The following is a 72,089-nucleotide window of genomic DNA, read 5'->3' on the forward strand; positions in this document are numbered from 1 at the left end:
CAGCGTCATGAGTCTATCCGCCTGTAGTTCAGCTGTTAGATTACCAAGGGCATTTGCAGTAATATTAGCAGTCGACTCTACCACACGGGTCAACTGTCTTAGGTTCCTACTATTAACCATAGGTCCCCAAAACGGCAAGAAACCCTTAAAGAAGTCTCCTGCTTCTTGACCAGCAGTATCCTCTTTGCTAATAACGCCTCTCATGACTCTAGTTTTGTGGTAGTCCGAAGCAACTGTGAAGGTTGGAGGCAAAAGATTCGCAATATAACAGGTACCCGAAAAGTCGCGGGGTAACCATGTATATGCGCGTTCATAACACACAAAATAGGTGCCCTTAGCAGTCAGAAAAACAGGGGAGGAGAGCATCGGTAGGACGTACGTTTCAGTGCAAGCACTGTTCCCAAGTTGTGCTCTCGGATTTCGACCCAAACCCTGCAAACAGAAATTTCCAAGGTGCGGTACAATCCATATTGGGGACGAGCTCTTAAGTTGTCTATCACCCACTGACGTACTATACTCAGTCTCGCTCAGATCCTTATAGGCCTGCACTTCTTCATCTGGAATGAGTGATGTATCAAAAACATCTCTATCCAGATCGGCTATGGCTATCGCCAAAGGCTTGTGGTACGGCCCAGGACCAAAGTTGACAGACCGTGGCTCTCGACTGGGGTAGGAATCTAGTGCACTGCGAAACATAGTTTGGAATGCTCGAGCTGAACCCTGGGAGCTGTATGGAAGGACCAAATACGGAATACCCCTATCCATAGTGTGTGGCATTAACCCACACACCCAACAATTGGTAGTATTCACCACCAACTGATGCTGATGTAGGAGTTGAATAAAGGAATTATTCATGAATTCCGCACGTCTAACCTGCTCATGTTGAGGCAAAGGATGAAAGGAGTGTGGGGAAACAGTGGTGAGGGAACTTAGGTTAAGAGCAGAGGTAGGTGAAGCAGAAGGCAAGAACAACGATACTCCGAAATATACTCCACCCACCAATAACATAGATACAGTTAGAAACAATAGAAACACCTGAAACAGAAAACATTTTGCTTGTACAACCCTCCATAACTCTGATCTCTGCGCTGACACCCTTTCTTCGTCCACTAGCTTAGAGAATGCCATCCTCTACAAACCGTCCGTGACGTACTTCACGCACTTCGTTCTGAGTAGCGATTATCAATCCCCAGGAGTTCCCAGGAATCGACAAAAGTAACCGACCTAGCGTCAGAAACCTGCTAAACAGAAAGGAGTACCCGCACGGCCCTACGGTAACCCGGATGGCGAGGTTTCCTCGATTTATTACAAGTCTCTTAGCAGTGGAAAGCACAAAAAACTCAGAAAGAAAGGATGTAATTGTTCATAATATTCGTAACGTTAAAGACCACTATACTGTCAATTTTTATTAGTCCTTGAACGAAGAAAGTATCGACTTCTTCCAGGTCGAGTTTGCTCTACGAACAATTGTTCAGATGGCGCAACAGTGTTCGATGAAACAGATGACGAGTCGGACCTTGGGTTCTCTGCTACTAATGACTCCACCTGTGGATTTGACAATGACAAATCCTCCTCCACAGGGTGAGCGTCGCTAAATGGCACAAAGCGCAAAGGAGTCTCAGTTTCTGCGGCCGAAATCCCAGTTCTCACCCAACAGTCGGTTGGTAAGGGGATCGGTACCTTCTTTGTGTGGCTGGCATGAACCCAATTTTTCCGGCCCGCCAGTCGAACCGCTGTCCTCGTCGTCAACAAGACTTGGTGGGGTCCGACGAATCTTGGCTCCAAATTACGCTTTCGACCGAAGTTTCGGGTAACCACCCAATCTCCTGGCCGAAGCTGGTGTCCAGGACCCTCTGTCTGCGCTGGTAGAGCTTCAAAGACCTGTTGGTGAATTAACCGTAGTTTAGTGGTCAAATCATGCAAGTAATCGATCAACATTGGATATTCAAGACTATCAAAAGCTCTAGGTCTCGGGACTCCCCAAATGTTCGCAGGGCGACCGAACACAATCTCATATGGGCTAAGCCCTACTCGAGAGTGTACAGTCGCTCTGGTCGATAGGAGAGCCAGAGGCAGGGCATCAGGCCATGACAGACAAGTCGTAGCTTGAATCTTGGCAAGTTTCGGCTTCAGGGTACCATTGTACCCTTCAACCAAACCCGCTGCCTGAGGATGATTAGCACTGTGGAATTTCTGACGAATTCCAAGGCCCTTACACACACTCTGCATTACACTTCCCACAAACTCACTCCCATTATCCGACCATACAATCCGGGGCATTCCGTGCCGAGGAAAGTATTCCTTCAGCAGGATTTTTGCTGTGGACAGGGCAGTATTATCCTTAAGAGGATAGGCCTCAATCCATCTGGAGAACGCGCAAACCACAACCAAAACATACTTCAGATTATTGCATCTCTCCATATGGATGAAGTCCAGCTGGATAACCTCAAAGGGACAAACAGGAGGAGCGAAATGACCAGGTGGAGTGGGGGTGCCTTTTCCGGGATTATGCATCAAACACACCATACAATTCTTAACCACTCTTTCGGCACACTTAGCAATACCATCATTCCTCCATACAGGAGACAAGAACTTACATATTCCTTTCGCACTAATATGTGACAACCCATGAGCCATCGTCACAACAGCTAATACATATGCGTCTGGTAACATCCACCTCTGGCATTCCGTCAGGTCAACCCAACATCCATGCATATCCAATTTCCCTGTACTTTCTTTCCACTTGGTCTTTTCAGCTTCCGTAGCTTCGTTCTGAATTGCTTTCACACTTTCAACAGTATTTTCACACATACCAGTCTCCGCCGGCCACCTCACTAAACTCGTGACATACATTCGAGTCACAAGATTCTTAGCCGTTTCTTTAGCAATCTCATCCGCAAATGCATTACCACGACCGACATCATCCGTCACTTTCCGATGTGCACTACATTTGACGATCGCCACTTGTTTAGGCAATGTGAGTGCATCCAAAAGATCATTCACGAGATGCCCGTGCTGGATCTTTGTACCATGCGATGTCATAAATCCTCTTTCTCTCCACAATCTTCCAAAATTGTGCGCAACACCAAACGCATACTGACTGTCGGTAAACACATTCACTCGCTTTCCCTTTGACAAAACACACGCTCTTGTCAATGCAATTAACTCTGCCGCTTGCGCGGAATTCTGGTTCAACCTTGCAGTTTCCACAACCGTACTCAACGTCACTACAGCATAAGCAGTCGTCACATCACCATTCGGCAACTTGAAGCAAGAGCCATCCACATACAAAGTACCATCGGGATCTGACAAAGGAGTGTTTTTCAGGTCCACACGACCTTTTGTTTCTTCCTCAGTCCGTAAATAACAATCATGCGGTAGCACATCATCTGATTCCATATTAATCGGCAATAATGTCGCCGGATTCAGTACATTACAACGCTTGATCTGTACGTGACTTGCCAAAAGGGTCAGCTCGTACCCAGACAACCTTGCACTCGTCAGATGTTGAGTCTTTGTCCGATTCAAGAGAGTATCAACTGCATGCGGAACCATTACTATGAGCATATTGTCCATGACCAGACCTGCGGACTGCCGAATAGACGCCGCAGCTGCCGCTGTTGCCCTCAAGCAACTTGGCAACGCTCTAGCCACCGGGTCTAAGGTCGAGGAAAAATATGCACACGGACGCTGCTTATCACCAAATTGTTGCGTTAGAACACTCAACGCACAACCGTCCCTCTCATGGACGTATAATGTGAAAGGCTTGCTGTAATCAGGAGTACCTAACACAGGAGCCGAACACAGCGCATCACGTAGTTCAGAAAAACTTTTCTGACATTCTTCCGTCCAAGGCAAAGGAGTTGAAACGTCCTTGCACGTGAGAGCTACCAATGGCTTCGCTAACAGTGAAAAATTCGGGATCCACTGTCTGCAGTATGACGTGATACCTAAAAAGGCACGCACATCTCTCTGAGTTGCTGGCACAGGCATTCGAGCAATTGCTGCAATTCGTTCAGGGGTCAACCTTCTTCCCGCCTTTGACAATAAGTGACCGAGATAGGTTACTTCTTGACAACAATATTGTAGTTTGGAAGGTGACACTTTATGATGTAAAGCACAGAGATGCTGTAACAAAGACACTGTAGCGGCTCTACAGAGCTGTTCAGTGTCAGCAGCAACTAACAGATCATCAACGTACTGAATCAAGGCTGCACCAGCCGGTAACACAAACGCATCAAGCTGACTCTTAAGAGCTTGACTGTAGATTGATGGACTCTCACAGTAGCCCTGTGGAGCGCGTTTGAATCTGAAGCTACGACCACCTAATGAGAAACCAAACAAATCTCTGCTTTCCTCAGCAATTGGAATGCTAAAGAACGCATTCTTCAGATCGATGACCGAGAACCATGATGCAGTGGCTGGAATCAGAGTCAGTAAAGCTGTAATATCTGGCACCACAGGAAATTGCGGAACAACTACTTTATTCACCTCCCGTAAGTCGATAACTAGACGATACACGGGAGGCTTGGAGGGATCCGTTCGTTTCAGAATAGGCAACACGGGACTATTGCACACATTACCTCGTGTCTCCTCAATAACATCCTTGCCGATCAAATCATAAATGATCGCTAATAGTGCCCTTTCACCATCAAGGGAAATACGATACTGAGGTATACGTGGCAAACGCGCACCAACTTTTAGGTGGACAACATAAGGTGGTATATCCAACAGGCCCACGTCATTGGGACCTGTCGCCCACAAGGAGTCTGGAAGAGATCTCAATTCTGATGGGAGCTTGTCGATCGATAAATACATAGGGGAAATCACGCTCTTACCCAACGTGAGCTCCACACCCGTAGGAGAACAGTACAAAGTCGCATGTAACCTTTTCAACAAATCTAAACCCAAAAGATTCTCACCACAACCAGTGGTCAAAATCAAAGGAGCTTCCAGCTCATGAGACCCGATTGCAAGGGGCAAAGGGCTAGAAACTGGACTACTAACGGGGGCGCCAGAAAATCCAACGGAAACATTCGTTAAGCCAGACAAAGGCGCGCCAGGGAGTTTTGAATGCATGATGGAACTTTTTGCCGCACCAGTGTCCAACAGAAAAGGCTCAACAACGCCCATAGTGGCTACTGCAACATATGGCCCTCTCTGATCAACCGGAACTGATACTTCTCCCTTCCTTTGTCTATGGCCGTCCTAGTAGATACCGTCCGCATCAACATCACACTCAACATAACAGTCATCCACATGATACTGTGTAGACCGGCCGGACGATGGTTCGCGCCTATCGAAACAATTTTGCGAATCCGAAGACGTCGCAAAGCGTTCGGCCTGAGTCTGGGTAACTCCGCGACCTCTACCACGAGAAACCTGTTGAGGGCCACCACGTCCTCCTCGAGCTGACACACCATTGTTCCTATCACGGAGAACCGGACAGTCAAACTTCAAATGGCCCTCCCCACGGCAATATGCACATTGATTATAGCCCAGCACAAGGCGAGGCGCAGGCGAAACATTTCGCGGCTGTGATCTAGAGAACTGTGATTGCGATCTGTTTGGCTGCTGTGTATCACTGAAATTCGAACGCGGTGGGTAGGCTTGCTGCAACAAGACCTTAGTTTTGAGATCCTTCGTTTTCTTTTCTGCACGCTCACTTTCCTCCTTTTCTCTATTCTCGTAATATTGGGCCGTAGCCAATATTTGGGCAGTGGTAGAAACAGCCCACGCTCTCAGAATTCTTCAACTTGTTGCTAAGGTCGGGCAACAAATTCGATACAAACTTATCAATGAACAGCCGCTGACCACCCTCGGAACCCATGTCCTGACCGCTATGGTCAATGAACGCTTCCTCAAATCTCGTAAAGAAATCGGAAACACTTTCATCTCTCTTTTGCCTGCACGCCGATAATTTGTCCCAATTTACGCGCATCGCAGGCATAAGCGTTTTCATGAGGGTAATTATCCTCTGGGGCAAAGCCACAATAATCTGTTCGGGTTTAGCCCCACCGACCTGCCGGGCATCTGCCGCTGTAAGGGCAGCCCAGTCACCGCCTAACTCGGCTACGTGATTCTCGTGACGAATTTTCGCCCAAATCGGCTGAGGCACCACATTGCCAAACAACATATCAACATCGGCTAGGTTCATAACAGTAGCATCCACCAATTGGGACAGTTCTTTATAGTACCCTGCAGGATTCTTACGGGGATCAGGTAGGGATTGCTTCACTTGCAAAACTTCCGATCGCTTCCAAGGGAGGTGTATCCACACTCTCTGGAAATGGCCTGGGACAGGAGGGTTAGCAGCAGCGTCACCTGGCATCCATACCGGGGGAACTTCCCGCATAGGATATTGGCCAGGTTGTGCCATCCATTCCGCGGTCGCGTCCTTAAACAGCGCGCGCGGTTGCACTGTACATCGAAAGGATAACAAGCGTTCCAGAGCCTCTCGAACTTTGTCACCTATAATGACACCCGTGGCAAACCGAAGCTGTAGCTCGGAAACCTCAGGTGGTATATCATCAGCTATATCATCGTCCCACTCCTCTTTCAATGACTTACACAATTCTTCGAACACAAACCGTTGCGTGGGCACATTAAACTGAGAAAACGTTTCGAACACTACACGTGGGGTGTATTTAACAGGGTTGCGAATCCATCTACGTGCAGTTTCCACCAACGATTCACGTTCCCTACCATCAGGAAGCTGACTGCGCCTTTGAGCAATATCTGAAAGAGTCGAGCCAAGTATCGGCCCAAAAAGCGGAGAATAAAGAGAAGTAACAGCAGTCAAAAGACGACTACGAACAGAAGGAGAAGAAGACGAAGATGCAGGCGTAGCAGCCATAGGGGTGGAAACGGTAGAAGTAGACGCAGCAGCAGGAGTAGCGGGAACGACAGGCTGAGGAGGAACTTGGAAAGGCGCAGTAGGGAGAGAAGCCGGGACAAGAGGATGTACGATCTGTGGCCCAAGGGGATTCGGGAGTACGGGAGGAACGGCGGGCTGACCAGCAGCCGCCAAACCAGCGGGTTGAGGAAGAGGTGGACGAACGGGACCCATAACATCGGGAGCATAGGGAGGTGGCGATTTCATCAGATAAGACAAAAGCGAATCTTCCACCGATTCTTCTCCTGCCTTATCGGTCGTAGAAGGTAGCGCCGGATAACATTTGTCCACTGCCATGTGGTGAAGCCGAGCACTAACTTCCTGCTCTTTCTCATCTTTATCTAACTGATATTGTTCTGCATTGCGCATCACCGTAATAACACCTTCTCGTTTATTTTTCTTATTCTGTTTGATTTCTTTCTGTTTGGCCTCTTTCCGCCATAACCGGAAGGAATCAAACATGGCCGGCCTAGCTTTCTTTCTAAATAATTTAGCTTCCAAGTTATCTAAAATGGCAGTCTCGAAACTACCATGAGGTGGCCAACTAAGGACACCATCCTTTTTAGTGTAACGAACCCAATATGCATTATATACGATAGGACCCACGCCATGGCGACTATAGAGCTCGTAAAGCGGAGTTCCAGCCGGAGGTATCGGACATGAATCCTCCAGCCGGGAATCCATGCTGCAACATTTAAGGAACCCAAACAAAGTACTACGGCCAGGCATCGTGCACACTAACCGAGTATACAAACTTCAAGGGCTATCGGATTACGATGTCCTCGCAAAAATGCAAGACCCTCGGTTTTTGGCAATTGCAATCGTCAAATAAAACCCAACAACTAAGAACCACGAATGCTATGGAACCATGCAAACAACAAAGCAACACTGGGAGCGACCCACAAATACTTAACTGAATGAACAATGGCGTCACCAGGAAGGCCCGTCAATCGTCTCGCCGTACAAAGGACTACGCCAGGCGCCAAAACAGGTCGACAGTCAGGGCATCGGTCCGTCGCAGCCGTCAGGAGGCGGGGATCTTCGCGGGAAAAGACGTCGGGCCACTTATTTCGACAACTGGATCGATGAAGCGGGGTGCACCTTCCCTCGGAGATTTCACACGAAGTTCCTCACGATCGTCGGGCTTTGGACCGGTACCGTTGATGTCTCCCCACGTTGGGCGCCAACTGAAGGACTGGGTTATTCTTAAGACCCAGCGGTGCCAGGGAACAACACCTGAAACCTTCGTGGGTTACCTGTTCTGGCGTACCAAACACAGAGACACGGGACACTTCCAGCGACGTCAGAGATCAGCGTTTATTTACTGCAGGGATACAGAGGTCACAAGAAGTACACAACGTGTAGGTTCTCGGAGACTGCTTCAAATTCGTAGAAGTGGATCGCTCCTTTTATACAGGTTTCGGCCATAGCACAGTATGGTGAACAAAGGTTACAACTCAGTTCCCACAATAAACTGCAAAAGGGTCGCATTCATGTTTCAAGAGGCCGGAACATAATTACAACAGTCTTGCCGGTTCCCAACTGTAAAAACATATCCCCTCCGTGATAAACACATTCCATCCTAACCATAAACGCATTAAGAGGAAGGACGGAAAACAGATGTAAGGAAAGGACAAGGATGCACAACAGGTTAGAAAAGAGGGTTGGGGCAATAAAGGAAACTCGATAGAGGGGTCGAAGACCTCGTGTCTAATGTATGCGTGGCTAAAACAATAGACCGGAGCGGCAAGATGAGCCTCGAGCGGGGCCATCTGCTTTAGTCGCGCTATTCCCCTCATCATAAAAGTCACCTCAAAGGAACACGTGTCCTTCGTGTAAGCTTGAGAGTTCCAGGGTCACGAAGCGGACAAGAAGCCCGTTCGCTGGCTACCTGAGGGCAAGAAACAAAATGGACGCTGTATCTAAAATGGAACCCGAGGGCTCGGATGAACGAACCCAAAAATGAGGCGAACCATACGTGGCTGCATAGCGAAACTTCGTACACCCACTATACTCGTCATTTGCGGTTCATAGATACCAAACTCATCCATATTCGTCACCACTCAAAACTGCGGTCCCGTGTCATACGGAACCTCACCTGGCAAGGTAATACCCCATCACAGATGTTACAGATGTTACAATATCACCACAATAGAATTAGAGAAGAACAAGAACATGAACAAAGACGTATGAAAGATACAAAAATGAAAATGCTTGTTGCTCAGTCAGTTCCAGCTGATGGTCATCTAAAGGGTGATTCCGCAGGTCCTACGAAAGGGACATGCAACTATTGTAAACAACAAGGTCATTATATACACGATTGTCCAGTCCTGAAACATAATATTGCCACAGGTAGAACCCAGGAGAGACCATGTCCACCTAGACAGGATCAGAATCAACAACAAATCCCTCAGCATACACAACCTAGGTTAGCTCCGCAACAACTAGCTCCGCAACAGGGAGCTCCACAACAGACCATAGCACCACCACAAACGCAGCCTATTGCTGCAACACAAGCAACGACACAACAGATGTATCAGTACGCACAAGCAGATTATCTCGATTATCAGCGATACACATGAAATAGCCTAGAGAGGGAAGTTGGCTTACCCCTTATTGAGGTTCCTGTAGACCAAGAGGGACCTTATGTACATAGTGAACTATTAGGGGAAGACAGAAAGTTTTTACTTGATACAGGGGCAAGCAGAACAACTATAAGACGCAGTGAAGTTCCAGGGGCACCCCTCTCAGGCTCACAGAATATTTCCCTTGGATTCTCAGGAAAACCTATCATTAATGAAGTAACACAACCTCTTCCACTGACGGTTGGTCCATTGACACGTACTACAGATTTATTGCTTACTAAATCATGTCCAGAAAACTTGTTAGGTATAAAAACATTGAAAGCTCTAGGAGCCATAATATGTTGTTCTCCGGAAGGAGTACGATTATTTTTACGTGACTTTAAAGGTCACTACGTGTCTAGAGACATGGATCACCGGTTACAGAATTTACCTACACATTTATGGGCACAAGGCCCCACTGATGTTGGTTGCATGAATATTACACCATATCGTGTCACACTAAAAACAGGAGTAGTACTACCACGAATGCGACAATACAAGTTACCACCAGATGCTGTTGTGGCTTTACTGCAAATCATTGACGAGCTCATTGCACAAGGAGTGGTTGTCGAAACCGACTCCAATGTATGTAATTCCCCGATAATTCCGATTCTTAAAAGAACGGATCCAAAAGCACCACCAGTATATCGATTAGTTATTGATCTGCGTGAATTAAATAAATGTATTGTACCACAATACCCTGTGGTCCCAGATATCTCTTCATTACTCACCGCTATTGACTCAGAAGCAACGTTTTTCACTGTAATTGATCTCAAGAATGCTTACTTTAGCGTCCCAATCGATCCGGAAAGTCAATATCTGTTCGGATTCAGTTTAAATGGACGAAGTTTTAAATTCACACGCGCACCTCAAGGATTTACAGAAAGCCCCAGCATCTATAGCCAAGCACTGAAACGAGAACTTGACAGTATCCACATGCCAGTTAACACTGCCTTGCTTCAATATGTCGATGATCTGCTGATCACCGCCCGAAGCGAACCTGAATGTGAAAAAGCGTCACTGACGGTTTTGAAATTTCTGGCCGACAAGGGGCACAAGGTGTCCCCTTCTAAGCTGCAATTCTGTGTCCAGCGAGTTGTTTACCTTGGGCACTCGCTGTCCAAGGAGGGAAGGCAGCTTACACCCGACCGCATCCAGTTAATTGCTAACATGTCACCACCCAAGACACAAAAGGAGGTACGGGCTTTTATAGGCCTCACTTCATACTGTAGGCAGTGGATCCCTCAATATGCATTTCTAGCAAAACCACTCATCCAGTTGACAACACAGGAGGCAGCCACATCGACTGTCCTCCCTTGGACTCCAGAACATACATATGCCTTTGAAAGCTTAAAGAAAGCTTTATGCCAAGCACCTGTTTTAGCAACACCATGTTACAGTAAACAGTTTACACTCTTTGTTACAGAACGCGAAGGTACTGCCTTGTCAGTACTCACTCAGGAACAAGCAGGATCACACAAACCATGTGCTTATTTCTCTAGTACATTAGATCCAGTAGCTCAGGCTCTTCCTGCGTGCCTGAAATCGGTGGCAGCAACAGCTTTAGCAATCAGACAAAGCGATGCCATAGTGTTAGGACATCAATTGACAGTACAAGTACCACACGCAGTAGAGGTTCTCTTGAACCGCACACAAACACAACACTTGACTATAGCGAGACTCACCGGTTACGAATTGACATTGTTTCAGCCACACATAGAAATCAGACGTTGTAATACGTTAAATCCTGCCACACTGTTACCAGTGGGCGGAACAGATCCATTGGCACATGATTGTGTCGAAGTCATTACTATCACGACGAAACCCAGACAAGACTTGACAGACATCCCTTTGTCAGATCCAGACTTAACATTGTATGTAGATGGGTCATGTATGAGAACAAGTACAGGAGAGTTAGTGGCCGCTTACGCAGTCACAACCGACACTGAAGTCATTGAAACAAATTGTATCAACACTTTGTCAGCTCAAGCAGCAGAGCTCATCGCTCTGACACAAGCCTGTATTCAAGCCAAGAATAAGAAAGTCGGAGGAGGAGCCTAGCGCGCAACCAAGATGGCCGCGTAGGTGCGAGGCTCCCGAGGACCTCCGCGACCTCCTGAATTAATCCTGGCGATATCCTGTCCTTGTTGAGGGGACTGTGTCGGTGAACCCGAGCTGAGGCGCCACCCGTTTTTTGGGCTCGAATCGGACCCCGAACACCGGTGGGAGCATCGATTGAAGGTTGCGGCCTTCTCCTCGCCGGCCCCCCGGATTGGAGTAGTGGGGCGATCCGGGGACGAAGTGAATAACAGCGGCGAGCGGGGCTGGGCGACTCGCGTACCCCGCACTTTCATTCTCGCTTTTGCGCCCTCCTTGCCTCAGGCGGGGTCGGGCTGCGGAGCGGGGTGCGGTGGTGTTGCCTTGTCCAGGTGCCCGGCTGACCCGCCGGCGGTGGGTTGACCCGCGGCCCGGTGGTCGCCCCCGCCCCCCCCCCTGACACCCGTGATTTGGTGTGGCGGCCCGTTTGGAGATCTTGGCACGACGGTGGAAGGGCCAGCATGTCCACCAAACAAGATGGCTACCGGGCGAAGATGAAGACAACCCGCCGTGGCACGGCGCACCAGGCCAATAGTATGGATCGCTACACGCTCCAGAAGGGTTCTCCGGAGACATCGCGGTCATCCCTGGTGGGCCCGACGGAGGCGCCTGCCCAACCGGTGGATCTGACCCTCCGGGACGTCATGGGCGCCATCGCAGAGATGAAGGCCTCAGTGGACCAGCGTTTCGATACCTTGGCGCAAAAAATTGACTCGGTCCTGGTGGATGTGGGCCTTGTGAGGGCAGACTTGTCAAAAACGAACGACCGAGTTGACTCCCTGGCCCACACCACAACGAGCCTCACTACGGACGTGGTGGCCCTCCAGAAGGAGGTGCGCCGGCTTGGCCAGGCGAGCGCCCTGATGGACCGGCGACTGGAGGATTCCGAGGGTCGGGCCCGGAGGAACAATGTTCGCATTATTGGTGTGCCGGAGGGCCGAGAGGCGGAGGCGGCAGATCTCTTCGTGGAAGAACTGATCCTGACCCATCTCCAGCCCCGGGGGCTGAGTAAGCTTTTTGCGGTGGAGCGTGCCCACCGGGTCCCTGGGGGCCGCCCTAAGACCGGTGCACCGCCGCGGCCTATCATTGCCCGGATTTTTAATTTCCGGGACAGAGACGCCATCCTCCAGACCTCCAGGCAACAGGGACCGGTCAGGCTGGATAACATGGATGTACACTTCTACCCAGACTTTACTCCGGCGGTCCAGAAGCAGCGACAGAGCTTTCTTGGTATTAAACGTCGCCTAAGGGACCTAAACCTCAAGTACTCAATGCTCTTTCCGGCTAAGCTGAGGGTGGAGGTGGATGGCCGTACGCACTTCTTCGACCGGCCCGAGGTGGCTGGGGACTGGTTAAATACTTTGCCTGGAGCTCGGGGTGGGGGGGGCGCGGCTGGCGGGGAGGGCCCGCCGGATCAGAATTGAGGGGTGACTGTATAGGCCTTGCTCTGGATATTGTTCCTTTACCATATATTGCTTTCGTATGTTCCCCTCCCATGGAGGTCGGGTGGGGTCTGCTGGGGGCTTCCCTCCTCCTCGGGGGGACTAGTTAGTACTTAGCTATGGGGCGACAGGCACACTGCACTTGGGGGGGGCTATCTGGGCTCATGCAGGGGTGCAGGGAGGGGGGAGTTCTGTTGGGACCGGGGGGTGGGGGGGGGTGTGTTGTTTGTTAGCACCGCAAGGCAAACCCGCAACTGTTTTGTTGTTTTTAAGATGCTCGGTGGGGGGCGACCGATTGTTTTGACGTATGATGGGGGGTAGGGATTTGATTGTGTTGTCATGGAATGTTAACGGCCTGGGGGATAGGATTAAGCGTGGTGTGGTCCTGCAGTATTTAAAACGTATTTCTCCAGATGTTGTCTTCCTGCAGGAGACACACCTTATAGGTAACACCTTTCATGCAATGAATCGGCGGGGATATCGTTTGGCGGCCCACTCCGGCTTCACTTCGGGCTCGCGGGGGGTGGGTATTATGGTCAAGAACTCGCTCCCGTTGGAGATTGACGAGGTGCGCCATGATGAGAGGGGACGCTACACTGTTCTGGTGGGGCGAATGGAGGGTAGAGTGTTTATCTTTATATCAGTGTACGTCCCGCCTGGGTTACAAGCCACTACATTTGCGGACCTGGGGCGCCTCCTTCTGGACCTTCCGGGTGGCCTGTTGGTGGTTGGAGGGGACTTTAACGCGGTTGCCTCTGGGTCTATGGATCGCCATCCCCCTAGGGACCTCCCCCGGGCACAGGCGTGGCTGCCCGGCCTTTTAGACACGCTGGGCCTGGTGGATTGCTGGCGCTTAAAGCATCCCGTATTGCAACAGTACACCTTCCACTCGGGGGCCCATGGTAGCCTCTCGCGGCTTGATTACATCCTTGTCCCGGCGGCCCAGGCAGGGAGGGTGGGGGAGGTGCGCCATTTGGCACGGGGTATCTCAGACCACTCCCCATTGTTGTTGCATTTCGATGTCTTCCCGAGGGGGGATGGCAGAGTGGCCCCGATCAACGCATGGTATTTGCGCGACCCCACCATTCGTGCCGACTTGATCAAATCCTTACAGCGCTATTTCGATGAGAATGTGGGGTCGGTCCCGTCTGCCATCTCCCTGTGGGAGGCTTTCAAGGTGGTTCTTAGAGGGGAGGCCCTCTCCTTTATTTCCAATGCCCGGCGGCGCGAGCGGGAGGAGGTGACCCGGGTCGAGGCCGAGATTGCAGAACTGGAGGGTGACCTGGGGAGCGGGGTAACAGACGCCAAGTTGCATGCTTTGCACTTAAAGCAGGCGGCCTATCGGGCCCTCGTCGCGGAGGCGGCCAGGGGCCTCAGTAGAGAGCAGCAGGGGCGATTGTATGATGTGGGTGACAAGGCTGGCAAATTGATTGCGTGGTTGGACAAGAGGGAAAGAGCGAGCCGCGTGGTGCCTCTGATTGAGAGCGTGGATGGTGTGTGCGTCACTGAGCCGGAAGCCATTGTCTCCTGCTTCGCGGATTATTTCCGCGAAGTCTACTCCCCGGTTTCTCCCTGCTCGGAGGAAGATTCCCATGCCTTGCTTCGGGACATCGCACTGCCCTCCCTTACGGTGGAGGACAGGGATTCGCTGGATGCCCCGCCCACCCCGGACGAAATTGCCTCGGCTATTCGCTCGGTTGCATCCGGCAAGGCCATGGGCCCCAATGGTATTCCCATTGAGCTATACAAGCTACGCCCGGATGTGTTGGCGCCCCACCTGCGCGCGATGTTCCTTGCGGCCCACTCGCAGGGCTCCCTCCCGCCGGACCAGCGTCTGGCTACAATTGTGGTGATCCATAAGGAGGGGAAGCCCCGTGAGCGGGTCACATCTTATAGGCCGATTTCGCTTCTGAACGCGGAGCCCAAAATCCTCGCCAAGGTGTTGGCCAACCGGTTGGTCGGCGTGGTGGGCGATTTGGTCCACCAAGACCAATCGGGCTTTATACCACATCGCAACACGGCGCTTAATCTGCGGCGCTTACACGGGGTGCTCGCACGTGTCCCGTTTGTGCGGGAGCCGGCCATCTTGGCGTCCTTGGACGCCACTATGGCGTTTGATACGCTCGAATGGCCATATATTTGGGCGATGCTGGCGAAGTTTGGGTTCGGCCCGGGTTTCGTCAGCTGGGTCAAATTGCTATATTCGGGCCCGTTGGCGCAGGTGGTGGTGAATGGGCGAGTATCTGCCCCATTCGCGCTGGGGCGGGGCACGCGACAGGGTTGTCCCCTGTCGCCTCTCCTGTTCGCCCTGGCCATGGAGCCCTTGGCGGAGTGGTTGCGGTGGCACCCTTCTATCCGTGGTCTCCGCTGGACCCCCGAGCATGAGGACCGCGTGTCCCTCTATGCTGACGATATCCTTTTGTATCTCGCCTCCCCGCGCAAGTCACTGATCGTCCTGGTTGATGTTTTGCGCTCCTTCGGTCGCAACTCAGGCCTGGTCATCAACTGGGCGAAATCCTGTGTCTATGTGCTTTCCGGGGAGGCCCCGGTCTTGCCACGGGACTGTCCGATCCAGATTGCCTCCCAGGGTTTCCGGTACCTGGGTATATATATCACTCTTGACCCGGAGGCCCGCTATGAGCAGAACTTGTTGCCCCCCCTCCAGCGTCTGAGGGAGGACGTGGTGCGCTGGCGGCGTCTGCCGCTCTCGCCGCTCGGCCGAGCGGCCTTATTTAAAATGATGTCCCTGCCGCGCTTCCTCTACGCCCTCCAGAATACCATGGACCTGGTCCCGGTACGCTACTTTCGCGAGGTGGAGGGCCTCCAGCGGCGCCTGTTCTGGGACGGGAGGCCGCGTATTGCTCTGGCTAAATTGACGCTCCCGTGGTACGATGGAGGGGTCGCCCTCCCGGACATCAAACGGTATTACTGGGCCTCCCAACTAGCTGCAATTAATCATGGCCTTTACGGGCCCGCCTTGAACCCGGCATTTGAGATGGACAGGACGCTTCTGCCCGGTGGCGATTATAATCGAGCGCTCTACTCTGGCGCGCCCGACTCCCGTTTGACGGGACCGACGCGTGTCATGGTGCGTGTCTGGCACGCGGCTAATGCAGCTATGGGGTGGAAGGACCGTTTGACCCGAGCGTCTCCGCTGTATGCATCTGAGAGGTTGGGCTCCCTGTGGACGTCGAAGGGCTTCGAGAAGTGGGACACGATCGGAATCAGCACGGTGGGAGATCTCTGGACGAGGGGGGGATTCAAAACTTTTGAGACGCTGCAGGCGGAGTTTCAGCTGCAGGGCAGTGAGTACTTTCGGTACCTACAGGTCCGCCATGCGCTGGGCTCCGTCTTCCCGGATGTTGCATCCATTCCGGAGTCTTCCCCCCTGGAGGACAGAGTGCTAGATGGCCATGTCCCGGACAGCACGATCTCCCTCATATACAAAAAATTGATTAACGATAGATCGGGTCTGCTGACTAGTCTCCGCGAGGCTTGGGTTGCCGACGGGCTGGAGCTGGACGACGAGGATTGGATCTCCGCGGTGGCCTCTCCGAAAGAGGTGGCCATCCCGGCTCGCCCTCGTTTCGTCCAGCTCAAGATCCTTCACCGGGTCTACGTGACGGGGCCAAGGCTTTTACGTATGGGTTTTGCCGGTGATGGAATGTGTAAGCGTGGCTGTGGTGCGTTGGCGACTTTCATGCATATACTGTGGGAGTGCCCGAGGGTGGAGCGATTCTGGCGTGGTGTGCATGAGGTTCTACGAATGGTTACGCGTGTCGCGCTGCTGCCTGAAGCGAGGAGATGCTTGCTGAATGTCTGGGAACCAAATGACTACTCGGTCCCGCAGGCGCGGTGGGTGACTCTGGGATACATGATAGCCAAGCGTGATATTACCCAATTGTGGGGATCCCAGAGGCCCCCTGCGGTGTCGGCCTGGAAAGAGCATATGGATTGGTGTATGTTTCGTGAAAAGGTGGTGTATGTGGCGAGGGGTAAGCCTGGGGCGTGGATGAAACTCTGGGGCCCCTGGAACGCCTACCGCGGGGGTATTTGTGAGCCGCCGCTGCTACCGGCGGCCTCGCCGGCTCCGTCTCCCTAGATGGCGCCCCTCCCTTGGCCGCGGGCGCGCGGTCCCCCAGTCCCTGATCTACTCCCGTCCCCCTCTTCAGAATTTTGCTGCTGGTTTGGATCCCCCACTTATGGAGCACGTGTTGTCACTTTGGATCGAGGGTTGCCTTGCGGTTGTGGTTTGTTTACGTTGTTTTGCGTTAAGAAAATGGAACCGTACTGTGGGCATGGAGCTGTGAGGCCTGCACCATTGATCACTCCTGTCTTCCTACTGTGCACCGCTGAGAAAGCTTTTTGCTGTATGTATGTAATATGCTTTTGATGCTCTAGCGGCCGGCCGTGTGGTTGTAGGCCCATACCTGTAACTTCTATAAACTGCAATAAACGGTTTCAAAAAAAAAAAAAGAATAAGAAAGTCAACATATACACAGATTCACGTTATGCATTCGGAGTCGTCCATGACTTCGGCGTACTGTGGTGAGAGAGAGGTTATTTAACTTCTCACGGTGCCCACATCCAACACGGACCCCTCATTCAAGCCCTATTAGACGCGATTCATCTACCTACTGGAATATCGATTATGAAATGCAAAGCCCACACAAAAGTTACCGATATCATTTCTCAGGGTAATGACCTAGCTGACAGAACAGCTAAACAGACTGCTCAGAATCAGACTCACACAACTGACATGACAAAGACAATAGTTCCGACACCAACACATTGCATGACAGTTAAGGATCCCGCCCTTGATGTAATTGACATACAGACACATGCTACACTAGAAGAAATAAAGAAATGGACTGAATTAGGAGGGATCCAAACGGATCAAGGATGGATGACGAAGGAAAAATCTATATGGTTTCTTCCCGACTCCATGGTTCAAGTCATCATTAACACAATACATAGTCCAGCGCACCTAGGAGAAAAAGCTATGCTAGACAGCATTCAACAGATTTGGTTCAACAAACACTTGCGAGCAGCAGCTAAACAAAAAGTTCGTACCTGTATGATATGTTGTCAGTTTAATCCAGGTAAAAGCATCCCCGTAGAGCAGGGTGGATTTCAACCTCCCGATCATGCTTTTGAAGTCCTCCAGATGGATTATATCCAGATGGAACGATGTCGAGGATTCAAATATGTTCTCGTAGTTGTCTGTGCTCTTTCCCGTTGGACAGAAGCCTACCCGGTTTCAGATTACACTGCCCCGACTACTGCCAAACAGTTAGTTCGAGAATTCTTCCCACGGTACGGTTTACCACGTGTTGTCTACTCAGATAACGGTCAGCCGTTCTCATCCGAACTAATGAAACACGTTTCCCTTTTGTTAGGCTACCAATGGAAATTCCACTGTGTCCGACATCCCGAGGCAGCAGGTCTCGTGGAACGCCATAATCAAACTCTGAAAATTAGATTGTCCAAAATATGTAGGGAAAAAGGTGTCGATTGGATAGTAGCCTTACCAGTTGCGCTCTTTTACATGAGAATGGTAGCACATTCTCGAACAGGGCTATCCCCGTACGAGGTGATCTTCGGTAGACCACCAAATATGTGGGGGACGCCTATACCTCGCAAAATCACTGATGTTGACTGTAATATGCTGACAGATTACCTGGCTTCCTTGATGTCTGCACTACAATCTTGTCGTTCACAGGTAGCCGCAGCTTTTCCCGATAATACTGAGGTGAAGCCCCATGACGTGGTTCCTGGTGACCTGGTTCTGGTCCGGAATTTTGACCGGAAGACCCAACTGGAGCCTAGATGAAAATCACCAAAGTTGGTTCTACTAACTACAAGGACAGCCGTGAAGATCGAGGGACGTAAAGGGTGGTTGCACTCGAGTCATATCAAGAAATTTTATGGACTACCATCTAGTGTGAACGCTCAGCCCTGTATTCCCTCACAGACAGACTCAAAGCTCCCCTTGGTTGAGCAGTCAAAACCAGAACTTTACAAACTAAAATTAAGGTCTAGCAAGTCAGACAATTTGATTGTTTAAGTCCTCTCCAAGGTGAATCGGTTGAATTTGTCTCTGACATGTATCCTCTAGACCGGAATAGAGAAAGAAATCAACAGATGCAGCTTAAAAAGCATGCGTATTGTAAATCACTTCGTAGTCACTGCACAGTAACATTATTAATTTTGTTTTTTCTAAGTCTTCTGATCATTATTTCCAGTATACTATTGCACATGTATTACCCTATTTTTAAGCGTGTTTACAATGTAACTGCAGAACATTCTTTTAGCGAATTACCTCCGCATGAGTTGTCCTATAGATTTGCGCTGCGCAATAACACATTCATTAGTATGTTACATCATTCCCATCAGACCAGCAATGCCACGAATTGTTGGATATGTGGCCGACTCCCTCCCTATCAGAACTATAAGGGAGTTTTGCCCCTCTTTCCATATCCGTTCACTCACAATGGCTCCTGTGGAGCATGGTTTAGTTTGATTAATTCCCTAGATTCAAATTCCGCAGTTTATCAAGACAACTGGGTATGGGGAAACCTGAACCTAGTTTTGCTTAAAGTCTGCTACCCTAACAAGGAGGGACTTCCCAAAAGAACAGGAACTGATCTAGAAAATGAAGTATATGGATTAGGTAATTTTACACTTAACCTCATGATCCTGAACGTTGAATCTGAAGCTACACCAATCTTGCCCGCCATGTCAGTATTCCCAGTAAAAGGGGAATTATGTGTAAGAAAGAATGGTTCCATACACATGGGCCATAGTAAATGCACCACTGTAATAAAATTCAGTGATCGAGGCAAGTCTACATTTAGAGCTTCCCGTCATTCCTACTTCATATGTGGCCAGACCGCATATATATGTCTACCTCTAGATTGGGATGGTACCTGTTACATAGCATTCCTTCTGCCACCAGTTTTCTTAGCCCCTCCTGATTATCACAGAAATACCCATTTAGTACACAGTAGACAGCAGAGAGATCTTCCAATTGTCGATTACACTGAAACAGCATGGGAGCAATACACAGATTTCAATAAAGGTTTCTTTCCCTATATAGGTACAGTCACTAATAGTAAGCTGATACGTAGATTAACTAGAACCCTTGAAGCAGTAGTGAACGAGACTACTTCCGCCTTAGGCAATTTAACAGAAGAGCTGTCTGCTATGCGGATTGTTGTGCTTCAAAATCGTCTTGTCCTTGACGTCATCCTGGCCGATAGGGGCGGAGCTTGTAGGGTCATCGGATCAAGTTGCTGCATTTTCATACCAGAAAATTCGCCGTCAGTATATAAAGCCATAACCCGCCTTCATAAGATTATAAGCCAGATACACCAGAGTCCAGGCACCTGGACTTGGTCCGGTTGGTTCTGGGGCGTGTTGTCAGCCTGGGGATGGAGAATCCTATCCTTCCTAGGTATTGGCTTTCTCATACTATTCAGTTGCTGCTTATGTCTACAATGTGGGCCAGCGATTTGTGGTCTGTGTGCCACATCGTGTATCCCACATCCAAGTTTTCGTTCAAGATCCCGGAAGAAGAAAGAAGAACAAATGATGCTATATGAACAGATCGATGGATTGATGAAGATCGATATCTCCTGAGGGTCCGTAGGGGACAAGGAGGGAATGAGGAAATATGAATTTTGTGATCAGTTATGTCCCCTATCGTAGACCCCAACGGCTCCATGTGCATGTTATAAGTACATGTATGTTCCCTCCAGTTCCAGTTTTGAAGACGCAAATATATGTGCGTCCACCGTCAACATGTCCTCTTTCAGATCCGCCATGAATGGGTCAGATATTCCATTCCTAAGTATGAAAGGCCACCGACTTTATGTGGTTCACTTTCCACATTTTACAGATTCAGGCGAGTAGGCCCAGAATTCTGTCATCAAGCCTTTTCCTGCCTTCTGCCTCTGAAAGCTCCAGTTTGAGCCTGCATCTGTATCCATGAACTTTGTCCTACTCCCTGCGCGGCTAACGGTGCCTGATCCAGCCTGTTGCCTGCCAAAAACTGTATTTCACCTTCAAGATTATCTGCTCCGCTCCTCATCCGATGCATTCCTGTCTAGTAGTTTAGGTAAACATTCCTCCAGCTACCGTGCAAAGGGCCAGACCTCGCTGTCCTCATGCAAGTAATTCATAGCCCCCGTTACCATGGAATATTCCTACCCCCTCGCATCTCATGTAGACACTTAGACGCTTGTACACGCACTAACAGTAAGTATAGAATAGATTCTATCCTAGAGACCTTTCCTTTCGGATAACACAGTTCTTTAAACATAGGATATTAGATATGATTTGGGATTAGGTTGACATGACCCCCCAGACTTCTGTCTCCACATGTAGAGCTAAATGTCAAGTCCCCTTCACCCTCTAGTTGCACGTCAATCACACGTCATGCGGCTGCGCACGCATCTCTGCCAAATATTTCTGCTGACATTGCAGGATTCTCTTATGGATCCACCCACTTGTGACATCATGTATAATGACGTTTATTAAATTACGCCCATATGTCCGCCTCTATTAGTTACGTATGCACATTTTATCTGTATTATCAGCTGTTACGCCTCCTGCATCTGTTTCACTGTAATGCATTTTCTATAAAACTGCTTATCTGTCAATAATGTATGCCCTTCCTTCCTGAACTTTCGTGGTGATGGAATAGAAAGCCTGCAATTCGAATTGTATTCCTTTGTATAGGAATAAAGCCTTTTTAGAACCTCTAATACCACGGATTCTGCCTCTTATATTTACTGAGTTATTCTTACTAGACTTTACCGCATAAAAAATAGTACCGGTAATGAAATATTTACCACAGCTCTTAACACATCCACTCATCCTCAAAGAGCGCACCCGTAGTGCAGGAACAATTCACAGTTAATGTATATTCCCCATTTGTAAAAAACACAAAACAAAAAAGAAACAAACTCTTCAGTTCTGCTAGAGGGAACTCTTTCTACAGGCACGGGAATCGCAAATGGAAAAGCTATAGTTACTGTGCCAGCAATTAAGAGAGTTTCGGTGTAAAGAGGAACCAAGATCTATGTTGCAACAGTTACCCACTTGGGTCAACTGACGGCGTGATGTGCGCTGCCCACATACAGAGACAACGGGACTAGACCAAAGGTGCATCCAACTCAAGGGTGCAATAGGGTAGACTTTCGAGGTCTATTTTTAATTCATCGAGTTTCAAATTCCTTTTCACAAGAAAACGAAAAGAAAAAACCTTTTACAGTGGGAAGCAGCTTTCAAAACATGACAAATTACCAAAGCTGTATTTATGAAAAAATTATTTTACAAACCAATATATTTCGAAGTAAATGTACCATTCACATTCCTCCTGTAGCACCTTCCATTTTAAGAATGCATTTTATATCCTTCAATACTGCAAACCATTTTCGAGATATGGCTGGGAGAGCAGACCACCACATTATGTAGATACATATAGCCAGGGCTTTAAGTGGGCCGGGTCTCACCGGGTCTGAGCACCGGCAGTTCTTTAACTGGGGCCTCGAAACGGGTCTCTCACGGGCTCTGTTTTGTGCCCTGGCACAAGCGGTCCGTTGTTTTCCGGACTGCAGTAACAGCGGGCACATGGATGTGCGCTGCTCACACTGCTCACTTCTCACAAGTGGAGAAGTTACGTCATGACGTCATGCCAGATGAGCGTTGTAGGGGAAGGGAAATCCTTGCTTCTTACATCTCCCATGTGTCTGCTTTTTAAAACACAAGACTCCGAGCGCTGTTGCTAGTGAGGGGGGCCCTATTGAATAGCGCACACTGCAAATTGCCACTTCTCTTTTTGAAACTCGGGAGCAGCAACATTGTCGTGGTGTCACCAGGGCTTTAAGTGGAAGCTTTTTCAATATTATATAACAAGCCATAGTTGCTGCTTATTTATCTTATGCAACTAACAACCACTGACAAAGCCAATAGTCCTGACTTATTGTAGGTATGATGTTTCTTGTTGTATCATATGTCTGGATGCAATAACAGAAACAGCAAAATACAAGTTGGGCGGCACACTATGCCAAGCACAGACTTTTAGCTTATGCGCTTTAAGCCACGCCCTTAATTACATTAGGCACTCCCCTTTGAGAGACCCCCCTAGTTTTTTCATCCCACTTAAAGCCCTGCATATAGCACTCGAGAGGCATGTGGAATGAAAAAAGTATAACATCTATCATTAGTACTGCAGGTGCTGTGGCACCGGGGAGCTGGGCTTCCGTCATAAGGTTTCTGTGCCCAGTTGCACTAATGGAACAGTGGCCAAGATGGAGCTAAAAATCTATTTTCAATAATATGAAATTTCACCTATTCATTGATTTGTGTTTTAGAGGATAATTAGGAGGTTGTGTAAAGTTATTAGGTTTAGGTGAATTCATTCGAGAAGTCCAATAAAAAAAAGTCATTTCTGGACAACCTCCCACCTTGGATTTCCTGATCTACTGTACAGTCAACCATCTAGAACTGAATTTCCTCATTCATATGTCTGTGGGGTGTAGCCTTCACTAATAAATGCCCCTCTGACTTGTGCATTTAAATACTGTCTGGTTTAAAAATTACAAAGCACAAGTCATTCTGACATAGGTGTTTTGGATTGAAACTGTATGATTTTGGTGGGATAAAAATGTAACAACCCTTGCAGTATTTTATTGCAAGGGATACAAATATGGCAGCCCTTTCACTGTTTTAATACTGTGGCGCTGCTTCTTACCCTGTTGATATATCGGATCCACCTCCAAATGGCTATATATTCGTAAACCATTTGAGGATCATAAAAATCTGACTTGGGGTGATAATTTAAAATTGCGGCCCCAATTCCAATAATTTCTGATTGAATTTAGAAATCTTGACCTCTGTGACCTGCCCCCTGACCTGCTTCTTTGTAATTGCTGACCTTCCAATTGATATTAAGGATGGACCTATAATAAACTGCTCAGTATAATAGTACAACATATGTGATGTTCAGTGTGAGCTCTATAGGAGTGATATCAAGCATGCATAATAAAAGGAAGATTTGCAGCAGTATATTCCAAATAGAGCAAGATATAATTAAGTAAATAAATATGTTTGACAGCAATAAGAGGTAAAGAGGTCTTCAGCAGAGTAGTTCAGGTAACTATCAACATCCTGAAATGTAGCAATATACACATTTCATGAGACAGGGCAGTGATGACATACAGGCACCAATATTTTATTTTAAAATCCTGAGTTGGATTGAATTGAGAAAGTTGATGTGCAGTCGTTAATTATCAAATATTTTTTCTGATCATTGACAAAATTATTCATATTAGAGTATCTTCCTTTTTAGGTCTCGCCTAGCATTGCTTCGTCCACGCGCAATTCGCTCAGCGAGATTTATTGCAGATGAGTAGTTTTAGAAAAGGGCTTTAAGCCCCTCCCATTATTTCCATTGGCTGGCGTCACCGTTTATGGTAAACGGTGGCCTGCCATTGGAAATTAGGGTTTTTGGTGGACGCCCTTTGGCCTCCGAGCTGGACTCAGTGGCCTGCTTTGCGTCTGTCGCAAAGCAGTTTCTTATCTTTATGGGGCCATGTGTTAGAAACACATGGCCCCATAAAGACAAGAGATCCCCATGGAGAACATGGCGGCCGTGAGCTGAGCGGTTGCATGCCGGCGCCGGCAGCTCTTCTGCTCTATCAATATATAGCACTCTGTAGGTATAGCTAAAGTACGGGGGAAGGTCAGTTTGCTTTTTCACTAAATAGTACTGTGAATAATCCTTCTACCTGGGATGCGTTTGGAATTTCCGTCGGATCCCTTGCGCTGCTTCTGGGCCGCTCTGGAGCTAACGAGAGTCCGGGGGTTTGCAGCATGTGGTCTCCTCCATGGTGGTCTCTCTCGTAGCACTTCTGGGAGAGTAGTGGGAAGAGTCAGCACAAGGAACGTGGCTGCTGCCGCAGTGTTCACACTGGAGAAAGAGGAGACAGTAGGAGAAGAAGAAGCCGCTGCAGGGGAAAGTGGACGAAGCCTGGCTGTTATTGAAGAGGAGGAGCAAGTCTGTGAGGTATTGGGGCCCGGGGTATCTCTAAGCCTGGTAAGCCTGGTAAGTCCTCTCCACCGTATAGTCTGAGGCATGTGAGCCAGAGGGGGGTCTCTGCAACAGCCAAGTACAGTGTGCCTACGCTGCCGATGCCGTCCTCTCTGCCTACACTGCCTACACTGCCTACCCTGCCCAATAGAGATATACAGGAGATTAAAGACAAAGTAGTAGGGAAAGTCATCAATTCTCCCAAAATTATAAAAAATAAATCGGCTAAAAAGGGCAGGAAGCGTGGGGTAGTCCAAGATACTGGTGCTCAAGAACTTAAGGCTCAGGAGAGTACTGAGGGGAAAAAAGATACAAACAAAGCACTTTTGGATAAAAAAAACATTCCAACTAAAGGTTCAGAGGGGGGCAGTGGGAAAAACTCCCCGCCTTACCGGGAATATAAAGGGAAGGGCGCCAAAAACTCCTGGAAGAGAGGTACACCTGCAGATGCTAAAATCAGAATAACTCCCTCATTGAGATCATATTTTAAAGTTCTCCCTCAAGTGTTAGACGTAGTAAAACAGGGAGAGGCTCTTAGGGAGGCCTCCAAGTCGGCAGAGTCAGTAAAGCTGCCTTCTCTCTTTGGCATGGATTCAGGTCTCTCCTTGCCCTTGACCTCGACCTCTGTTCCCATGCTTGATCCCTCGTTTAATTCTTGCACCTCTTCTGACCCCTCTTTGAATCTCTCTGGATTAGTAGTGCAGCAAACTAAGTTACAAGCCAAGCAATTTAATACATTAAAGGAGTTTGAAAACTTGGTTACTCCAGAGAACAACATGCCAGTAGCAGTATGCATGGGGGATCCAGCAAAAGACAGTGGCGAGTCCGACACAGTGGTAGTGGGAGCAGTGGATGTTTGTAGTGGTACTTTGGGAACTTTGGGAGGTTCTTTGGAAAATCTCTTTTTCACAATGGCTTCAGACATTAAAAAAGGGTTCGCTGTCTCGGAATCAAACCAGGGAGAGATCCGTCTTTTTTGCGAATCGCTAGAGAAAAAACTTGATAACTTAAGTTCAAGGACAGTGGCCTTAGAGAGTGCGATGGAAGTCTTTAAAGGTGACCTGGGAATTGTTAAAGCGGATATTTCCACACTTAAAAAAGAGGAAGCTGCCCTACGAGATAGAGTTGAGTCGTTGGAGAACAACTCAAGACGCAATAACTTGCGTTTTTTAAATATTCCAGAAGGGAAAGAAGGCAAGGATCTTAAATCTTTCATTGCGACCCTCATTAAAGATACAATACAGATTGATGAATCGTAAGATGAACTGAAGAGGGACATCAAAGAATTCATAGGGATCCTTTCAGAAGACACCCCAATTGGATAAAACCCAGGAACATCTTAAATAATTTTTTGACCTTTTCTCTGAAAGAGAAAATATTAACAGCAGCCCTTAAACTGAAGTCTTTGAAACCGAGAGACTCTTCTTTTTCTTTTGAAATAAGTTCAGACCTCTCACGCACCACTCTAGATAGACAATGGGAGTTGGGAAAAAGAATGGAAGATTTTAAGAGACTAGGGGCAACCATCCAATTAAAATTTCCAGCACAACTAAAAATTATGCTTAGCAACAAAATGTATTTTGTAAAATCAGTGCAGGAAGTTGACGAGCTCCTAGAAACTCTAAAATAATCATCTCAGCATCACTTTGTATGTAATTTTTTCTTAGTATTAAAAGAAAAAAATAATATATATATAGGCTCTTTTACCAAAGCTGACCAGGCCCTTTTTTGTATTTAATAAATAATCTGAATTTATATATACAGCTTCGAAAATAGTTCAAAGTAAATCTGGAGCAGATTAGAGCATACCGGCCGGCAGAATCTGGACTTGTCCAGGTAAATGGGGGTAGGGTTCTCCAGGGTGGAGTGGGAGGGTGTTAAGGGAGGGGTAGGGGGAGCACAGGTGTGGGGGCAGCGGGTTAAAAAAGGAAAAAACTAATTTGCCTTGCAACTTAGCTGATGTTTATTCGGTACTGTTTTTGGTTTGGGGTTGGAACTTTGTAGGATGGGGTAAAGTCAAAACCCAGTGTTTCAATCCCCCATGAGAACATTACAATGTCTGTCTTGGAATGTAAATGGCCTGCGAGTCAAAAGTAGGAGGGAGAAAAATGTCCAGTATCTGAGAGATTCACCTGCAGAGATAATCATTTTACAAGAAACTCACCTTCTAAAAAAAGAGATCAGTGAGATTTGTGGGAAGCTTAGGTGGGTGGAGCACTGTGCCTGCTCCTGTCAGACGGCTAACGTCAGAGGCGTGACGATCTTAGTAAAAAAACAAGCGAGCGCTAGCCTTCAGGAAGCCAGAACAGACACAAGTGGTAGGTGGGTCACAGTCAAGATCTCTGTGGAAAATACACTTATTACAGAAGTAGGCTATTATGGCGCTAACCAGGATGACCCGTCAACATTAAAAACTATCTTCTTAAATCTTTTGGATTTTCCTGATTCGATCATCTTCGCGGGAGATTTTAACATAGTATTGAATCCAAAATTGGATAAATCCCCAAAAAGTAAGGCCATCATCCCTTCCAAATCCAGGGTATATTTAAAAATGATGATGAAGCAATATGCTAAATTTGATATCTGGAGAGAAAGATCCGAATCTCAGTTGGGAGTATCGTTTTATAACAAAAAATACAGACATAAATCAAGAATTGATTATGTTTTAATTAGCAATGATCTAAGAGGTAACATCAAAAATATTGGCTATCTGACTCCCCATTTATCGGACCATGCTGCGGTCTGGATAGATTTAGACCTAGTAGGGATAGAACAAGCAGAAGGTATGGACCTTCGACCGTACTCTTCTCTTAGACGATGCCGTAACTGGATATCTTATCCAGGAGACAACATCTTTTTTGGATATCAATATAGGATCGGCAGATATTATGGTTGTATGGGATGCCCTGAAGCCTTTTTTGAGAGGCCTGATTACAAATAAAACTGCTTACAAGAATAGACAGTATAGTGAGGAAATCGCATCCATTGAGCGTCAAATGAAGGTGCAGGAGGAGAGGATTAATAATGTAACTGATCAGGAGTAAGAACTCCGTCAGACACTGGTGGTAGAACTAGAATCCCCAAAAGCCCTATTGGATAATATAATTCAGACCAGAATTTCCAATAAGTGGGAGCTGAGTAAGCTCGCCCATTTTGAATATGGAGAGGGGGCTGGAAGACTATTGGCCTGGAAGGCCAAATCAGACAGAGTTCGAAATCATATCAAACAAATAGATAATGCACATACCAACTCATCAACAAGCAAGGAAGAGGAAATAGGAGAAGCCTTCCATGCTTACTTTAAGGAACTGCATGATGAGGATATCGATTCAGATAGAACATCTTTTCAAGATTGGTTAAAACCGATCCAGCTAACTACATTAGGAGCAACCCAACGAGATAACTTAGAAGCTGAAATAACACACCAAGAAGTCAGGAAGGCACTTTTAGATTGTAAAAAAGGTAAAGCTGCAGGGCCAGATGGCCTTCCCGCTGAACTTTATAAAAAACTGGGGGAAGCAATAATTCCTGTCATGTCTGAGGTATTTAATAAAATTCTAATTGACGGAGTTCAACCACCCACCACATGGGGGAAGCAAATACCATTCTAATTCTAAAACCAGACAAACCCCCTACAAAATGCGGGTCATACAGACCTATTTCCTTGTTAAATTCAGACTACAAGGTATTTTCTAAGATATTGGCGGATAGATTAGGGGCAGTAGCGGGGGATTAACTGCATACTGACCAAAAGTGTTTTGTAAAAGGCAGGAACCTTTTTGACCTTACACATGATTTTATTGGTGCGATAGACTTTGCTTCTAATTTTTCTCTCCCTTTGGCAGCAATGACGCCAGATGCAACCAAAGCATTTGATAGAGTTAACTGGAAGTATCTCACGGCAGTTCTTGAGAAGTTGAATCTCGGGCCAAGATTTCATTGAACCATTTGCCTCATATACAGTGAGCCTTCCGCCAGACTGGTGGTAAATGGCAGAGTGACCAGACCGTTTAAAATCAAAAGAGGAACTAGACAGGGCTGCCCCCTCTCCCCCCTCCTTTTCGACCTATATATAGAACCGTTTGCTCAGCGTCTTAGGGATGAGGCAGCTATTTCACCATTTAAGAGCGGTTCATGGGAGAGGAAGGTAGCCCTATACACTGACGATATTCTTATTCTCTCGTCAGATTTAGAATCTTCTTTTCCTCAGGTCATTAATTTAGCAAGAGATTTCGGCCATATCTCCGGCTATGTGATCAACGCAGATAAAACGGAGATTATGACTTGGAACTTGCCGGAGTGCCGATACCAAACCAAAAATGAGATGCGGTACTTAGGAGTTAAAATTGTCCCAGAGATAGACGAGATAGCTAAAGTAAACCTCGAGAAAATCTTAAAAGAGAGTCAAAAACTTATGAAATGCTGGGATGATCTTCCACTGTCTATTCTGGGAAGAGTGAATCTGATAAAAATGACAATTTTATCAAAAGTAACGTTCTTATTTAACACTATCCCACTAAATTTTGAGAAACCATTAATAGATAAGTTCCAGGAAGCTATCAATTCGTTTGTGTGGGCCTATAAATCTTCCAGAATATCGTGGAAACAGCTAAGACGGAGAAGGGAGAAAGGTGGTCTTGAACTCCCCGATATTCAGTATTATGCTTGGGCCTTCCAGCTAATACACTCCAGAATGCTGTTAAAATCCCCAGATTCCTCAGGGAGAGGTAAAATGTTTTTAGCTATGTTACAACAATCGAGGCTTCCATACGAAGGTTTTCTTTTTAAATATGGGGACAAAAAATTCTTTAAGAAGGTAAGACTGAAAGTCCTAAGTGGTGCAGCTCAGATTTGGACCAGAATTAAAAAACTAATGGGTCTCGAATATTACTCAAGGCTAGCTTCTCTGTGGGATAGCCCAGGAGCCCCTAATTGTCTTAAAGATTTGTTGGCCATCCCTTTAAAAACAGCCGGGTTATTAGTATGGGGAGATCTAGCGGCAGATGGATCGCTTTTACCTTGGGCGGAACTAAATGATAAGCTGAAGGATGGTATGTCTAGATTTAAATACTTGCAGCTAAAAAGCTGGTCCCAGAATCTGAAAAGTCCGTTAGGGCTGGGGAACCCCCTGGAAGAACATCTGGTTAATAAACCAGCAGGGAAGAAAGAGATATCATTCTTTTATTGGGCAATTGAAGAAGCCATTGATGGAGATTTCAGGCTAGCCGGAGAGCTGTGGGAGGAATCCATCCCAGAGACAGACTGGGTGGATCTGTGGCAAACTTCTTATAACACTCTCTTCTCAGTTGTTAAGCCAGCTTGGTTGAGGAGGAACCATTACTTCACCACACACAGGGCTTATCTTTCCCCGGCGAGGCTCTCCAAAATGTCTAAAGGCCCACCTGCTAGATGTAAAAAATGTAATTTGGCTCTTTCCTGTGTTGTTTATAGTAGAAGAGAACGAAATTCACAGAGGATGTATGGAGGGCAGCGGGGGTGGGGCTGCGCAACACAGATTTCATTGAACCATGGTAGGATTGCAAGATCGGGGAATAAACATGTGTCAGCTAGTTCCAGGTATACCTTGCAAGTGCAACATGATTGCACTGCAGAACAGAACTGCATCTTCATACTTGCGTTATATAAGGCATTTCCGCTCTGCCAATTGCACGAGATGTATGCGGAAATGTTGATTAGGGTGCTAGTTTAGGATCAGGAAGGGTGTGACGACACCAGCAGCCATGATGAACAGGTGATTTAGAGACACGTTGGTGGGCATGCTTCCAATCTTGGGTTTTCATTTAGCAGTTGAGGCTTTGGTAGATTTCAATTGCACGGTATGACACTATGGCCTGAGCCAATCCTAGCTTTTTAGTCAAAACTCAAAGCACCTAACTGGGGGTGTCACTCATGACAAGGGGTGCTGGTGGTGTCACTCGTGATAAGGGGTCGCTTAGCAGATATGACCCAATTATTGCTGTGAAGTGGTCTCATGACACATGTGACACTTTCAACCACAATAACTTGCTAACATTTTTCCGACTACAGTTACAATCTCAGGTGAGAAACTACAAATCCCACAATGCACTCTTCTGTATGCTTAAAGAGTTAGACCTGACTGAACACATTATGTTGTATGTTATGTTATAATACACCTATAACGCGCACAGATGCTCAAGAGCGTCCCGGCGCGGGAAGTGACCGTATCAGTGTGAAGCTGAGATTTTAGATGGGCAGATTAAAAAGAAGGGTTTTTAATTGTTTTTTGAAGAGCCTAGGGTCCTGCGTATTCCGCAGTTCCACAGGAAGGGCGTTCCATGCTACTGCTGCTTTAATGGAGAGGGAGTGACCTCCCAGACGCATCCTGCGAAAGCGGGGGACCACCGCCCGTCGATGTGTGCCTGAGCACAGAGATCGGCTGGGGGCATGAAAGGCAAAATGCTTCCTGAGGTATGTCAGCCCCAGTCCATGCAGGGCTCTGTGAGCTAGACTAAGAGCTTTGAATTGCACTCTATGGACCACAGGGAGCCAATGCAAATCACGCAGATGCTGTCTAACGCTCGACCTTCTTGAGATGTTCAACAGAAGTCTGGCGGCTGCATTCTGTATTGTTTGTAGTTTTTTTAGCAGGCAGCCTGGAATGCCAATATACAGGGCGTTGGCATAGTCAATGCGAGACAAAATAAGGGCGCGGGCCACCATTTCTTTGGCAGAACTAGGTAACAAGGGGAAAAACTTTCTCTAAGTGATTTGAGAGTACCAAAGCATACCCCCGCAAGTTTCTTAATCAGTACGGAGAATCTGAGGTCCTCACCAAACCAGACCCCAAGTTCTTCGCTGGATTGCCCACTGAGTTGGGCCGAGGGTAGTCTGAAGGCCATAGGGTCTCTCCAAAAGAGTGAGGGAAAGATCCATACAGAAGGACCTCCGACTTGTCCTCGTTGCATTTCAGTTGAGCACGTGCAAGCCGTTTGAAGACAGTCGAGAGGCATTTCTGGGCAACTTCTGAAGACAGGTCGTTATCCTTCCAGGTAAAGAGGAGCTGGGTATCATCAGCATACGCTATGATCTTGGCTCCCAGCTCCTCCACGAGATAAATCAAGGGTGTTATATAGATATTAAAAAGTAAAGGGCTCAAAGTAGAGCCCTGTGGCACTTCTGTGGACATTTTCCTGGGGGCCGACGAAAAGGGTGGCATCCAGACCTGCTGGGTGCGATCCTCCAAAAAGGATTTAAGCCAGTCCCAGGCAAGACCTGTAATGCCAATGTTCGAAAGTCGGGCAAGTAATTGTTGATGGGGCACCGTATCGAAGGCGGCAGAGAGGTCTAACAAAATCAAGGCCACTTTGCCACCTGCGTCCAGGTACTCCCTTATTGCCTCTACCATTTCGACAAGCGCAGTCTCTGTGCTATATGTTGCCCTGAATCCGGATTGGGCAGGGTAGAGAGCGCCAGATGACTCGACATAGGCGTCTAGCTGTCTGAAGACAGCCTTTTCACACACCTTTGCCAACGCCGGTAGAAGAGGGATAGGGCGGTAGCTTGCAAGTTTGGTGGGATCTAGAGTGGGCTTTTTCAAAAGAGGCAAAAATTTAGCCTGTTTCCAATTCAATGGGACAGTGGCAGTCTGTAAACATAGATTAATAATAATATTTGCTTCTGAGTTGACCACCTCCGCAACCCCTGCTAGTACCCTAGCTGGACACGGATCTGTGGGAGAGCCTGACTTAAGTGATTTAAGGATAGCCCATGAGTCTGAGATAGCCATGGGGGAAAAATTCGTCAAAGGGGGAGCTGCCGGGATGGGGACTGAAATGGACGGGGAATGGGAAACTACCTGCACAGGGGATCCCATCCCTAGGCTAACTTGAATGGTCTGTATTTTCTCAAAAAGAAACATGACAACTCCTCACACCATTGTGACGAAGCCGGCAGAGCAGTATGTTCGGCGCATGGTGATAGAAAGCTCTGGACAATGGAGAAGATAGCAATGCGCTCCGCATAAAAGCTGCTTTTCGCCTCCCCGATAGCTGCATAATAGTCTCTCTGAGCCTTTCGAAGGGCGATTTTAGCCAGGGGACAATACTCCAGTCCTCCAGCAACGTTCAGGTTTTTTACATCCCTGCTTGAGATCTCTAAGTTTACAAGAGTACGAGGGTTTTGAGGGAGCATTTCTCGCTCACCTATTAGAGAGGGGTATAGATACGGAATTAATCCCTTGGGAGAACCAATTGACAAAACCATCTAAAGCTCCTTCCAGATTAGGGACGACAGTAGGCCGTGAAGCTAGTAAAGCCCTAGAGAAAGCAGGGATGTCTATCTTCTGTGACAGTCTGCCTTGGGCCTTGACTGTAGGGGGACGGGGCTTCGCAATAGTCCAAGAAAACTGGATTAGGTAATGATCTGACCAAGAGACCTGGAGAGGGTCTCTAATGGACAGAGGGAAGTTGGAGCAAACCAGGTCTAACGTATGACCCCCCTTATGGGATGGAGACTTGATCCATTGGGACAGTTGTGTCAGGTTGAACGAGTCCACTAATTCCCTAGAGTCATTACATGGGTCCACGTGGCAGCTACTATGATTGGAATAATGAACCTGATAAATTAGATTTGTGCAGGTTAAGCACAGAACTAGATATAATGGTTTCCCATTCACATGGAGCTATCTGCTAATCTTGAGACAGAAAATTTGGATCAAGCAGTACGAGACACGGACATCGACAATAAGGTATAAGTAGAAAAAGGAGACATGTGGAATGCAGAGAGGTGGGGTTAATTAAATAGCATCATATTATCTAGGTTCATGTGTTAGTAACTTACCCAGTCCTGGTTTTTATTTTGAATTCTGAGATTTGTACTCCAGGAAACTCGACTACTCTGGATGAGATGAAGTAGGAAGACAAGAGCCATGACAACAGATATCTGAAGGAAACTGGGTCAGGGAGAGACATGAGAGGCAGAGAACATCGAGAAATGAGGACCATTAGAAAGGATGGAGAGAGACGTGGATGTCTGGGAACAAAACGGGGTCTGAGATGTTGCCGAAAGAGGAAGAAAGAAAGACACTGTGGTTTGAGGTGGCTAGCCTACACGCAGGGTACTATAATTCTTAAAAATACACGAATACATGAGTGCACAGGGAAGGGGGGGAGGAACGACTAGACTTGTTACACGTCGCCATAATTTGTGGACCTTCCACGCTCTGTGCAATGCTGTGTCTCTGGACTAGCTCGCACTCGGCGCACAGAATATTGATTTTGATGCCACCAGGGGGAGTGTGCAACAAGCAGCAGCTGTTTTGAAGAACTCGTGCTTGTGCTGGCCTCCGCCTTGCGGGAGCGAGCAGCGGCCGCGTGAGAGCCATATGTTTTCAATTAGCACGCATGCCGCTAATCGGCCCCGCAAGGTGGATTCCAGCACAAGCACGAGTGTGCTTGAAAAGGAGCAGACCGATTTCTAAAGGTCATCTACTAGAGTAGCACATGCGCGCTGCCTAGGCGAGACCTAAAAACCAGGCTCAGTAATGACTCAATGAGTGCCTAACTAAAAAAGCAATCCGTCAATCAAGAAACAACTAAAGAAATCCATCCTCATAATTTATGCGGTTCAGTGGTACTAGTGGATGCAACACAATTGCATTCATGATGCCACAATTAGGTAGGCTCCATAAACGAATTTTAGTGCAATCAATGTCCACCACAGCGCTATAATAATACTTATTAAAAAAACATGAGCATGGCATATAACTATTAGAGGACAGCACAGTTGTGTCCAAGCAGGAAATTATACTTAGAACAAGTTTAGAAACCATTTTTTTTTAATGTGCATCGCCGGAAAATATGATTATTATCGACTTTGAATTACTGTACCACGACAACATAATTTAAACACGCTAAGATGACAAACAAAATAAAAAAGGATAAAGACCTCAAAAAAAGCACTGACAAGGTAACGTCTGGCCCTTCCACTCTGACACTGAATGGCACATATTTTAGGTGAATGTGCACATGCGATTAGCATTAACGACACTGATAGTGTAAGAGAGCCAATGAGCTGACTCATTGCCCTGTAGATGGATGAAAAATGTGAACGATATTTGACTAGTCCCTCGGTACATGTACACTTGTACATACATATTTGTTTTTGTATCCATTATTTTTTTTTATTACAGGAGGCTTCTGAGAGAACTATACTAGGCTCTAGGCCAGACCTAACCAGGTCTTGAGTGTCCTTATCTTTACTCAAATACTCTTTATTTTTAGAATTTTAACTGTCTTACTTGTATATTTGGCCACTACTATATGTTAAGGCACACTGTCTCGTACCCTTTATAAAAGTTAACAGCTCAGACAGGACCACTCTGAGGAGAAAGCACAAGAACCTAGGGGCCTATTAGAATGGCGGGCGTACCTTGCGGTGCTGGGACCGGCCGCCAGTGGTGTGACGACCCCGCACCGGCAATTAGGATGCCACTGCCACAGTGGCGGTGGCATCCCCCATCCACATCATTGTAGCGGGCGGTGCACACATCACCGCCCGCCACAATGCTGTGGCTGCACACTGTGCATTTTTATGCACAACGTGGCAGGCACTGCGCGGTGCCTGCCATGTTGTACATGCAAATGCAGGGTGGTATCCTAGGTACCCCCATGGGCCCCCCCACCCCCCAACATCCTGGGGGCCTGCAATGGGCCCCCAACTGCGAAATCCGCATGCCTTTCCCACCACGGAAAGGCTGATCGCCGCATGCATAGTAATATGGATGGCGGTGTCTAACACACACCGCCAGCATATTCAAACCTTTTCTGCCCGGTCGACTCACTGACCGGGCAGAAAAGCGGCCGACGGTCTTTCCGTCCGCCGGCGGTACCCTGCCAACATAATCAGGCGGGGGGTAAATTGCATGCGGGCAGTGGATAATGGCCACTGCCATATGGGCGGTGGTGTTCCGCCGCCATTATAATAGACCCCTTAGTATGGAAACAACATCCTAAATAAATATAAAGCAACACAAAAAGAAAGAAGAGAGCCCCACAGAATGAAAACCTGCGAACAAATGGTTAAAAAATAAAAGATTATCACAAGACGAAAAGGAATGGAGAATAGAGTTGCATACGATATTGACTTGTTGTTTAATATGCATATGCTAACATGTTTTCCATATGTAAAAAAGAATCGTTGATTTAAAGAGGCTCAATGTAAAGTGCTAATATAGAAACAGACAAATCCACTGGATACCGAATGAAACGAGAATGAAACCCAGGACATCCTATATCCTATATAATTCATAAGTTTCCAGCCGCCATCATACACCCATAGCACACCGGTCACCTCAGGGGACACGCACAATCACAACAAGAAGCACATGATATACCAGAATGGAAAAACCAAATGTGGAAAAAGTCAAAACAGTGCACAAAGCCTTTTCTGCCATACTGTTTGGTGCTGGAGCTTTACCTACCAGAGGAAATAACTGCGGCCTCTATCTGTGTAGAACGCTTCTTTTTAGAACGTTTTAAAGCGATTTATCATTTTACACACCAGAGTTCTAATGTAACTAATAATGTGTATTTCTATCCTACTATAGGCAAAGTTTTTCTACCTTTCCATCAAAGTAAATAAAGTGCTCCTGTGCACCCCGAAAAGTCTTGTGTCTCGCATTTGTCAGAGTTAGAGCTATTGGCACCTACAATGAGGAATTACCGACGGGACCAGAGTAGCAGCTAGTAGCACTGTCTAGAGGACTTAGAATGAGGAATTACAGACGGGACCAGAGAAACAGCTAGCAGCGCTGCTTAGCGGGTTACAAATGGGGAATTACCACTGGAAACAGAGACACAGCTGCTGCACTGCCTAGGATGTAGAATGACGAATTTCTGACGGGACCAGAGAAGTAGCTGCAGCACTGTCTAGAGAACTAAGAATGAAGAATTAATATTGGAATCAAAGAAGCAGCTAGCAGCATTGGATAGAGGACTGAGAATGAGGAATTACCACTGGGAATAGAGACTTGGATGCAGCACTGCCTAGAGGACTAAGAATTAGGAATTACCACTGGGACCAGAGAAGCAGCTGCTGCACTGTCTAGAGGAATTAGAATGAGGATTTACCACTGGAAGCAGAAAAGCAGCTAGCAGCACTGGCTCGGTGACTAAGAATGAGGAATTGCCACTGGGAATGGAGATGCAGATGCAGCACTGCCTAGAGGACTTAGAATGAGGAATTACCACTTTGGCCTTCCTTGGTGTGAAAATGGCAACAGTTTATTACATTATTCACAATCTGGGACATATTGTGTCACAAAATAATTGGTTATCATTATGTTCTTGACATGCAGCTAACTTACACATCAACCATGTCATTCATAGAAAATCCATCCGTGTACTATCATAACATTCTTGTATCTGTACTTGCCATAAATCATCTTACAGTCATTACAATTGTTGGTTGGTCAGACATCTTTTTTGCCACGAGTCCTCTTGTGACAGCTGTGTCTGCTACCTACATAGTACAGTGAGTTGCGGCTTCTGGTCCTCCCTTGATGCTGATGTCTGGCATTCTCGGCCCTGTAGCCATGCCTGGGAACCAGGTGCCATATACGCCCACTGCTGACCATCTCTTGGTCCTTTGTTTGCCCACCAGTATCCATGCTGTGAGGCATCCCAAGGACCATGCTTTGGGCATTTTTCTCTTTCTCTCCTTGTGTGATGTCATTGGTTAACCATCCTGGTAGCTATCCCCCAAAGACATTGCCAGTGTTTCCACGACCACTGTCAATTCCGCACCCATCACCCCTACTTCTGGGAGGGAGAAAAATCCTAGCATATGAAAAACATAACAGTTTGAGTGTCCATACAATGTTCAACAGGAACATGTCCATCCCGACGCTGGATGGGTGAACCTTGTCATCTGAGTGGTAACCTGGCATCTTGAGGTTAATGTGGCCATGTCTGACAATTTCTCAGTCCATGCCCTTGCAAAATGTACTACTTGAGATCTTAATCTTCCTTTTGGACTGCTCTACCACTTTATGGCTCACAGCCCCTCGGGCAGTTAACTCTGCCAAAGTTTATTGCTTGTACCAAAGCGGTACGTGCTTGTTGGCACACTTGGCCTGCCATAATGAAAATGCCACCATGATGGGAAAGAGCTCCAGCAGTGTTATGTTCTTTGTCCAGCCTGCCTCATGTCACCTGTCCGGTCACCAAGCCGCACACCTGGCTGACCTCAGGAAGCCACGAAAGCCTCCGCTGTATTCGTCAAAAGGTTCAATTGCTCATCAGACACCCAGGGTTCCCACCAGACTGTGGTCCCACTGAAGTTAATAAGGAAATCCTGCTGATGCATAAGGTTTCCTTTTACCCGACCGTCAACCAGACCCTAAGGTGCTTTTCGGAGAGGCCCCTTGTCAGCCAAGCCAATCGCTTAGCAAATGTTCTTCCTGCAGTGATGGCCCTCACAGAAAAGTTGAGTTTGCACCTCCCTTAGGATCGCTTTCTTCTTGGCCAGCAGACATTTAATGACTTGCTTCAAGTCTGTAATCTTCTGGGCTGGTAATCTGCACATACATTCCATCAAGTCTAGCTCAATACCAAAGAATGTCACCTGCATTGATGGGCCTTCCGTTTTGTCACCAACTAATGGTACGCCGAGTTGTTCTTTCACTGAGATGAAATGGTCCAGCAAGGCTCTGCATTGTGCTCAACTCGGCTCCCCCACGCAGATGAAAGTCATCAAGGTAGTGCAACCTCAAAAATTCGGGACATCTATCTCCCAGTGCCCACTCTAAGAAGGTGCTAAAGGACTTGAAGTATGGACAGGATATAACGCCGCCTATGGGAAGGCATCTATCGTGATAGAAAGCGTCATTGAGCTGGAAGCCCAGCCAGTTGCAATTGTCCGGGCGTACCAAGAGGAGCAGACAAATGTTGCCATTAAGGCAACTCTACTTGCTGCCCTCCGCATATCCACTTCATCATCCAGTGTGGCATACGATTCCAAACATTGGTGTTGTTCCAGTCCAGTGTTCACTGACCCTCCCTGAATGGTGAATGAGCCTAAGCTGACCCAGCTCTTTTTAGGGACAGCTCCTAATGGGGAGACTATGAAGTTCTTGACAGGTGACTTTTGAAATGGTCTGGACTGTTGACCTTTATACGGGATTGGGAAGCCTTTTTGGAATCCTTCTGCCAGTAAATGTGCATCATCCAATTTGTGATAGATATATGACGTGTATTGGGTGGAAGCTATTTCCATCTCTCATGTAGATACACCTTCCCCCAAAGGAGTACCTCTGTTATTTTTTTGTGGGAGGTCCTTCTTGTCATTGCCTCTTTCCCAGCAGTACCCTTTCTCGAATTTCAAGCAAGTCGTAGGCTGGCCCTTTAGGACTCCCCCTCACCAGAGTGCTGCTTGCCCTTACTCCCCTGTTGGTACCACAGCACTTTTTTCTTGCTCCCATGCGACCGAAAGGCTGGTTAGTTTGGTTTGACTCGCTCATGTGCAGCAACCATGTGCCCTATTAAGCCAGTGACATCCTGATGATCCCAGTCTATTGTAGGTGATGTTTGCATTTTTGCCCTGAACTCCTCGTCATACCTTTAACCAGGCCTTACCCTGATACTTGCACTGTGCCTGATGGACTTTCTACTCATATAGGAACAGTGCTGCTGTGCTGTGGGGGAATTTTACAACAAAGACTCATGCTAGAGTGCGAAACACGTGGAGCCAGTTGTCTATGGACCTCTCAAGCCTGGCACCTTCACCTTTTCCTCGTTCTTGTCCTGTTTGACTAAGTCCAAACGTTTATTATTGGCCTTGAGCAATGAAAATATGTCTATGAACTCTTTTTGCCTTATCCTTTCTTTTACAGCCAGGGGGACGAGTCTTGCGAGTCCTGTCTCTCAAACTATTATGGGTGGGTCCCCTGATGACGGCCTCATGTATTCAATGGCTGGCTTGCCATTGGTTGTGCCCTGTGATCTACTGCCCCCCAAGCAGCTCCTGGGTCTGCTACTACTATCTGCGATTAGTGGGTTGCTATGGCCATATCCTGCACCTTTTGTCAGCAGCAGCCCGTGTAGGTAAGAGCGGTGGGGCAGTGGGGCTGGGTGGGGAGGGATTTCAACAGAGGACGATGAGGGAAAATTAATAATTTATTTAATTTTCCCTCGTGGTCGTCTTCTGAAATCCCCCCACTGCTCTTACCTGCATGGGCCCCAGCTGCGGTCCCTTGGATGTTCATGCTGCCTGTGCCTTGGCCAGGCTGCTCTCACCCTGTTTGCCTGCGTCTGCCACCTCTCCCTGCGTACTGGCAGCCCCTGCTGCCGCAGCGGCTGTGCATCTATTGCTTTCAGGTAGGCTCCGTTGCAAATGTTCCTGTACTGACCAGTGTCTGGGCCAGTAGTAAGGCCCCGACCATGAGTGTGGTGTGATCACCCCGAGGCCCAGTGCCGTACCACAGCCACCATACGTGGGACATAAACAGAGGGGCGGGATTTGTGATCCTGAGAAACATGTCTTTCCTTCGCTGCTTGCATCAGCCTCTCCTCCACTGTGCTGTAGCCCGTTGCCCTGCCCTGCCCATATGCAACCACTTGAGAGCCTGGTTCTGCATTCATAAACAGGTAGGAGGGTGACACAGTCTAGTTATCTACCCTAAACTGCATGGCGTTATTAGACAATCCCGGTAGTCACCCCGTGTACTCTGCTGTCTCATTATTAGTCTGTAACTCTGTGCTTGCTGTTGATTTGCTCCTGCGTGCTGTTGGCCCATTACAACCTATTGGCTCTGCACTGACCACATGTTTTGCACCATTCTTTGTTGGGGGCTCGCACATACCTGATGCAGGGCTCCTGTTGAGGACCACCAGTAAAGCTCCAAGTGCCTCTAGGGTGTGTGTGTTGCCAAGCACCTCATCTTTGGCGCATCTATAACCCGTGGGTACACGGATGGTGGCACGCCTCCTCTTTTTGTGAGGCTGCCGCTGTGGCTACACACCCCCTTGCAGGTGCGATCTTTTTGACAGAACCGTCACTACTGCTGGAAATCTGGTGGTCATACCGCCTGGACCATCATTCTTTCTACCGGCCCCTGCCTTGCCGGTCTCCAGAGCCAGACCCACTGCTAGAGCTCCAGTTAACCTTGCGCCTGATCTGTCTTGTCCACTTCACTGTCAAGCAATCTGAGGGGGGCTTTTCTGTCAAGCTGTCACTGCTGCCAGTTCTCCCAGTATCACCTGGGATGGACCGCCTAATGTCGGCATGTTCCCGATTCTCCCAGACTCAATGGTTTGGGCCCAGGATTTCCTCCAGTAACCAACTGCTCCCACGTTGGCCCACTACCTCCTTCATTCTCTTGATCAGCAGGCTCAAATCTTCTTTGCTGGTTGCAGTCCTAAAGCACTGCTACCCTGCTTTCGCTCTCCTTGTGTCCTCACTCTTGCTACCACTAGTTTACGTAGTGGGTCGCGACACTGCTCGTCATACTAGCAAATAGCCCCAAAGAATTCTGGATAATGTAGTGGCAGCGGTGAGTACGCCTTTGCCACGAGTATGTGAAATAATGCCATCCCTGGACACGTGTTTCGAGGTAATTGCCTCTCGTCAGCAGGGAGCAGGTAGGTATGCGGGGTGCCAAGTAGACTGCCAAAATATATAGGTAAAGTACCTTTCAAGGCGCGCAGGTGCAGACACCAGGCTCGTCAGCCCAAAGTCGCTCGAAAGAGCTTTAAATAGTTTACGTAGTGGGTCGCGACACTGCTCGTCATACTAGCAAATAGCCCCAAAGAATTCTGGATAATGTAGTGGCAGCGGTGAGTACGCCTTTGCCACGAGTATGTGAAATAATGCCATCCCTGGACACGTGTTTCGAGGTAATTGCCTCTCGTCAGCAGGGAGCAGGTAGGTATGCGGGGTGCCAAGTAGACTGCCAAAATATATAGGTAAAGTACCTTTCAAGGCGCGCAGGTGCAGACACCAGGCTCGTCAGCCCAAAGTCGCTCGAAAGAGCTTTAAATAGTTTACGTAGTGGGTCGCGACACTGCTCGTCATACTAGCAAATAGCCCCAAAGAATTCTGGATAATGTAGTGGCAGCGGTGAGTACGCCTTTGCCACGAGTATGTGAAATAATGCCATCCCTGGACACGTGTTTCGAGGTAATTGCCTCTCGTCAGCAGGGAGCAGGTAGGTATGCGGGGTGCCAAGTAGACTGCCAAAATATATAGGTAAAGTACCTTTCAAGGCGCGCAGGTGCAGACACCAGGCTCGTCAGCCCAAAGTCGCTCGAAAGAGCTTTAAATAGTTTACGTAGTGGGTCGCGACACTGCTCGTCATACTAGCAAATAGCCCCAAAGAATTCTGGATAATGTAGTGGCAGCGGTGAGTACGCCTTTGCCACGAGTATGTGAAATAATGCCATCCCTGGACACGTGTTTCGAGGTAATTGCCTCTCGTCAGCAGGGAGCAGGTAGGTATGCGGGGTGCCAAGTAGACTGCCAAAATATATAGGTAAAGTACCTTTCAAGGCGCGCAGGTGCAGACACCAGGCTCGTCAGCCCAAAGTCGCTCGAAAGAGCTTTAAATAGTTTACGTAGTGGGTCGCGACACTGCTCGTCATACTAGCAAATAGCCCCAAAGAATTCTGGATAATGTAGTGGCAGCGGTGAGTACGCCTTTGCCACGAGTATGTGAAATAATGCCATCCCTGGACACGTGTTTCGAGGTAATTGCCTCTCGTCAGCAGGGAGCAGGTAGGTATGCGGGGTGCCAAGTAGACTGCCAAAATATATAGGTAAAGTACCTTTCAAGGCGCGCAGGTGCAGACACCAGGCTCGTCAGCCCAAAGTCGCTCGAAAGAGCTTTAAATAGTTTACGTAGTGGGTCGCGACACTGCTCGTCATACTAGCAAATAGCCCCAAAGAATTCTGGATAATGTAGTGGCAGCGGTGAGTACGCCTTTGCCACGAGTATGTGAAATAATGCCATCCCTGGACACGTGTTTCGAGGTAATTGCCTCTCGTCAGCAGGGAGCAGGTAGGTATGCGGGGTGCCAAGTAGACTGCCAAAATATATAGGTAAAGTACCTTTCAAGGCGCGCAGGTGCAGACACCAGGCTCGTCAGCCCAAAGTCGCTCGAAAGAGCTTTAAATAGTTTACGTAGTGGGTCGCGACACTGCTCGTCATACTAGCAAATAGCCCCAAAGAATTCTGGATAATGTAGTGGCAGCGGTGAGTACGCCTTTGCCACGAGTATGTGAAATAATGCCATCCCTGGACACGTGTTTCGAGGTAATTGCCTCTCGTCAGCAGGGAGCAGGTAGGTATGCGGGGTGCCAAGTAGACTGCCAAAATATATAGGTAAAGTACCTTTCAAGGCGCGCAGGTGCAGACACCAGGCTCGTCAGCCCAAAGTCGCTCGAAAGAGCTTTAAATAGTTTACGTAGTGGGTCGCGACACTGCTCGTCATACTAGCAAATAGCCCCAAAGAATTCTGGATAATGTAGTGGCAGCGGTGAGTACGCCTTTGCCACGAGTATGTGAAATAATGCCATCCCTGGACACGTGTTTCGAGGTAATTGCCTCTCGTCAGCAGGGAGCAGGTAGGTATGCGGGGTGCCAAGTAGACTGCCAAAATATATAGGTAAAGTACCTTTCAAGGCGCGCAGGTGCAGACACCAGGCTCGTCAGCCCAAAGTCGCTCGAAAGAGCTTTAAATAGTTTACGTAGTGGGTCGCGACACTGCTCGTCATACTAGCAAATAGCCCCAAAGAATTCTGGATAATGTAGTGGCAGCGGTGAGTACGCCTTTGCCACGAGTATGTGAAATAATGCCATCCCTGGACACGTGTTTCGAGGTAATTGCCTCTCGTCAGCAGGGAGCAGGTAGGTATGCGGGGTGCCAAGTAGACTGCCAAAATATATAGGTAAAGTACCTTTCAAGGCGCGCAGGTGCAGACACCAGGCTCGTCAGCCCAAAGTCGCTCGAAAGAGCTTTAAATAGTTTACGTAGTGGGTCGCGACACTGCTCGTCATACTAGCAAATAGCCCCAAAGAATTCTGGATAATGTAGTGGCAGCGGTGAGTACGCCTTTGCCACGAGTATGTGAAATAATGCCATCCCTGGACACGTGTTTCGAGGTAATTGCCTCTCGTCAGCAGGGAGCAGGTAGGTATGCGGGGTGCCAAGTAGACTGCCAAAATATATAGGTAAAGTACCTTTCAAGGCGCGCAGGTGCAGACACCAGGCTCGTCAGCCCAAAGTCGCTCGAAAGAGCTTTAAATAGTTTACGTAGTGGGTCGCGACACTGCTCGTCATACTAGCAAATAGCCCCAAAGAATTCTGGATAATGTAGTGGCAGCGGTGAGTACGCCTTTGCCACGAGTATGTGAAATAATGCCATCCCTGGACACGTGTTTCGAGGTAATTGCCTCTCGTCAGCAGGGAGCAGGTAGGTATGCGGGGTGCCAAGTAGACTGCCAAAATATATAGGTAAAGTACCTTTCAAGGCGCGCAGGTGCAGACACCAGGCTCGTCAGCCCAAAGTCGCTCGAAAGAGCTTTAAATAGTTTACGTAGTGGGTCGCGACACTGCTCGTCAGGCAGTCTACTTGGCACCCCGCATACCTACCTGCTCCCTGCTGACGAGAGGCAATTACCTCGAAACACGTGTCCAGGGATGGCATTATTTCACATACTCGTGGCATAGGCGTACTCACCGCTGCCACTACATTATCCAGAATTCTTTGGGGCTATTTGCTGGTATGACGAGCAGTGTCGCGACCCACTACGTAAACTTGCTACCACTAGGTTTGACAAGCCCTCGCTTCTGGCCAAACTCCTCGCCATCACCTTCCCTTAAGTGGGTGGGTTTTCGGCAGGTTCGTTCTTGCTTTCTTTCCTAGCCTCCCTGGTACATTGCCATTGGCCTATGCTTGCACAAAGTCCTTGCTTGATTGTGACTCAACAGCTGGTCGCTTGCAGCAGATAACATAAAATACATAATGTATATCTGTATAGCTCACTTTCACCCGCAGGCATCTTGGCACTGAATATCAGATGTTGATTGTAACTCAGTGGCACTCATTTTCGTGACCTCAGATGGATGAAAGGCTGAGTGGAACCGCCAGAATTTGAACCTCTGACCATGAGGTCGAACACAGGCCCCTGCAGTGGACTCAATAGTCCACTGAGCCACCAGACCCAGCTGCTGGGCCAGCAGATTAGTGGTTCTGATGCAGGTGTTTTGATTTTCAGCTGCAACAAATCCCTTGGTGGTGAAATCAATCACGACAACACTGAGGGGTTCCCCCTCGTAACATCTCCTCTTGGCTGCTTGATAACCCCACCAAGCGGCCACCGATTGGGTGCTTTGCAACAAGTGAGCCAATTGATGCATATTTACTCGAGCCTCACGACTGCCTGTCCCCATGCTGCATTGTGGCATTAGTCACAGTCCCCTTTAAGCTTCCACTAATGCCCCCTGTGCCTGTACCTAAGCTTAATGCATCTGAGTAGGTCAAGCACTAAAGCCAAAACTATGTGTGTGGGCGGGGTGTTTGCCTGTTTGCTTGTGTGTACGCATGCATATGTTTATGCATGCTTGTGTATGTGTTTATACATGTGTGTGCTTGTGTGTGTGTCTGCATGTGCATGTGCTGGCACTGCGACGTTGTAAGGAAGCTGCCACCGCGTTCTTAAGCTGCTGAGTCAACCTTGAAAGTACTGCTGATTTTTTCAGTCTTCACATTGAGCATTTAATGCAGATGAGGATCTCCTCCTACAATTCAATTATGGAGCCATGAGGTACCTAACCGCAACATTGGGGCGTGTGGTCACACTGGGCGAGATTCATACCCACATTTTCAAGAGGGTTGCCCCCTCTCCAGTCCCCTGTCCTGAAGAAGACCCGCAGGCTGAGGTTGAAGATTCCCTCTCTTGCCGCCAAGTCGGGTCGAAACGTTGACGCCGTTTCCCATCAGGCCAGGACCATATGCCCCTTGTGTCCCTCCTCCCAGCCAAAGGAGATATATCCCTTTATCTCTTGTGAATTATGTGGATATATTGTGCATATACTGTAATATTATTGGCCAGGTCCTTGAAGACTGTTTATTTGCTATCAGCCATATTTTTAGTTTTGTTAACATACGTCCTTTGACCTTTCTTGGGAATTTTCCCTCCCCCTTCCTTTCAAATTCTATATACCTGAGCACCTTCTTTGCACGTTTCTTGGAGCAACCCTTTTTCTTCTTTTTTGATCTTTTCTGTTCCTTATATGAAATTTAGTATGAAATTGAAGTAATCCTTTTATGATGTTTGTTGAATAAACACTTGCTGTTTTTTAAAATTTAATGGTTGTTGCACATCTGCCTGTTTTGAATTAATTCGGTTTCGTGTAACCATTAGCTGACCTTTTTGGATGCTCTAAATTGTTGAATAATACTGCTACTAGAAGGAATTTATGTTGAGAGATTGGTCCAAGACCACTGTTTTTGTATCAGTGTTTTGATAGGCATGTCAATGCAAGTGGGTTTGTGTGTCAATATGCGTGTCAGTGATTATGTGTTTGCATTTTTTGCATTTGTCTGTTTTTCTGTCCACATGCTTTGTGTGTCTGTGTGGGTCCATGTATGTGTTTGTGTATGTTTGTCTATGTGTGTAGAAATGCAGAAAAAAAACCTCAGACCACATGTAAGAGTTGTGATACCCGGAAATTACAGTGGTTTGATATTAGAAACAAATTATCCAACAAATAATGAGGCTTAGAGAGGCTTTATGAAGTGAGAAGGATCCGTAACACATGATTTGTTTTTTGCGTTCGCCATCCTTCCTGCCGCTATGGATTCCCATTATCCAAATGGCTCTGCCTTAGGGAAAAGCCTGAGAAGCTTAGCTGCGTGCAGGCTCCTTCCCTTCCCTAACCTTCTCCTCTGCCATTAACAAGGCAGGGCTAGTCTCGCACTCAAACTTGTTGAAAGCAAAACTTGGATTCATTCGAACAGCATGCAATGAAAGATAAAATATTAGGACAGGACAATATGGGGCTTATTTATGTGCCCCTATGTCACTTTTGCAACGCCGTTGCGTTACTTTTTATGACGCAGCGGCGGCGAAAAAAATGCGCCACGTTGTGCCCTATTTACAAAGTGACGCATCCAAGCAGATGCGTCACTTTGTAAAGCGCTGCGCTACATTATACCCGCATCAGGTTTAATGTATGCAGGGTGGGCTTTCCCCCGCATAAAGCCTCGTAGAAGTGGTGCAGTGAAATCTTTGAGATTTCACTGCGCCACTTCTAGGATGCTACTGCCTTCTACGCCTGCCTCAGGGTAGGAGTAAGACTGATGCAGGTCGTTTCTCATGGAGCTTGTCCCATGTGAAAGGACACATTGCTGGAGTTACGCCTGTTTTCAGCCACACCCCAGCAATGAGTCACTTTTGCGCTGACAGATATGTAATTTTTTTCCTTTTTTTCCCCGGAGTTTTATATGGCGCAAACTTGACCGGAAGGTATTGGGTATCAGAGCGCTTTACATGAGCACCAGTTGCTTTACATACGGATACATTTTTTGTTAGACACGGGGAGATTAAGTGAATTGCCCAGAATCACAGAATGTTGAGCGTCGTTGAACTTGTTTCCCCAGATTTGAGGTCGACTACCCTAGCAGTTAGGCCACATTCTCTCCCCTCTTTCTGTGCAACATGATGCGTTATGCAGTAAATATGACGCATTCATCATGTCACAAGGAGGGCGTAGTGAAAACTGTTGCATCGCTGTTTTCACGCAGCAATGCAACAGTTTTCATAAATTAGACCCAATATTTTTTACTTGATTTTATATTTTCTAACATCTTCATATCTTATGGGGGTCCTCTGCAAATGTTTTGAGGACTACGAAAAATGTTGACTCCACTTGCCATGCTGTCACTATGTCAAATTTGTAGTCAGAGTCAGGAGTGTGAAAATTTGTATCATTCGAGCAAAGCTTTTATTTATTCATCAAGTCTATTTGTAAATGCACAATTACCAATGGGTGAGGACTTCCTACCGCTGAGGGAACATGAAGGTGGGAAGAGCAGGTGAGAGGAATCACTGAGAAAACAGATGGGCTACAAGGTATTTGAGGAACAAAAGATACTTGTGAATTACAGGAACAAAGGTGGCACACTGTTTGTTGGTGAGATTCCAGAAAGCATAACCATTACTGCAAGCCTTTTGAATCTGTGACACCATCATCATTTTGGACAATGCTGACCCCAGAAGCTTCCTGGGAATATAGAGAACAAAGACATTCTGGAGACAAATTCGGCAGTCCCTTGCTATGTAGTACATACAGATGCCTGTGAATTTCTCGGCTAATAAAAGCAAGTGAATTTTAAAAAGATGTCCAGCTAAAGGAGTAGAGTGAGGTGGGCCAAGAAGTAGGCAGCAGTAGGAGAAAACATACCAATAACTGATTAGGCCAAAATATAAGGATTTGCAGAAATCAAGGTGACGTCCAACTACAGCCTGAATCACAGAGATGTACAGTTGGGTGGCAAAAGAAGCACAATCTTTATTGGCATCCTTAGACAGAGGACAACTCAATGAAAATGTATTCATCTGATTGTCAAGAATAGCTGCCATATCAAAACATAAGCTTAGATTATACACTGCCTTAACAGAGGGTGGCAGGGTGTATAAAAGGGCCACTGGCCACAAGACCAGAAAGAGGAATTTCCCTACCCTGCAGGTAGCTCAGCCATGGCTGAGCTAAACTTGGGACACTTTGGATTCATCCAGTCAGCCACAATCAAAATGTAGTTCTCAAACTTTGAGCAGAGTGGGAATGGCTATCCAATTTCAGAATAATATGAGTGTCATCAATATAGGACAGAAAAGAACGGCCTACAGGCCTAGTAAGGAAAGACAAAGGAGACAAATACACATTTCAAATGATAAGGCTTAATGATCAACCCTGTAGGACAATGCAGAAAAGAGGTCTGCTGGTGGACTGGAAAGGAGCTAGCATGACTGCTTGAATACATCCAGGGGGAAAGGATAAAAGCCAAAAATAGAGACCACTGTGACATCCGTATCATGCATAGTCCTAAACCCAGCTTGTGAAGGGTCAAATTGCTTATTGTTATTAATGAAAGCAGTAAGTTGGAGGTGCACCTTCCTCTGAAATAACTTGGTAGAGAAGGGCAGCTAAGACTTAGCAGCAATTTTGCTGAGAATAATTAAAATATATATTTTTTATAATTAGGTTTAAAATATGTTCAGAAACTTTTACAATGGGATATTATTTAATAACCCTAATTCAATTCAAAATGTAAAAAATTAGAACAATTCCCATCACTAATCCAATTACAATCCATAAAAATGCATACATTGAGGGGTAGCAGCTTTAATATTCCATCCACAGTCTACCATAACATTGGGGAACATTTATTAGGGGAGATTTACTAGTCTAGCTCCATTCCATTGAATACTGTAGATGGTGCCTGTGTTGGGAATCAGATATACTGTTTCAATTCCAGCCTAACAAACATTGGAGAAAGTTAAAGAATACAACATATGACCAGGTATATTAGTGACCATGGTCACTGGCTGCCAAAGGTCATTAGTGAGACAGGAGTCGATTAGATTATTTGTAGAGGGGAGCGCTGGACTATTTCCCTGCATATAAATATCAAAAAGAGAGGAAAATCAAACGCAGATTTGGAGCCTATCTATGGCTCTTTTGTTTTCCTCCTTTTCCTGTGTTTATGCCATGCTGCCATTTATGTCAACTCCCAGATACTTAGGTAGGGGCTGAATGGAGCCACTGGCTGCCATCTTCTAATGGCAGCAGCTACAAGAAAGACTTAGGCAGTGAACGATCATAAGGTGTGGGGGACTGGGTCTTAAGGACTAGGGAAGGGACACTAGTGTATACATAATTAACCCTGGGCGTAGTTCGCGAAGTAGCACTTCGCGAAGCTATGCAAAGTGCACTTCGCACTACGCGAGCTACGCGTAGCACTTCGCGAACTGCGTAGTACCTTGTTCGCACTGTGCCAGATGTCGTTTTCAATGATTGCACAGTGCGGACAAGCAACTGGCACTGTGCAATCATTGAAAATGGCATCTTGCACAGTGCGAGCTGTAGTTTTCTGCTGCTCGAGTAGATTTTTACTCGAGCGGCAGCTTTCTCAACGCGAACTGGTAGTTTCTCATCGCGAGCGGCCACTCGCAATAAGAAACCTGACCTCCTCGCGCTGGGAATCTCGCTGGGAGGTTTATTTTCCATGCTCGCGATCGTCAACTTGATGTTGCTGATTGCGAACAAGGAAAAAGTCTCGCCGGGATGTCATTTTGCTTGCTCGCGGTCGCCAACTTGACGTTGAGGACCGCCAGCAAGCAAAAAATGGCCGCAGCACTATGCAACACTACGCTACGCGTGTTCGCACTGTGCTACGTGCAATTCGCGTAGTGCGAAGTAGCGCGAACTTCGCAAACTACATAATGTCGGAGAGAGGATTCAAACACTCTTCTGTCCTTCTTACTGTTGTACCACCAATGGCCAGCACTCTATCGGATTTCTCGCTGGGTTGGGTAGCTCACTGGCATGCAACTGAAATGAGACAATCAGTACCTTCACATGGAAGGAAATGGGTTACGACTCATGAGTGAGACTCTGCAATACAGTACAACTGTTATACACAAGCCACCATCAACCCTTGTGGCAATGATGCAGAAATCAAACTCAACATCATTTCCTCAGGATATCCTAATTATAAAACACACATTGCTCCTATTTTCAGTCTGTTTGTGCTCTGCAAACATTTCTGTTCTAGAAATACTCCTTGTCACAAGAACCAAAAATGTTTAATCTTACATGATGATAGTCATAGGAAGTTTTTTAAACCATGTCTTTATGCCAGACATCATTTCTCGTGCTCCAAATCTCTGGTAGCCTTACATTAAGTTCAAGGCACCAATTGCATAACAAGGTTGCTTTACAAAAATTCAAGCCTTAAATTCCAACAAATGTTTCACTCACAAATAGCATTGTTTCCCTTCTCTCTGATCTACTTTGTTCTCAGTTTCCAAGAACTTCAGGAAGAGACATCTCTGAACTCAGAACCAAGTTCAAAAACGTTTTCTCAAGTGCATCTCGTGTATAAACTTAGGTCGAGATTTACTAACATCTTACAACTAGGTTGTGTCACTTTTTTTGGCAGCCCCTGTGCAAAATGTATTTTGGGGTTTACTAATCCAAGCAAAGCACGATAAGCATGGCTTTGCATTCGTTAGTAAATAGAATTTTTTAAAACACAGCTCATAGTGCTGCTTTGCATTACTTTGTGGTGGGTCGACGTTCCATGGGTCAAGCATGGGCATTTCCTTGTACCAACCCTTGGATTTTTATGCAAAGCCTGATTTACTAACGTCTGAAACACTGGGTATGCACCAAAATGGTTGGCGTAACAAGGCTGGCACAACGAGGAGACATATCTTTATTTCTCCTTGTTACTTCCTGTTTGCATATCTGCTACATTCTGCGGCACACATACAACGAGACATAAGCCAGAATAATCCTGCTACAACACAGGTATACTTGCGCCAGGGTGCCTGCATTGATGCTCAGAAGTCACAAGAACAACAGCACTATGAGAGAGCTGAAGAGCACCCTATCTTTGTATATATAGTGCAGTTCAGCTCTCTCCCCTTCAAACAACTTGTGTTAAAGATTAGCAAATCTGCCTCTCTGTGTCTTTTGAGATGAAATACTCAATGACCCTCCAGACAGCTATTAAACATGAGGTACATCGCTTACCTCTTAGGCAATCCCTCAAGTGAGATCCCATTTTCAGTTTACGGATCAACAATCCGATTTTGCTTCTGCCTGTAATGAAGAACCATGGGGTATATTATCAAGAAACAGAGTTAAAATTATCGCCCAGAATTCCCATAGAAGCCCATGTTTTGGTGACAACATGGGCCTCTATTGGAATTCTCAAGTGCATATTATCAAGCCCACTATCGCTGCTTTAGCAGCAGTTTTCTGCCGCTAAAGCGGTGATAATTTTAACTCCATGCTTGATAATATGCCCCCATATTGACTAGCAGTTATTTCTGGGCTCGGCTCCCTTTTTATACAAGCACACTGTCCAAGATGACGACAAGATCGTTCAAGAACTGGGAGATACCACAAGGTCCAATAAGGGGTGCCCTTACCCTCGGGGTCGCACAGAGAAATGAAGACCGTGTGGGCAAATTATTTCCTACCTTCACTCTATGGCACTACAGCCAGGGTCCTCTCCCAAGTAGCCCCCAAAGGAAAGGGTCTTGTTCAGCCGTGCCCTTTCCTTAGAAGCTGCATGATATAGCGCACAAACATCCCTGCTGCACCACTTCAAGGTGCTCGTAGGCACCAGACCTCTGCACCTGCAGTCTGACGGAGTAGGCCAGACCTCAAAAAGAAGTGGGAAAGCCTGACAGTATTTCCATACAATTTGGCAATATTTCATAATGAGTCTTACTTGGCAGTAAAAATGGATGATATTTCGAAAGTTGCTTACATTGTTGACAAATTATTCAGAAATTTCTAAGGTGTGCCAAATAAAGATAACTTAAATCTACTTGCAAAACTGTATCAAATAGGAAAAAAACGAATTCTAGTTATTTATAAAAGTAAAATGCATATTAATTAGATTTCACAGCATAAGGTTCAAAATATACTAAAAATTAACATAAAACCTTTTTAAAAAGCCAATTATGTCGCAGAATACAAGATTTCACTACATAGTGAGAAATATTAAAACCGAGACACACAGCAAAACTAAATTTAACAGTTTCTGTTCGAATCTACTGACACTAACCCTCTAAATCATTTAAGTACCTGCTTGGTTCTATACTATATCGACTAATCATAAACAGGTTAGATCATAAACAGGTCAAACGCTTGTGACATTTTCTCGTGAGCTACCTTTAAAAGCATTCTCGTACGTAATGCAGCAGTAGCGTAAACAATGCGCCATGTTGCAGTACATTTACAAAGTGACGCATCTAGGGAGATGTGTCATGTTGTAAAGCCCTGCGCCACATTATACCTGTGTCAGTTATAATGTATGCAGGGTGGGAGTTCCCACGCAGGAAAGCAGCGTAGAAGTAATGCAGTGAAACCTGCAAGATTTCATTGCACCACTTCGAGGACACCACTGCGTCAAAACCCTATGCTTGCTTAGAGCAGGCGTATGGAGTGACACAGTGTATTGGTATAGGCCTTCCCGTGCATTGCTGGAGTTGCGTTGTGCTTGCGACACGACTCCAGCAATGCGTGACTTTTGCGCAAACAGATACATCAGAATTTCTGACGTATCTGTCAATCCTTACGCCAGGGTGAGCCGTATTCTAAATACGACGCATTCATGGTGACGCAAGGGTTCCACCTGAAGGCACAGGGAAAGTAACACATCTGCACAGATGTTCCAGCATAAGGAAGGTGCACACGATGCAGAGTCAATGAATCAGGCCAAATTTATCCAAAATTGCTTCTTTTTATTATAGTAATTGTAAAAACTGGCACACAGCCAACGTGTTTCGTTCCCGATTGCCAGAGGGAACTTCGTCAGGGCTCAAGAACATCTGGCTTCGGTCTCAATATGTATTTTCTGGCATTATAAGCACAGTCTCAAATCGCAGTAAGCATCAAGTTAGAAATAGGCAGGTAGTGTAAAATCTCGAATAACGGAAAAACCAAGATATGTTTAAATGTAAGACCACACGAGTCCAAGGATAGCTCCCTTTCCCAGGGGCTTTATAGTAAATGGTTCATGCTTTCGGGTCTTATGAAGCGGAAGGTTACGGCATAGTCACCGGCATACTATATTGAGACCGAAGCCAGATGTTCTTGAGCCCTGACGAAGTTCCCTCTGGCAATCGGGAACGAAACGCGTTGGCTGTGTGCCACTTTTTACAAATGATATAATAAAAAGAAGCAATTTTGGATAAATTTGGCCTGATTCATTGACTCCAAATCGTCTGCACCTTCCTTATTCTAGAACATTTTGTTACATTTTGCATCCTTGGACGGCGGATGCTGGAAGCGATTGCACCACCTCTAAATACATTGTATATATGGACTAGATGTGCTTAACCTTGGTCAGCCGTTTTTTCTTTTGTCGTTAACATCTGTACAGATGCATACGTTTCTTGTAAATCTGCACCGTGGAATTTTGGCAGCCTTTTTTTCTTGCTGCAATTGATAAGGAGTTAGAAAGACTGGATTTTAATATGAAAAACCATATGAAAAAAAAAGCGCCATGTTGCAATGGTGCCTGCATTGCAGGGGCGATTGTTTATACGGAGGATGGGACACATGCTTAATTTTTGGTATTGTGAGAGAAATATACTAGGCCTGGGTCAAATTTCATTATGCTGGACTAATCAGAGTAGTTTACTCTTGTATGCGGACTTACCGATAAAGACTCAATTACACACGCTTATGTAATTGTGAGTAATTTGGAAGAAATATTCCTACTGCAAGAGCACATTTAGAGAGACCTAGTGGCTTCTTATGCTGCCGTTTATGTTCTGCTGCATATAGCGCTATTTTTTAGTGCAAAAAGGAACAAACATCACTCCCTCCCCAAGGTTTTTGGGATACTAATGTATGAGACTGGCACATGTACAAGACACACTCCTGGCAATGAGAGTATTATTTCTCAAACAGCCTACACATATTACCAATAGTCATTTCTTGAAAGGGGTAGAAGGAATAAAGGATAAGGGGGAGAGAGCAGGCCCTGTGGCAGGACAAAGTAGGCTTGCTTGGAGATCAGCAGATTGTGAAGAACCTCTAAATCACACTGAGAAATGAAGGCCCAAGAGGCATGGTTCAGGATTGGTAGGCCAGATACATGTCTGGTAAGCTTCACAAAAGTTAAAAGACACAGCTTATGAAATCTGAAATATTAGTAGAGGGAAGGGGTTTAGAGTCAAAAGGTGGGGCATTGATTGGTTGAAAGGGTGGGGGAGCTATAGGTGTGCTGCTAACTCTCCATGAGGGAGGCATTCCATGGGTGGAGTATGGGTATTCTCATGCATCCACCCAGAGAATTGATGCATTCCCGATTTACTAAAGGGCGTAAACCTGGAAATGCGTAAAAAGGCATTGCTCTCTGATCTAGGCATTAACAAGTCTTCTTGGTACTTCCTCTTTTTAGGCCTGCTGGGTTCCGCAGCACACACAGAATGAGGATTTTTCTTTAGGGATTTGTGGGCAGACATGTTTTTTTCAGCACTAAAACAATCATGCCTGTAATGCAGGTGCCCTTGCACCATAGTGCATAGGGGGCCTTCATTGGCGTTAGGTAGCACAGTGTGCGAGCACTAGAGGGCAGCAGAAAGGTGGCATGTATTAACAGATATGGGGCATTTGTGATGCCTCCTTTTCGTGTAAATCAGTGCAGCAACTATGCTTCCTGTCCTGTGTTGGGTGAAATATAAGTAAATCTGGCTCTTGGTGCTTAGTATACAACCAGCTTCGTTATGAATGAAGAGCTACTGGGAAAAAAAGTAGCCGGGTGATGCATTTTTGCCTGCTGATTTGAGTATTAGAAATACAAGGTGATGAGCAGCAGGAATGTGGAATTTTGTGAGAAGCACCAGCAAAGACCTGCATTCGAAAGCATGCAGACCACAATACATGTTTTCACGATTCAGCAGAATGGTCAATTTGTCTGTAGCAACTGGGAATCTTCACTTGATTGCCTGCTCAAGGTCCACTCTTGTAACATCACTGCGATTCGTACACCCACAGCAGCAAGGCACCAAGATGCAAACACAAAAATACTCATAGTGACTAACATAAGAAGCGAAGCCTTCATGATCATCAACAAACAACACAGCCGTTTCTGCATTACTTAATGAAAGCCTCTCACTCAGAGTTAGGCGGTGTTAACTCTAAATGCAGCCAAGGTCTATTCATCTCAGCTCTGAGTCATCCAGTTAAGGCAGGGCACACCTCAACCCCCCAGTGGCTGTCTACATTGAATGCACATCCGCAGTGCCTGACACTCCAAAACCAGACAGTCAATTCACATCCCAGCAGAGGCACATAGAATGGCTAAGCAAGCAAATGGGCCCTTTCTAAAAGTGGCATTTTCAAACACACAATTTTAAAACCATCTTTACTGAAAGATGTGCTATTAAATTCTGAGTTTAGAGAGCCTAACATCCATTTCTCTATCTTGTCCCAATGGACAGTTATACCTATAAGATGTTACAAATAACCTCTGATGTTACCCAATGGGATAGATAGCCTTTCAATAGTGAAAAACGAAATTCTCAGAACTTCACTATCAGGACATATCACAAACACCAGTACATGTCCTACCTTCCCCCCACACTGCACCCTGTACCTTAGGCCTACTTTAGGTGTATAATATATGTGAGAAAAGGGTGGGTTAGGGCCTGGCAAGCCTTCATGATCATCAACAAACAACACAGCCGTTTCTGCATTACTTAATGAAAGCCTCTCACTCAGAATTAGGCGGTGTTAAAAATGGGGGACTCTAGTTGACAAAGGTTTGTACTTTTGACCAAGTAGGGACTCTTTCTTCTAGTCAGGGTAAGGGAGTTACGCCCTTAGATAACCCCTGCTCACACCCTTGGTAGCTTGACACGAGCAGGCAGACTTATCTCAGAGGCAATGTGTAAAACATTTGTGCACACATACAGTAACAAAGTGAAAACAATACAAATGGATACCACACCAGTTTAGAAACATAGGTAATCTTTATCTAAACAAAACAAGACCAAAACAACAAAATTCCACCATACATATATCAAGATATCGCAAAAAAAGGTTATTCACAAGAATAAAGCTTGAAGCAACAAATAGCTCCACCTGGGGCTATTACAAGATTGCGACAGATGAAAATCCCAAAGTACGGCACCGACCTTGCGGTGAGCATCGTCACATGACTAACAAAGAACAGAACCTTGGCAAACGATGAAAACAAAGATAGTGCACAGCGTCGGAAAGGCCGGGCAGCATCAGTTCCGTATGACCCCAAGGGAGGTGAAGCGTTGGTTCCTTACAGCCACAGAGGAGGTGAGGCATCGGTTCCTTAATGCGATGCAGCGGAGGTGAAGCGTCGGTACCTTACTGTTGTCAGGGAGGTGAGGCGTTGGTTCCTCACTGTTGCCGGTGAGGTGACGTCGCAGTGGCAGTGATTCCTTACGACGGTGCGTTGTCGATGGGTTTGGGAGGACACATACATCAGGTATCGGCTCCGCGATGATGAAGCACCAGCTTCGGTGAGGTCGGGGATGCGGTGCGAGTCAGTGCATCACGAGCATCACGAGTGGTGCCCTTGGCTCCGGTGAAGGCAGCGGCCTCGGTGACAGCATCAGAGAAGATAAGGTGAGGCCTGGGCAGGCGTCGGGGCTTCGGTGCAAGTCGGGTGGTGCATTATGCACTTCACGAGCGGCTTGCTTGGCTTCATTGCAGGTCATGAAGTCGCTTGCCGGCATTGGTGTTGCTTATTTCTACAGCTCCAGGTGCAGGAGGACAGGGGGGGTGAAGTCATTGTGTCTCTGAGACTTCAGAACAGGAGGAAAGCTCTACAATAAGCCCTTGGAGATCTTCTTCAAGCAGGATACACAGCACAGTTCAGTCTCTGTCCTCTCCTTGGCAGAAGCAGCCACTGCAGGCCAACCGAGCAAAGCATCCACACAGCAAAGGGGCAATACTCCTCATTACAGCTTCTCCAGCTCTTCTCCTTGGAAGAGGTTCCTCTTGAATCCAGAAGTATTCTAAAATTCTGGACCCCAATATTTAAACCATATCTTCCTTTGTTCTCTTGTGGCAAAAAGTCTGTCAGCTCTGTCCAAACCAGTTCTGTCCTCTCTGGTCCAGCTTCTTGGCAGGAGGTGGAGACAATATTGTGCACATGCGACAGGGCCTATTCAGTTGCAAGGAAAACTCCTCCCACTACTCTAAATGCAGCCAATGTCTATTCAGCTCAGCTCTGAGTCATCCAGTTAAGGCAGGGCACACCTCAACCCCCAGTGGCTGTCTACATTGAATGCACATCCGCAGTGCCTGACACTCCAAAACCAGACAGTCAATTCACATCCCAGCAGAGGCACATAGAATGGCTAAGCAAGCAAATGGGCCCTTTCTAAAAGTGGCATTTTCAAACACACAATTTAAAAACCATCTTTACTGAAAGATGTGCTATTAAATTCTGAGTTTAGAGAGCCTAACCTCCATTTCTCTATCTTGTCCCAATGGACAGTTATACCTATAAGATGTTACAAATAACCTCTGATGTTACCCAATGGGATAGATAGCCTTTCAATAGTGAAAAACGAAATTCTCAGAACTTCACTATCAGGACATATCACAAACACCAGTACATGTCCTACCTTCCCCCCACACTGCACCCTGTACCTTAGGCCTACTTTAGGTGTATAATATATGTGAGAAAAGGGAGGGTTAGGGCCTGGTAAGTGAGTGCACTTGCAAGGTCAACATGGCAGTAAAAACTGCGCACAGACAATGCAGTGGCATGTCTGAGAACCCTTTGAAAAGCTGCTTGTGTGGGTGGCACAATCTGTGCTGCGGGCCCACTAGCAGCATTTGATTTACAGGCCCTGGGCACACACAGTGCACTGTACTAGAGACTTACTAGTAAATCAAATAAACCAATCCATAAACACAATTTACATAGGGAGCACTTGCACTTTGGCACTGATCAGCAGTGGCAAAGTGCCCAAAGCATCTACACCAGTAAAAACAAAATCCTGCACACAGCAAAAATACAAGAGTCAGAGGCAGAAAGACAGGGGAAAACCATATCAAGGATGCAAGGTATAACCGGCGGACACTGCAGTTATGTAGTGTTTTTGCTGAGGAATACTTGCATTTCAACTTCAATGATTTTACACAAATACATAGCATAATGTTATTGTCGATAGGCAGCATCACTTTGCATGTGATTTTGTCTGCCAAAGATAGTCGACTCTCAAACATGCACAAACATTTCAGACACATATCACCCTGTCTGATATGAAGTTTTCTGATAAAAGGCAGCATGGGAGATGTCCGATTTGTAGTTGATCAAAGAGGTCAAAAAATTGAGGTCCTTAGTATTAAGTACAGGTCTCCAGGAGCTCTTGTTTGATGTCTGTTTGGGGCAATGCTGACAGGAAGACAAAGGAGTGTTTATTTTAAAAAAGAAAAAAATATATTTGAGAGAGAGACAATAAAAACAATTATTTACCATCCCTCCTCTTTTTATCCCTTGCTCCCCCCACCCTCCCCCGGCCCACTATTCATCCAGATCGTATTCCAATCTTATAGTGCTACAGTAGTTTCCAACAATCTTCCATTGTGCTATTAACAGGTTTAAAGCGCCAAGTGACGTTGTACATTAAACAGTAGATTAATTCTTAAAAATTTCAAACTTCTAGTGAATTTCAGCATAATTGATTAAAGTAGCAAATTGGGTGGGTCGACAGGAAAAAGTGCTAAGTGTGAGAAGTAAAATGATTGTAAACAACAGTACAGTTTAAAGTGCTAGGTGTCTCACTATTAACAGCAGTCACTCCTCACATTACAGTACATTTTAAAAACATGGTTGCTTAATAATCAATGAATTCAGGGGGGTTTAGATATATGTATAAACAACGAAAGAGTGATTAATATTAGACTAGTAGAGCTAGTTAATAAAACAGCGTGGGAAAACAAAAATATTTTATAAAAGAACCCTCACTCACCAACCTGGTTGGTGACATGCTTCATCATCGGGTTCCCACCAAGGAGGCCGAGTGCCTCCCTGGTGTGCTACGACGCCTGAGTTACAGCGGAGAAGGTTTTTTTTGGAAGTGATTGTGAAAAGGTTGATGGGGGTATAAAAAGTGGCTGGTTTTAACCAACAATGATTTATTCCAGGTAAACCAACGACCATTAAAAACCAAGTGGGAAGGACATGAACTGGCTGGTTAGGATAACCAGAGTTGTCCAATTTAAAATGAGTGTAAGGATATGGTCGACATGTTTCAGCTTGTGTTGCAAATTAGCTAAGCATTCTTCAGGACCGGGTGAGGTTCCACGGCGGTATGCGCACGCTAAGGCGCACCCTAACCTGTGGAATCGTGCTTGTGGTAAAACTTACGGTTCTACCGATTAGGCCTCCTAGTATTTCCTGGGCCACTAAATTCTGCAAGAAAAACAAACAAAACACACATAAACTTATATATGTGAGACGATGATTGGTTGTTGTATTCACATTGATTTGGTGCATAATAAATTTGGTAATCCTGTGCTGTGAAAAGGGAACAAGTGTATTAACAAGTAAACCACTGATGCCACTGAAACGGGCATTCACGTGTTGTCATTTACATCCGCTCTCGATCTGTGGTCGAGGAATCTAATTAGAGGTCACTGCCTGTGAGTAGTTTCGACATTTTATTATTGAAAATGTCAAGCAATAATATGCTTTAATGGTGGCATTGGCCGATATGATGCTCGTAATAGCTGACTCGTGAAAAGTATTAGGCATACAGCCGAAGCGCCAGCAGTGTGAATCAAGCGCTAAGGCATGTGTGCATGCGTAACAAGAAAAAATTGAAATAAAACAGTAGCATAAAAATAGTGGTCCACTTACTCATAACCAGTATGCGTTTTACGTCATGGGTCCGAGAGGGGGGTAGTGAGCTATAGTATCTAAAAAGAGCAAATAGCCACGTCAGAGCTTGTAACTCGGAATTCGTATCCGTTGGACATACATCACTGTGCCCCAAACTGAACAAAACAAAACTTACTTCCATGCTCGCACACTCCCGCGGGGGACCTCACGTTGTCCTACTCGGCCCGGATGTTACTGAGTGACGGCAAAAACCGGAAATAAATTGCCGGTTCCGAGTCACATGACACCAACTAGGTGCACGTGACGTCTTGTGTCTATTTCAATAATGGTAAAACAACTAGAACGCTGCTAAGTGAGTTTTTTATTTTACAAAAAAACTTTAATAGACCATATCGGAGACACACAGGCATACAGAGGCAAATTGCATGTTGATGCCTAATTTACTATGAAATGATGGGGATTCCCTGTGGTCTATCTAAATTAGTGTTTATCCAAAAGGAAAACAAACGGACAAAAAAAACGGAAAAAGCCCCTTTGGAGAATTTAATACAGTACTTATATTCGTTTGATAGGTGGACAGACTTGTGGCCCCACGCTGTCAGTTGTCAATCTAAATTCAGATTCTAAATTTTAGCGTCAGATCTAAAATGGGATCGAATAGTATATCATGCCATATCCGACTATACCAATTACAACTGAGTTAATGGTAAGCTTGATAGAAAGGGCAAAGAGGCTATTGGGATGTGTATTAAGGAAAAAGAAAGGAAAAACAGCGATCAAAAGTTGCTGGAAACTGGTGGGCGAAACTTTTAAAGATTTTTTAAGGTTTCAGAGGCTAGATTGGTAGTGCTCAATGTGAAAGATGGACAAGCACTTCAACGCTTGAGTTCACTACTCCAAGGAATATTATCATTAAGTCCTGAGCGATGTGTGGACAGGCGATAAATCCAACGCTGTTACTTCTCGAAGAGGGACTGTTGAGTGTTTGAACCCGGACTGAGTTTTTTGATTATAGTCCACCTCAAATCGTTAGTGGTGTGATTAAAAAGCAAGAAATGATCCGTGAACTGGCACCGGATGGTGCTGCGGTGTTCACAGATGCGTTGTTTAATTTTGCACCCCGTCATACCCACGTACCTGAGCTCACATGGGACGGTTATTAAATAAACCACATCTGTGGAATTACAATTTGTATGGGATTTTTGTAAGCCATTGTTTGCCTCGTTCCAAAGAAAGATATTTAGTGGTAGAGGTGAGGTGGCAAACGCTACAAGAACCACATGGGTAGTGGCCAACCACTGGGGGTAAACCCCATGTGTTGAGAACTGTCTGGTCCATTTCCTTGTCCTGTGTTCTGGGACGAGTGTGTACAAGAGTGTGCTTAATACTTCTTGCTCTCTTATATGAGAACAAGGGTTTTTCCCTGTCATGGTTATTGCTCACTAGAATGTTCCAATGTCTGTTGATGGATTTGCTCACCGCATTAGAGGCTGCGTTATAGCTGGTCATGCACGTGAGAGGTATCGTTTCATTATTGTTTTTCACATTCTCTTCTAGGAGTGATTCCCTATTTTGGTTGCTGGCCCTTTTGCAGCTCTTTTTCAAAATCTTGTCAGGATAACCTCGATCCTTCAGCTTCGAAGTGAGTTCCTGTGCTTGCTTTTTGAAAACCGAAACCTCGCTGCAGTTACGTCGAAGTCGCAGGTACTGCCCAAATGGAAGATTTTCTCTTAGTGGGAGTGGATGATAGCTGGAAAAGTGTAGTAGGTTGTTCTTGGCCGTCGGTTTATGGTAAGTCTTGGTCTGCAGCTTGTTGTCTCCTTTGGTAATAACTACGTTCCAGGAAGATCATCTCATTTTTGTCGTAAGAGTGAGTAAACTTGAGGTGAGGGTCACATGTGTTTATCCAATCAAAGAACTCAAAAAAGGTGTTTTCAGGTCCTTTCCATATAATGAGCACATCGTCTATGTACCTTTTCCAAAAGGATACATTGGACAAAAAAGGATTGTGTGATGACAAGATGTGCTTACATTCAAAGTCATACACATACAACTCAGCCACACTAGGCACGAAAGTACTCCCCATAGAAGTACCTGTGGATTGTAAAAACAGCTCGCCCTTGTATTCAAAGTAATTACGCTTAAGTGCAAGGGCAGCACAGGTAACCACAAATTCCAGTGGTGTCACGTAGTCCCAAGTGCTTGATTCCAATGATATCTTGTAATAATGCAAGTAGGCTCTTGGTGTCCTTCAAGTAAGTGCTAATTGCCTGGATTAAAGGTTTAAGGAAGAAATCACAGTAGCGTGATAACGGTTCCAATAAAGATCCGATGCCTGACACAATCGGTCGGCCTGGTGGTGGTGTTCTGTTCTTGTGCGTTTTCGGCAAAGTGTAAAAATAAGGTATGATGCCCTTACTGGTCGTTAGGAAAGCTGCCTCATGTTTTGTGATATGGCCCTGAGATTCAGCTTCGCGAACAAGGTTAAGGATTGTAGACCGGAGTTCTGGCGTTGGGTCCAAAGTTAAGCGTGTGTAGCTGATGTGATCATTAAGAAGGCGTCTGCATTCCGTATCGTAGGCAACTGCATCTTTAATCACGATGCTGGAATTGGACTGTAATGAGTGTAAAGCCTGGAACTCGTTAGCCTTCATGTTCTTGTAGAGGGATGGTTCTATAAATGATTCAATGTCATTGAAGACAGCCTGTTCAAAGGCTGTAATTTCCAGTGGGACAGTGTGAGGGGGTGGCGTAAAGGTAGATTTTAACCTAAGCCCTGTGTCACCCATGTTGAGTTGGGTGTCGTCTGTTGTCTGCTTTTCAAAAAAACTCCTGAGTTTCAGTTTTCGAAAAAACTCAGAAAGCTCACGGTGTAGTTTAAAACGATCCAGGCGAGCTGTAGGTATGAAACCTAACCCCTTTTCCAGGACTGTATTTTCATCATCCGTCAGGGTTGTTGAGGAGAGGTTAGTGATCAGACTCTTGCATTGCTGGGACCTGCTCGCTGATCCCGTGTGAAATACCAGGAGACCTAATCGGTAGAACCGTAAGTTTTACCACGAGCATGATTCCACAGGTTAGGGTGCGCCTTAGCGTGCGCCTACCACTGTGGAACCTCACCCGGTCCTGAAGAATGCTTAGCTAATTTGCAACACAAGCTGAAACATGTCGACCATATCCTTCCACTCATTTTAAATCGGACAACTCTGGTTATCCTAACCAGCCAGTTCATATCCGTCCCACTTGGTTTTTAATGGTCATTGGTTTACCTGGAATAAATAATTGTTGGTTAAAACCAGCCACTTTTTATACCCCCAGCACACTTTTCACAATCACTTCCCAAAAAAACTGCTCCGCTGCAACTCAGGCGTCGTAGCACACCAGGGAGGCACTCGGCCTCCTTGGTGGGAACCCGATGATGAAGCATGTCACCAACCAGGTTGGTGAGTGAGGGTTCTTTTATAAAATATTTTTGTTTTCCCACGCTGTTTTATTAACTAGCTCTACTAGTCTAATATTAATCACTCTTTCGTTGTTTATACAAGTACTTACAGGGGGAACAAGAGTGATCCTCTCCCTCTCCCTCTCTTTGTTGTTTTGGGTTTAGATATATAACATGCTTTGCTCAGAAAGTGCTTAATGCAGGTATTGAAGAGCTATTCCACCCAGTCTGCTACGGGCTTTCATATCTCAAACCCCTTTCTTTTTGCCTTGCGGCCCCTGCACCTGTAGATAGCTTTTTCTAGAATAAATATGGCCAACAGCCGCGCCACTCATTGCTGCATTGACGGAGGAATCAGATCTAACCAGGCCGAGGCAATGCACAGCCTGTACACCGCCATTGCTATAATTAACATCGCCCCTCCTTTTTTTTCTGTTAAGGTCGATATTCCCAGCAAGATTGCCAGCGCATCCAACTCAACCTGCAAGTGTAGTTTCTCCTTTAAAAACCCCTTTATATCCCTGATCAGGGGTTCCAGTTTGTTGCTTGTTGCAAACATATGAATTATGTCCGCCTTGTGTAAGGAGCAGTGCGGGCAATAAGCTCCCTTTCCACTGCTCCATTTCGCTATTGTGTTTGGAGTATAGGGCAGCCCAAAACAGGTCTTGTAAAATTGGACTTGCAGATTGGCCGGTATTAAAATTACCTTGGTGCTTAGAAATATCTTTTGAAAGGTGATCCCCGAGATCTCCAATCTTTCTTGCCATTTATTGGAACATAATTCCATGTCATCTTTGGATCTCTCATTCAGTATCCTATAAATGGTCCCTATTCTGGGGGGTGGGCAGGTTGATTATATCCACTAGTTCCCTTCTCCCTGACTGGTCCATCTTTTCCCTGTGTTTTTGTAGAACGTCTCTAATCTGCAGGTATTTGAAGAAATCCTTATGTGTAAGGCCATATTTAGAGGTCAATTCCATATATGATCTGATTCCCTCGTGGGAATAAAAACATTCGATCTGTTTGATCTCGGCCTCAAACCAGGATTTAAAGGGTATGTCGCTAAAAATGTCTGATAGATTCCTATTCTGCCATAGTGGGGTGTGGAAGTTTAATTTCCCTAATCCATTTAGGTGCCGTATTGCACCCCAAATTTTAAAAGCTGTTAGTAAGACTTGAACCGGACTCTTTTGTAGTATCCTTAACTTAATTGATGCCAAAGGCATCCCCAAGCGTCATGGCCAATCACAAGTTCCCCAGTCGTGGAGAATTTAGCTTAGCATTGTACTGCAGTCGATGCTCAAGAGTGTGGTAAGGTGTGTGAGTGAGGTTGCCCACCAATACAACTTTAAATTATGTAGGGCTAAGCCTCCCTGCTCCCTGGGAATTGATAACAGTTTGAAAGCTCTTCTTGGCCGTGAGTAAGGCCAAATAAATCGTGCAAAAATATTTCCAAATGTTTTAAACCAAAAATTTGTGAAAGCCAATGGTATTGCTCTAAAATAATATAACAATTTAGAGAAATAAATAATTTTAATTATATTGGTTCTGCCGATGAGAGTTGTCTAGTTTTTTAGGCCCTTTCCTAGTTTCCGCCGTGCAGCTCTCCAAATTTTCCTTAACTACCTGGTCCAGATTCGCATTGATCTTAACTCCCAGATAGTTTGCCTTCTTTACTACCCGGTTATCATTAAAAGTAATAAATTAATTGACAACTATTTGGGTTTTCTCCCAGTTCAGGGCATAGCCTGAACTTAAGCCAAATTTCCTTGCCTCCTCTTCTATTGCCCTCATTGCTTGTTCAGGTTGAGGTGTTGCTATGGCTACGTCATCCGCATAGGCCAGAACTTTACTCTTGTGGTTGTAACTCACTATCGGGGGATGTTCTGTGCAATTGTGAGATGTTTAAGAAAGGGATATATGTGCAAGGCAAATAAGAGGGGTGAACAAGGGTACCCCTGCTGAGTCCCCCTTGTGATTTTCAGAGGTTGAGTCATTTATCTGTTTATAAGTACACTTGCTTCTGGGTCAGAATACAGGGCTTGTATTGCTCTTAAAAACTTATTCCCAATCCCTTTCTTTTGCATTGTTGCCCATAAAAAAAAGTCAACAGACCCGATCGAAGGCCTTTTTGGCATCTAAAAACATGGCAGCGATCGGGTCCCATGACACTTGCTTTACGTCAAAAAGGGTAATAAACCTTAGAATATGGTCTATAGTTTCCTTGCCGGAAATAAAACCATGTTGTACATTGTATACCATCTTGCTGATGACATGCGAGAGTCGCATAGCTAGTACTTTAGAGTAAATGTTAATGTCTCAATTGATCAACGTTATAGGTCGATAGGAGCCCAGCTCCTGAACAGGTTTGTCTTTTTTCGGGAAGATTATAATTTTTGCCTGCGCCCAAGTTTTTGGTGGTGCCACCCCTTCTGCGGCTTGTAAGAACACAGATGTCAGAATTTCTTTCAGTTCTTCTTTTAAAATTCTGTAAAATTCCGTGGGGATTAAGTCGGGCCCTGCTGCCTTCTCCCTAGGAAGGTTTGACATTGCCTCTTCTATTTCGTCCCACATGATAGGGGACTCCTGTGCCTCCCTCTCCTTTTGGGTCAAAACCTCCATCTCACAGGCATCTAGGTATTGGCTTATTTGGCTTATACAATCCCCTCTCCCTCTCTCCACCTCCTCCATACAAAATGACTGATAAAACCTGAAAAAGGCAGCTCGTATGTCACTAGATTCCGTTACTTGTCCCAAGACCGGATCATTTATAGACAGAATTTCACTGCATGTCACCGCTAACATTGTTCTGACAGCTAATAAGTGATCCACCTTCTCCCCCCATTCATACACCTGCTCCCAGTGAGCTAATGCTTTGTCTATAGCTTCTCTTGTTATTTCCCCTTGGATTTCCGCCTTTGCTAGGGCCACATCTTCCTGTGCTCTTTCCATACCCTGATTTAGTCTTAGGACATCAACTAGCTTATCCTCAGCATGGGCTAGTTTCCGAAGTCTAATATCCCACAGATTATTTTCCTTTTTTCTTTTTAATGTTTGAGTATAGTAAATAGTAGACCCATTCTCGTCAGGTCTGTTGACCGACCATACATCCACCAAATCATGTATCTGACATAGATTGCATAGTGCTTGAAAAACCCTTGGCTTTCGCCCTTTATATCTTTGACCCTGTACCCATTTGGCATCAAGGTTTATATTAAAGTCTCCACACACAATAATTGGATGGGACCAATGTGCCAATTCATTGGTTAACCATTCCAGTAGGGATGGATCATCCACGTTGCTGCCATAAATTGAGCATAGAGTGAAATTCAGAAGGTCTGGAGTCTTCCCATTTGCAATGACCAAACCCATCCGAACGTACTTTGACAAATTGGATTGATTTCTTCCTAGATAGTATTTCAACCCCCTTGTGTGAGTGCCCTGTGTCATGGCCCCTATCACTGTGTACCCAAGATATTTCAGTACATCCTTCTGCTTCCCATCTAGGTGTGTCTCTTGTAAGCACACAATGTCAGCCTGCAGAAATTACAACCTGTGCGCCGCTACTTGCCTCTTTTTAACATCGTTTAGCCCACAGATGTTCAGTGTAACTATACCTAGCCCCCCATTTTCTAAGTTTAATTTGTTTTGCCCTGATAGTCAATGCTTTTTTCAATATAGTGGTAAAGATTCTAGCTGCTACCCATTTCAGTGCCTTTACCCATCCCGCCACCTTCCTTGGTCCACTTGTTCTGCCCTTTGCGTGATCCACCCCCACTTTCTCCCGCCCTACCCTCCCCCCCACCCTCCCCTAACAAAATGGCAATCAGGCAAAGCCTGAGCGATGTACGGCAGACCCACTGCCCCCCACCTCCCTCCCTCCATAAGTTTTTTATTTATTCCCGGCTGCACAGTTTTTGAGTGTCCCCAATCTTTACTTATAGCCTTTATACTATATCAGGTTTCCCTCTTCTCTTCTTTACCCTTTCTTGATAGCTTGTGGTGTCTTTTCCCTTTACTTTTTTACACTCCTTACTTCTTCTAGGTATGCCTGCGCTTGTACTTTTGAGGTGAAGCTGCGAGTTGTGCCCCCCAGATTTATCTTAAGTCTGGCCAGGTTTTGGAGGAAGACTTCAGCTCCAAGTTTTTGAAATGGAGAAAAGAGCTGCCTTAAGTGCCACCGTCTTTTAACTGTTGCGTGTATGAAGTCTGGGCACATAAAAAATGAGACCCAGTTGCAGACCTTCGGAGCATTAGGGTGGGCCTTGTCGAATATCATTTGTTGCAGCAGAAAGTTACCAATAAAGACCAACATTGCTCTCGGTTTCTCTCCAGCTTCCTGTGTTTGTATTCTCCTGAATAGGGGAAAGTGATGGGCCCACTGTATTTCCATGTCCCAATCCCAATTTGTTTGGTCAGGAAATGAGTCTTTTAGGAGTTTAACCATATAGTTTCTGGGATTGGTTCCTTCCAGGCCTTCCGGTATTCCTAAGAAGCGCAGGTTGTTTCTCCTCTGGCAGTTTTCGTAGTCTTCCAGTTTGGTCATGGCATCCATCAGAGCCGCGCCCTGCACCGTTCCTTGTGTCTTTATTGTCTCTACATCTGGTTCCAGGGCCTCTGTACGCATATCGACCGAGGTCAGGCGATCCGCAATTTCCCCACAGGTTTTGTTAAGTTTGTGAATTCCTGTTTAGACCTTTTTTGAGGCAACCCTAGTTCTGCGCTCTTCTTTTCTGTTCTCTTTCTACATTTGTTTGATTGATGTTAGGATGGTCAGCAGAGTAGGTTCTTCGGTTCTCGTTGGCTCGTCCCCTTTCTCGCCTAGGGGCCATATCTGTGTATCGGAGTAATCCCAATTAAGTTGCGTCCGTGTGCTTTTTTGAAGGCTCCCTTTCCTGGTTTTCTTTTTATTCCTTGAGGTTTTTTTCCTTTGTGCTGATATGGTTGAGGAGCTGGAGCTGCCTTCTTTGACTCGTCCTCATGTTCTGATGCCTCGGACTCTTCGGTCAATGAATAGAATTTTTCCCCACTGTGACCTTCTGGATAGCAGGTGCTGACTTGTGCAAGTAGGTTTCTTGAAGTTCCTGCAGCGAGGGATGTTGCCTGTGTTTTCTCCCTCACAGACTCGTCTCTGTGGCCAGCCTCCTTAGTGTCTTTTGGTGTTGGCTGTGTTATTTCTTTTTCAACCGGTTCGAAGTTTTAGTTGGCGGGGGGGAGGGAGTTCCTTGCTGGAATCCCAGTGGAGCCTGTCAAAGAGGTCCTGGTCTCAGTTTCCCCCCTTACATCCACCTCTTCCTGCTGGGTTTCCTCTGTTAATGTCTTATGCCCCCTTCATCTAAGGATTCAGCCTTCTTCAGGGTGGTCCAAGTCACTGACAGGCTGGCAAACTTTGAAGCAACAATTGGCTGGGCAGGCCTCCCCTCTGTATACCCTCCTGGTCTGGCCACAGTTTGTTTTTTAATACAGGGGTCGCGCTTTGCCTTACCGGTTCCTCCGCACTGTTTTGCCTCCTCCGATGTGTGAATAGCCCCATTGATGTCCTGAGGCTGGCCGCCTCCAGCGTGCGCTCTGCTATTACCGGGGCAGCTGATCCTCACCCCCTCGTCGTTCTGCCTCCCCGCATCCCCATCCAGCGGATCACCGTGTTCCTAGTCAGCTATCTGGTGTTACAATTGTGCCTGTAAATAAATACCATGAGCGCGGCTGCAGTCAGCCGAACCGCGATCTCCAGCGTCTCCTGCAAGCAGCTACCTGCTGCGATGCTCGACGGTTCTCCCGCATTGTGCAGTCGCTCCCTGAAACATCGATCCATCGAGGGAGATGGAAGCGTGATGCTGCAGCTAGTCTCCTGTCATTATTGCCACCTCAAAGATGTGTTTCAATTGCTACTTTTCAATAGCATCATCAGTGTGAGAGTCCATGACAACCATTTCCATCATTTACCTCTAGAAAATGTAATTAATGTTTGAAAGATACAAGCGCCTTTTCATAAATGACCATACTTCCTGGGGGAGTAAATTTAGTAGTTTAACTCATCAGGATAAAGGCTGCAGTGCACTCATCCCTTGTGTTATGGAACTGCATCCCTAGCTCTTTCACAAAGCCTGATATGTTACCTCCTTATCCCATTCTTCACCATCCCCAGGTTGGTTTCGAAAGTCTTGTGTTGTTGGCCTTCTTGCTAAACCTACACCATGATTTTAAATTAACTCCTTGCAACAAACAGAAACCTTAAACCTGAAGTTCAGAAGAGCTTTGACAAATTGGCTGACCACAACAAGATTACCTTACGATATAGGCCCCATCTATAAGTGGACAACTAATTTTCAAGTAGAAAGTCCAAAGGGGATGGTGTGTGTATTGGCAAACTCACCAATGCTTTACACTCTTCTGTGTCATTGGGATATCTAAGCCCCTCGGAAAAACCCAAAGCAACAGGGAGGCAATCACTGGTGAAACCATATGCTCCCCACTTAGATCACACTTTAAACAAATACTCTCACAAATGTATACACCAACCATAGCTCAAATAAGCACTACTCATCATACACACTTAAGTGTCATTTATATGCTTAAGCTCATCTAAGGTTTGCAGTGACACAACTAGAGCACCACTCTGACCCTCATGCAGGACACCCAGTGTGTCCCAAACAAGTCAAACTTTGACACTCACTCTCCCAGAAGTCCAACAATCACGAGCTATCAATCCAACACCATCCTCTCTCATTGACATGCCTTAGTGCAAGTGTATATGCCAACTTTTGCAGCAATAGGGATGTAATGCACTTTTGGGCCTCACAAAGACCCTTAATGCTTCCCATGTAGGTAACTCTATAACATACATTCGCACAAACATACTTATTAGCCAGGGTAGCCTGTTACGAGACTGTATCTGTCAGCACTCTAATGCACTATCAGTGATATGAACACACAATATTATTGATAAAATACAATGTAGTTTTATAAAGATGGGAACCTCAATACCTAAAAAAAAAAGCTTGTTTTAAAGTATGGTATGCTGGTGGACTCACAGCCACAATTGGTTCTAATCACTCCGAGGTCTGCAAGTGATCATGCCATCATTTTGTGAGGGCCGGGCAGGATCCAGAGATAATTATGTTAATTTATAAATAGAAGTTAACAGAAGTCAGAAATAAGGAATGCCCTACAGGGATATAGAAAACGTTGAAGGTGTTTTGGGGCAAAAGACTGAGGGGCAGATTTATAATTTTATCACGCAATGCAAAGCAGTAAGGAGTGTACTGCGCTGCAGGGTGTGAAAGCGAGAGGACAGAAATGCTCCATGTTTATAAAGATATGGCGCATTTCTGCTCTCTCCTTGCGTTGGCCCACTGTGTGCTGCCATGCGCCAATTCAGGCACCCTTACACGATAGTGCAAAGGTGTCTGTGTTATAGGCAGGTATTGTTTTTGTGCCGGAAGGCACACCTTCCTGGACAAATAACAACCTTTAGAGGCATATTACTCTTTCTATGTGTGCTGCAAAATGCGAAAAAGAGAGTAAGAAGGAGAAATAGAGATATTTCTTTTCTTTACGCATCTGTCGGACAGGCACACTATTTTGGTGCAAACAAGTCTTTAAAAAATCTGGGTTTGCATCAAAATAAATTGGTGCATGCATGCAAACGCCCATGCTCCACCCATGTAAGTCTTTCCCAATGCAAGGCAGCACTATGCACTGCCTTTTGTTACTTTCTATTTACTAAATCCCGCAAAGCGATGCAATGTGGCTTAGTAAATTCCAGATAAGGACTCGTGTTGCCTTGCGATGACTTGCCTCATGCAAGGACAACACAAGTCCTTAGTAAATCTGCCCTAGAATTGCTATGGGATTGGTGCATTAA

This window comes from Triturus cristatus, chromosome 7, assembly GCF_964204655.1.
Source record: "Triturus cristatus chromosome 7, aTriCri1.1, whole genome shotgun sequence".
Lineage (NCBI taxonomy): Eukaryota > Metazoa > Chordata > Amphibia > Caudata > Salamandridae > Triturus > Triturus cristatus.